Source organism: Coenobita brevimanus, chromosome 61, assembly GCF_032717465.1.
Source record: "Coenobita brevimanus isolate Jiangsu-jjx chromosome 61, ASM3271746v2, whole genome shotgun sequence".
NCBI classification, from domain to species: domain Eukaryota; kingdom Metazoa; phylum Arthropoda; class Malacostraca; order Decapoda; family Coenobitidae; genus Coenobita; species Coenobita brevimanus.
Window position 1 is genome coordinate 11665160 of NC_137014.1, and position 72089 is coordinate 11737248.

General features: G+C 41.3%; 1 pseudogene; it reads left to right on the forward strand.

Moving 5' to 3' along the window:
• Window positions 1–21643: 21643 nt before the first annotated feature.
• Window positions 21644–21762, forward strand: LOC145403850 (5S ribosomal RNA; annotated as a pseudogene).
• Window positions 21763–72089: the final 50327 nt, after the last annotated feature.

Genomic DNA, 72089 nt, shown 5'->3' on the forward strand with positions numbered 1-72089 from the left:
GGGGGGACCATAAATGCCCCCACCATCCGCCCCTCTCCCGGTGACGACTCAAGGTGCCTGGAACCACTCTCTCTTCTTCATTTCTGCAACATTCGCCGCCTTTCCTCTAACTTTTGCTCTGTTGAGCACCACCTCTCCTCCTCTAAACCTCACCTTTTTCTAACTGAGACTCAGCTGTCTGAGGCAACTGACAGCAAACCATTTTCTGTATCCTCCTACTTTCTCTATACTCATTTCAAAGCCAAAGGTGGCTGTTGTGTATATATACGCAACGACTTATCTTGCTCTCGTGTTCCTGACCTCGATTCTTCTGAATTCTCTACACTCTGGCTTCGGCTTTCCTGTCATTCTCTAACTAAATATATCTGTGCTGTTTACTTATCCCCTAATTCTACTGACTATCAAAAATTCTTCGACTATCTTACTTCTACGATGGAACACATTCTATCCATTTCTCCTTTCTCTGAAATCTCCATTCTAGGAGACTTCAATGTTCACCACCACCTTTGGCTCTCCTCTCCTTTCACTGATCCACCTGGTGAACAAGCCTACATCTTTTCTATCCATAATGACCTAGAGCAGCTTGTACAGCACCCTACCCATATCCCTGACAGCCTTGGAGAGAGCTCCAACATACTTGACCTCTTCCTCACAACTAATCCTTCTGCTTACTCTGTTAATCTTTTCTCTCCGTTGGGCTCCTCCGATCACAACCTTATTACCTTAACCTGTCCTATCACTCTGGTACGGCCTCTCCAGGGAAACGTCGTCTGTGGCATTTTGGAGCCGCGGACTGGGAGGCCCTCAGGCAGTACTTCTTTGATTTTCCCTGGAATGATTATTGCTTCCATGGCCGTGAGCCATCTGAGTGTGCCTTGCGCATTACGGAGGTTATTCTCTCTGGCATGGAAGCATACATTCCTTTCTCATATCCTTTGACTAACGCAAGAAAGCCTTGGTTTAATCACACTTGTTCTAATGCTGTCCGCAACAAGGAGAGGGCCTACAAAAGGTACCGGAGCCAACCCACCCCTGAAACACATCATCTTTACGTTTCTGCCCGGAATCGTGCTAAGTCTGTTCTTCGCTCTACTAAAAATAATTTCATCCACAATAAATGCTCTCAACCCTCCAACTCGAATTCTTCCCGCTCCTTCTGGCAATTTGCCAAAAATCTTTCTAACAGCTTTACCTCATCATCCTTCCCTCCTCTTTTCTACTCTGATGGTTCTGTAGCTATTTCTTCTACTGATAAAGCAGATCTCTTCGCACAGAGTTTCTTCTCCAATTCCACCTTAGACGATTCCGGTGCTCTTCCTCCATCACTTCCCCCCTCTGACTTCCTCATGGTTGACATTAAAATTTCTTCAGCTGATGTATTTTCTGCCATCACTGGCCTCAGTACTAACAAGGCATATGGGCCTGATGGGGTCCCTCCTGTTGTTCTCAAGAACTGTGCTTCTGTGCTTACTCCCTGCCTAGGCAAACTCTTTCGCCTGTGTCTGTCAACTTGTACCTTTCCTTCTTGCTGGAAGTTTGCTCTCATTCAGCCAGTCCCAAAAAAGGGTGACCACTCCCAACCCTCCAACTATCGTCCAACTGCTTTAACGTCCTGTATTTCAAAAGTTTTCGAGCCTATTCTCAATAGAAAAATTTTAAATCATCTTTCCTATCACAACTTTCTTTCCGATCGTCAGTACGGGTTCCGTCAGGAACGCTCCACTGGCGATCTTCTCACCTACCTTTCAGACTCCTGGTCATCCTCCTTTCGGGACTTTGGCGAAAGCTTTGCCATTGCACTTGATATCTCAAAGGCTTTCGATCGAGTCTGGCATAAATCTTTAATTTCCAAACTGCCCTCCTACGGTTTCTATCCTTCTATCTGTGCCTTCATCGCTAGCTTCCTTTCTGGTCGTTCAATAGCCGCTGTTGTAGACGGCCATCGTTCTTCTCCTAGATCTATCAACAGTGGTGTTCCTCAGGGCTCCGTCCTATCACCAACTCTCTTCCTTTTATTCATCAATGATCTTCTAAGCTGTACATCTAACCCTATCCACTCATACGCTGATGACTCCACCCTTCGCCTTTCCTTTCGGTTCTCGCAACGCCCATCTCAGCAGTTGCTTCAACGAGCAAGGGATGAGGCTGTGGCACACCTAATGTCTGACTTGGCTCGTATCTCTGACTGGGGTAAAAATAGTGTGGTTGTTTTTAATGCACCTAAGACTCAGTTCTTACACCTATCAACCCAACAAAATCTTCCACAGGTGTACCCACTAATGTTTAATGGTATTCAGCTTAATCCTGCACCATCCTTGAACATGCTTGGGGTTTCATTTACTCGGAACTTATCTTGGAGGGATCATATTACATCTCTTGTAAAATCTGCTTCCAAGAAATTGGGTGTGCTCAGCCGACTCAGCTCTTTCTTTACCCCTGCACAATTGTTGACCCTATACAGGGGTTTTGTCCGCCCCTGTGTGGAGTGCAACTCTCATGTGTGGGGGGGCTCCCCACATACAGCTCTTCTCAATAGGGTGGAGTCAAAGGCTTTTCGTTTCATTAACTCTCCTCCTCTTACTGACTCCCTTCAACTTCTATCTCTTCGCCGCACTGTTGCATCTTTATCTCTTTTCTATCGCTACTTTAATGGTCACTGCTCCTCTGAACTGTCTGCTTGCATTCCTCCTCCTCTACGACGGGCGCATGGCACCCGTCTGGCAGCAAACTATCATCCCTTTTCTGTCCAGCTCTCTAATGCAAGAGTTAACCGTTACTCCCAGTCTTTCATTTATGCAACAGGTCATCTCTGGAACTGTCTCCCTCTGTCTGTATTTCCTGCTGCCTATGATCTCCAGTCTTTCAAACGCAGTGTGTTCAGGCATCTCAAAATGATCGGATCTTGAATTTGGCTCTCTATTGTATTTTGATTTTCTCTTGGAGGGAACTGTTACTGCGGGCTCATGTCCTTTGGTTCCTTCTTCCTCGCATAAAAAAAAATAATAATAATTACACTTACAAGCACTTCTCACCCTACATACAATCTCTACCAGACAGCCTAAGCCACTTGGTAGAGATACATTGGCTGTATCGTCCCCACTTCGGTCGGGATAGGCCGGTCCTGCAGTGGACACTGGAACAGCTGATGATATATATATATATATATATATATATATATATATATATATATATATATATATATATATATATATATATATATATATATATATATGGCACAAAAAAGCTTATATCTCACCAGAAGCCATGTGGCAGGAAGGTGAGAATATTTGCCACAATCCTCCCGCCCAAACAAGAATTCTACTGCAAATGACTTAACAGGCATTCCTACTGGATCATCATCTACGAAAGGTCCAACCGCACTGCCTTCTGTGCTTATGAGCAGCATGCCACTGAAACTGACTAGGCAATGTCTCAGTAAATCTGAGACAGGGACATTAAAGAAGCAGAAATTTATGAAAATCTTTACCTATAATGTATGAAGCATCGCAGAAAAGTACAAGCTTGATAACTTAATAACTGAATTAGAAAACATTAGTTTAGATACTAAAAAGTTTGAGTGGGATCAACAGAATAGAGGGAAACATAATTTAGCTCGAAGACAGCAACCACTTATTTCATTACAGAGGAAGGCAAAATAAAAGAGTTAACGGTGTAAGATTTCTAATTTACAGAAATTTTGCAGATAATATTGTTAAATTCAGCAGTGTATATGACATTGTAGCTTGGACTGAAATTAGACTATAGAAGAAAAAATAAATACACTCTACAAGTAAAACAAGTATATGCACCGACTTCTCAAAGCTTCAATGCAAAATTTGAGAAAACGAAAAATGAAGAAATTTCTTTGGGAAAATTTGGAGTGGGAGAAAGGAATTAAAGAGGAGTAATTCTGCTGAAATGTATGAAATGAGAATAATGAACACAGTTTTTCACAAAAAGAACACGGAGAAAATGGACCCGGAGAAGTCCAAATGGAGAAACAAAGAATGAAATCGACTTCATTTTAGCAGATACGAATAACACGATCATAAATGTCACGGCTATCAACAAAGTAAATATAGGAATTGACCATAGAATGGTGGTTTGCACAGGAATATTCAGTTCCAGAAGGGAAAGGAAGAAGATGAGTAAAAATATAAAGATTTGCCCAATAATAGTAAGTGAAAAAAGAGCAGCCTTTCAGTCAGAATGACAAACACATTTCAGGTTCTAAGTTATGCTGAATGTGACAGCAATGAGTTGAATGACTGACTAATAATAACAAAACTGCTAAAAGAATCGCGAAGGAAGAATGGAAAGCTATACAACCAAAGCCAAGAAGTATTCAGAAAAGACACTCGAGCTCATGAAACGAAGAAAGCAATTGAAAGAAAAAGCAGAGAAAAATGAAATAGAACGAGGGGAATTAAATAAGCCTTTCAACAGGAGACAGGGAGAGGAAAAAAGGAAGAGAAACATGGATCAAATCGAAGGAAATATCGACAAAGGAAAAACCCTGAAACAGGTCCGAAGTAAAATGACACCAGGAAAGCGACAAATTATATCAATGAAAGACAAAAACGGTGAAGTCATTCAGTGGAGAGACAAGATGGTGAAGAGAGTTGAAGGATTTTACAAAGAACTGTAGCGGTGTGCATCAAAGACAATAGTACCAATAGCTAGCTTTTCAGTTGACACAATAGAATACCTAGAGTAACACCAGGCGAAGTAAACATTTCTCTAAAAAAATATGAAACGAGGGAAGGCTCCAGGAGAAAATGGAATAGTAGCAGTTTATTGTCGGATGCAGAAGTACAGTACTGTACAGAACAGGCTCGACCGCTTATTGACCCAGTGTATAAAAAATCAGAAAATTCCCAAAACACAGTGTAATGCAACAGTTATTTTACTTTACAAAAAAGTCAACTCAAAAGATCTTAGTAACTATCGACCCATCAGCTTATCAGTAATTTACATACCCTTCATTAAAGTCCTTATGAATAGAATAAAAACAAATTTGGAAGAAAATCAACCTCATTAACAGGCAGGAGTCCGAAGCGGGTATTCGACTACTATTCATTCACACACAATGAATCAGCTAATTGAGAAAACTAAAGAATATAAAAAAACACTGTGCTTAGGTTTTGCTGATCACGAAAAGGTCATCGACTCAGTGGAGCACATAGCAATTATAAATTCATTGCGAGAACAAGGAGTAAATGAGAACATTGTAAAACTGCTCGAAAACATATATCAATAGGGAACTGCTACGGTTAAACTACATAAAGATTCGGAAAAATTTAAGATTGAGAAGGGCGTGCATCAGGAAGACACAATTTCACCAAAAATATTTGCAGCATGTCTAGATTTTTTTTTTTTTTTTCCAGAAAGGTTGACCGGGAAAACAATGAAGTAAACATAGATGGAGAAAAGCTAAATCATTTGAGATTTTCCGGTGACACCGTCCTAATCTCAGAACCTGCAGAGACTTTGCAAGAAATATTAAATGACCTGAACAGAGAGTCTCATTGTAGGGCTAAAGATGGACCGGAGTATAACTTATGTTTAATCTAAATACACCAAAGAGCGTCATCAGAATAAGCGAAAAAAAAAAAAAAATCCTTGTAAATGTCGAGGAGTACAATTAACTGGGGCAGTTACTAAAACTAACGCAATACCAAGATAATAAAAAAAAAAAATGCATTACAATTGAGGAAATAGTTTTCAGCAGAGTCATCATGAAATGCAGCTTGCCAATATGAATGAAATAAAAAGTATATGAGTATATAATTCCATCTATGACATACGGCCGTGAGACCTGGAAACTGACAAAATCGATGGAAAATCAACTAATCTTATCTCAAAGAGCAATGAAAAGGTCAGTGTTAGGAATATCTTTAAGTGAGAGAAATAGATCAACTAGGGTGAGAGAGCAGACTGAAGTCAAAGACATTACAAATGTTATAACAGAACAGAAATGGGTTACTGATGGAGCAAGAGGCTGACTGGACACAAGAGATTTTAAGCGTAGCAGAAAAAGGCCAGACAGGAGGTGGAGAAATGAGATGGAGAAATTGGCAGGGAAAACGTGGCAGAGATTGGCTTAGTCAAGGAATTCGTGGAGAAGGTTAGGGGAGGCCTTTGTCCAACAGTGGACTTGTAATGGCTGATGATATATATATATATATATATATATATATATATATATATATATATATATATATATATATATATATATATATATATATATAAAGCAGGTAGACTTGACGTACTACAGGTTATTATAGGGCTATTTTGAGTAAAGAAAAGGCACCATCAGGATACGTTCACTTCTCAAGTTATGTAGCTACAAATACTGATGACTTGATGGTGAATTGAGAAGATCGCTTTTTCTCATGGTAAATCGGTAAACAGTAACTCAGTACGGGATGTGTACTGGATGAAAATTGAGTTCCCGTAGAAAAAGCTTTTTTTTACTATATATCAGGGAACGAATCACCTCCCAAAGTTAATGCGTTATGTTCCTGAACAGCCAGTTCCCTGAGCCCCAGCTTTCCCCCTATGTATTTTACTATACCATACATCTCCACATATCACCACGCCGGAGCTAACACCCACCGTCTGTACTGAAAATATGCTAGGGCTTTCTGGAAAAGGTCAGGTGTATTGGTATTAGCGGGGGTGTTTTTACGACATGTGGGCGGGTCTTTGGCACAGTAGTTCTGTATAGCCTACTTTAACGAAATTCACATGCTTTCAACTTTTCCCGTCCTGTATATAAATATATAGACCCTCTCCACTACAACCGCCATCACAGAAATACAGCTTCCACGTCCACTTCTCATTCAACAATCTGTAATTCTTTCTCACCTATATGCAGGCATGACACACTCAATGTGGCATTTACTCCTCCAGTGGCAGAAAGTGGTGTCCCTCGGCCCTGCGGACACATAAAACATCCACAGCTTCAACGTGTACAGTACAGTTGCCGACTGTGTCAGCCGTGTGCAAACCAAACGCAGATTTAAATTCATAAGTAAATACACATACACTTCTGGATGTATTATCACACACACACACACACACACACACACACACACACACACACACACACACACACACACACACACACACACACACACACACGCATGAGAGAGAGAGAGAGAGAGAGAGAGAGAGAGAGAGAGAGAGAGAGAGAGAGAGAGTAAAAATTTAAACGACCGAGAAAATACGGAGCCAAGTTAATGAGCTGAGGAAACTTATCTTCGGAAATAAAGAAAATGACATGTGAGAGAGGGTGAAAGGAGAATAGCAGTAAAAGAAGTGTGGGATGGGGGTAGTGGGGAGTGAGACACAGGAGGGAGAGAGTGAGATGGCAAGGGGTGGGAAGGAATGTGGCATTGAAGGAAAGGAGTGACAAAGGAGAGGAAATGCGTGAAGCATGAAAAGGAAGGGAATGATGCAGAGGAGCGAAGGAGTGAGTTAGGGGAAGACAGGAGCGAGGGAGGGGAGAAGATTGAGGCGGAGAAGGGAGGAGGCAAGCAATGGGGAATGGGAGTGAGCGTTTGTAGGTGAAAGAAGAAGAGATGCAAAGGAGGGAGGATGAATGGACTGAGGCAGAAGATGGAGTAAGTAAAGGGTGAGGCAGGGTGTGGAGAAAGCAAAGCTTGGAGAAGGGAATGGCTAAGGCATAGGAGTGAGGTAAGGGGAGAGACATGGGAGACAGGGGCAGAGTAAGCAAGAGAGAGAGGTAGGGAAGAAGTGAGGAAAGGGAAAGTGGGAACAACTGGAGCATGAGAGAGAGAGAGAGAGAGAGAGAGAGAGAGAGAGAGAGAGAGAGAGAGAGAGAGAGAGATGGAAGGCCTGAATTCTGGGAGAGAGGGATGATGTTACCTCCGACAACAAAGCTGGAGGAGCTTATGTATTCACCCCTGTTTGTCTTCTTGTTTGTCCGTTTGTACACCATAACAACTATGACCATCATTATCATCACAATTACCATCACCACCACCATCATCATCACAGCTACTACCACCACCACCACACAGACAGCATCATTTTCTGCTGAGTAAAATCGTCTGCTCGTAACGTTAATAAAGAATTACACATCGGACTGTAGATGTGCAACTCTCTCTCTCTCTCTCTCTCTCTCTCTCTCTCTCTCTCTCTTAAGAGACAGAAATGAGCTCCTCAGAAATGTCCCGCCGTCTCCTCCATGTGTGCGTATTGGAATAGCAATAGGGACATTTATTAGGGTCCACAGCACATCTTCAGAAAATATCAATCGACATCAAAATGAAACTAACCCATCTGGGACCCAGTTCCAACTATCTTTTTCTCCAGTGTTGGCTGTGCCACACACACACACACACACACACACACACACACACACACACACACACACACACACACACACACACACACACACACACACACACACACACACACACACACACACACACACACACACACACACACACACACACGCACGCACGCGCAGGGGGGGGGAGGGAAGCAGAGCTACAGTATATTGCATGGGTTGTCCAGTGATCCATGCTGTGAGTTGTGTGTATTGTTGATAATACCGAAGCCTCAAGTAGTGACGCTACGTACAGTAGTGAAGCTGCTTTTAAGTAAAGAGTAGCTCCATTAATTTCTTATTATTAAAACGGTGAAACAGTAATATCGCAAAAATCCTAAGCTATTTTAAATAATATCCGATTCACGCTATCCGTCAAGTGTCGGTTCCATCACGGATCAAATGTTGTCCATCAAAACAGACATGAAATCGCAGAATCCGTCATGGTTCTGGACAATGCTTGTTCAACACTCATGGAAGTATGGCGTGTTATCAATTTAGCTTCAGTGAACTTGCATTAATTGCTTTTTTTTGGATGAGGAAAATGAGTTATCCCTAAAAGGTGGCCGAGATATATACATAAAATTAAGAGAAAACGAACATTTGAAGTACATGTAGAACACTATACTATTACAAGAATTTGCAGTGAAAAAAAATGAATGAACGAAAAAAAAGATTGAATGAATTAATAAAAGAAAGAACGAATGAATGGTTATATGAAGGAAACAAAGAATATATTTACGAAGGACTGATTAATAATATCATTCATGAAGGAGCCAACTAACGAACGAATGAGGATGGAATAATGAATGAATCAAGGAAATACATACTACAGTTACACACACACACACACACACACACACACACACACACACACACACCGATCAGTAAGTCTTAACTAATACAGCCTTAACGAAAACGAAGAATTGTTCCCTCTTGGGAGAAGTATACCTACTTCACAACACTTTTTTTATTATCTTGCTACCGACAGGTGGATATAAGGCTGATAACAGGGAAAGCAGGAGCTCCTGTTTCATCAGCCCTCAGGAGTAGTTTCTGACCATCCCCCTTTGCTGAACTTTTTCAGTGTTTCAGTAACACAGAGAGTAGGCCAGCATGCTCTTCAATTCAAGTTCCTTTAACTGTCAACACTAAACTACATGCACGTTACATGCTACACTTCCTATTCAAAATTGAAAAAAGAAAAATGTCATCTCTTTCCAAAGCATCGGAGTCCTCGGGAGGTGGGTGGAGGACATCAAAGCCCCCACCATCTGCCCCTCTCCAGGTGACGACCAAGCGAGATGCCTGGAACCAAACTGACTCGCTTCTTCTTTATTTCTGCAACATTTGCGGCCTTTCATCTAACTTTCTGTTCAGCACCAACTCTCCTTCTCTAAACCTCACTTTCTTATCCTAATTGAGGCTCACCTGTCTAAGGCGACTGATGGCAAACCCTTTTCTGTGTCATCCTCCGATACTTTCTCTCATTTCAAAGCCAAAGATAGCTCTTGTGTATATGTGCACAACAACATATCTTGCTCTCGTGTTCCTGAACATGAATCTTCTGAATTCTATACGCTCTAGTTTCGGCTACCCTGTCATTTCTAACTAAATTTATCTGTACTGTTTATTTATCCCCTAATTCTACTGACTATGAAAAATACTTAGACTCTCTTATTTCTAAGCTGGAACTCATCCTATCAATTTCTCCTCTCTCTGAAATCTCCATTCTAAGAGATTTCGATGTTCACCACCGTTTTTGGCTCTCCTCTCCTTTTACTGATCCACATGGTGAACAAGCCTACACATTTTCTATCCCCTTAATGACGTAGAGCAGCTACTACAGCACCTTACCGCCTAGGAGAGAGTACTTAACCTCGTCCTTATAGCTAATTCTTTACTTAAGCTGTTAATCTTTTCTCTCTGTTGGTCTCCTCCGACTATAACCTTCTCACTTTAACCTGTCCTATTGTCCCAGTAAGGCCAGTGAATTCTCCCAAAAAGCAATGGTTGTGGCACTTTGGAGCTGTTGATTGGGTGGCCCTCTGGCAGTACGTCAATGATTTTCCCTGGAATGATTATTGCTTCCATGGCCGAGAGCCACCTGAACGAGCATTGCACATTACGAAGCTTATTCTCTCGGGTATGGAAGCATACATTCTTTTCTCATATATAGTGACAAATGCAAAAACAACTTGGTTTAATCTCACTTGTTCTAATGCTGTCCACAACAAGGAGAAGGCCTACAGAAGGTACCAGAGCCAACTCACCCCAGAATCTCACCTCTTTTTATGTTTCCGCCCGGAATCACGCTAAGTCTGTTCTTTGTTCTGCTAAAAAGAATTTCATCCGTACTATACTCCTTCCAAAATATCGAGATCGTTTAGGCGTTGTCCCTCACGGGAATTCCCCTTCGTGCGACGCTGCCGAATCTGTACAAAAACATACCTCTTGGTCTCATGTCAGCTATTTACTACTTCTAAATTAGAATCATTTACAGTATAAATATATATATATATATATATATATATATATATATATATATATATATATATATATATATATATATATATATATATATATATATATAAACTTTCTAATAAGGCTATATGGTGTAAGAAAACAGCTATTGTTTTTAATAACAAAAATGACTTTTTATAAATACCTCAACACTTGGCAAAGTTGCTATCCAACGCTGTCACGCTTGTAGGTGAGTCAGTGAGGGTAGGTCAGGTGCCAATCCGCAGGTCATTTCCTCTCTGACCGCCATCAAAGATGGAAGCTCCCACCCCTACTACTCGCCCTCAAATAATAATAATTCAGAAAACCGTATAGACGTTTTACAGAAATAAATCTCCATAAAATGTAGATTTCAGATGCATAGAGAGAGAGAGAGAGAGAGAGAGACAGACAGACAGACAGACAGACAGAGACAGACAGACAGACAGACAAACAGACAGACAAACAGACAGACAGACAGACAGTCAGACAGACAGACATGGTCAGGAGGTTTTTCCTCAAATTCTAATAATTCATAAAACCGTATAGACTTTTTATAGAAATAAATCTCCATAAAATGTTCATTTTATATGCAGAGAGAGAGAGAGAGAGAGAGAGAGAGAAAGAGAGAGCATTAATGATGTTATCATTCAAATTGGAATCAATAAGCAGATTCTTTTAATACAATCAATTTGTGGATGTCTTTTAAGCTTCATTCTGACTAGCAAGGAACGATTTTATTCGCTTCGGAAAAGACGTCTCCGGGAAGGATTAACTGAGACAGACAGACAGACAGACAGACAGAGGTAGTGAGCTGGGAGTGAGGGTTGTCCCTAGCACTTCGTCTCTAATCCGATAATTGGGCCGGTAGAAACTGTGGAAACGTCTCACGTAGGGGACTTCCCGTGAGGGACAACGCCTAACCGATCTCAATATTTTGGAAGGACTATAAATGCTCTGAACTCTCCAACTAGAATTCTCCCTGCTCCCTCTGGCACCTTGCCAAAAACCTTTCTAATAACTTTATCTCATCATCCTTCCCTCCTCTTTTGCACTCTGATGGCTCTGTTGCTAGTTTTTCTACTGGTAAAGCAGAACATTTCCCTCAGACTTTCTCCTCCAATACCACCTTAGATGATTCCGGTGCTGTTCCTCCATCATTTCCTCCCTCTGGCTTCCTCATGGCTGACATTAAAATTTCTTCTATTGATATATTTTCTTCCATCACTGGCCACAATACTAACAAGGCATATGGACCTGATAGGGTCCCTCCTGTCGTCCTCGAAAACTGTGCTTCTGTGCTTACACCCTGCCTATGTAAACCTTTTCACATTTTTCCATCGACTTGTATCTTTCCTTCTTGCTGAAAGCTTGCTCTCATTCAGCCTGTCCCAACGAAGGGTGACCATTCCCATCCATCTATCAACCAATTGCTTTAGCATCCTGTTTTTCAAACATTTTCAGGTCTATTCTCAACAAAAAAGTTTTAAAGCTTCGTTCCTATCACAATCTTCTTTCTGATCGTTAGTAATGGTTTCGCTAGGGACGCTCCACTGGCGATATTCTCATCAACCTTTCAGACTCCTGATCATCCTGGTTTCGGGACTTTGGTGAAAGCTTTGTCGTTGCTCTTGACATCTCAAAGGTTTTCGATCGAATTTCTCATAAGTCTTTAATTTCCAAACTGCCTTCTTACGGTTTCTATCCTTCTATCTGTGCCTTCTTCTCAAGCTTCCTTTCTGGCCGTTTTATAGCTGCTGTTGTAGACGTCCATCGTTCTTCTCCTAGTGCTATCACTAGTGGTGTTTCTCAGGGTTCGTCCTATCACCAACTCTTTTCCTTTTATTCATCAATGACCATCTCTGCGGTACATCTAACCCTGTCCACTCAACTGCTGATGACTCCATCCTTCACCTTTCCATTCGCTTCCCGCAGAGTCCATCTCAGCAGTTACTGGAACACTCAAGGGAAAAGGCTAAGGCAAACCTAATCTTTGGCTTGGTTCATATCTCTGATTGGGGTAAAAGTATTCTTGTTGTTTTTAATGCATCAAAAACTCAACTCTAACATCTGTCAACCCGACAAAAATCTTCCACAGGAGTACTCTATAATTTTTAGCGATATTCAGCTCAATCGTGCAACATCTTTAAACATACTTGGGGTTTCATTCTCTCGGGATTTATCTTGGAAAGATCATATTACCTCTCTTGTAAAATCTGCTTCCAAGAGATTAGGTATGCTAAGCCTGTTTCGTGCCTTCTTTACCCCTGCACAGTTGTAGTCTTTATACACGGATTTTATTCGCCCGTGAAGAGTACAATTCTCACGTGTGGAAAGACTCCATACATATCGCTCTTCTCAAAAAGGTGGATTCAAAAGCTTTCCATCTCATTCTTACTGGCTCCCCTTCGACCTCTGTCTCTCTGCAGCACTGTTGCATAATTTTCTCTTTTTAATCATTACTTCAATGGTAACTGATCCTCTGAACTGTCTGCTTGCATCCCTCCATCACTGTGGTGGGTGCGTAGCACCTGTCTAGCAACAAACTCTCATATCCCTTCTGGCCAACTCCCTAATGCAAGAGTTAATCGTTACTCACAGTACATGTATGCAACAAGTCATCTCTGGAACTATCTCTGTCTGTATTTCCTGCTACCTATGATCTCCAGTCTTTTAAACGCAGTATTTCTAGGCATCTCGAAATGAACGGATCTTGAATTTTGCTCTCTGTTATCTTGTTTTTGTTTTTTCTTGAATGAAACAATTTGCGAGCTCCTGGCCCTTGGCTCCTTCTTCCTTGCATAAAAAAAAAAAAAAAAAGGCTATGTCATTCAACTCACGACAGATTTTCTGTACTGAGAAAGTTAATGAAGGCTGGATTTAACTCGTCCCATTCGAAAATCTCTCCTAAGCTATGTAAAATGGTCAGAGAGAGAGAGAGAGAGAGAGAGAGAGAGCATTAATGATGTTATCATTCAAACTGGAATCAATAAGCAGATTCTTTTAATATAATCAATTTGTGGATGTCTTTTAAGCTTCATTCTGACTAGCAAGGAACGATTTTATTCGCTTCGGAAAAGACGTCTCCGGGAAGGATTAACTGAGAATATTTCTTAACCATTCTTACAACAACAGGCGTGTGTGTAAGGTGGACATGATCTTCAGGAGATACTAAGAAGTCACCGCATTGAGTGGGGTTAACAAAACCTAGATTTAATATCTATCTATCTATTGCCAGATGCCTTAATCCCATAAGGGATGGCCACAAACAAATCGCCTCCATGTCGCCCTGTCCCTCGCCATTTCACTGCCCTGCTCCCAGCTCACACACCCCTCTCTCATATATCTCTCCACTCCCTCTCCCCCCCTCCACCTCGCTCACATACACTCTCCTCGTCAGTCTCTCACTCTCCCTCCTCTCCACATGGCCAAACCACTTTAATGTGTTTCTCCTAACGCTCCCTATCACATCCACTTCCACACAACAACACTCCTTCACTTCCTCATTTGCCAGTCAATCTCTCCATGTGACTGCACATGCTCCTCTCATCTCATTTCCACTGCTCTTACTTTTGACTACTGTCCCTCCAGCAAGGCCCAAGCATCACTTCCATACGTTAGAGTTGGTATCACAATACTGTCATGTAGTAGCTTCTTCACTTCCATGCTCACTTCCCTGTTTCTTATCATTGCTTTCAAGGAACCAGCAACCTTTCTTCCCTGCTGCACCCTTTCAAGCACTTCACCCTCTAAACTTCCATCCTCACTCATCACACAGCCCAAGTACTTAAACGCACTGACATTCTCCATTTCCTCCCCATCCAATCTCACTGTACATTCAGTGACTTCATTTCTCTCGAAGACCAGCACTTTACTCTTCCCTACATTCACCTTTAGATTCCGTTTCTTACACACTCTCCCAAATTCATCCACCAAGCCTTGCAGCTCCCCTTCGTCTTCACTTATCAACACAGTATCATCTGCAAACAACAGTACAGGGAGTTTCCAAACACTGCCCTCTCTCACTAGGGCCGCTCCAACATCCTCTGCCCTACCTTGTTTCTCTTTTATAACCCCATCCATGTACAGATTGAACAACCGCGGGGACATGACACATCCTTGTTTCAATCCAACCTTCAAATAGAAAAATTCACACATTTCACTATCCACACGCTCTGCAGCCTTAGCACCCTCATACATACTCTTCACGGGCTTCAACAACTTCCCATCTACTCCATATACTCTTAATACTTTCCACAATCCTTGTCTATCCACCCTGTCATATGCTTTCTCCAAATCCATGAAGGCTGCTTACAACTTCTTTCCCTCCTCAAGAAACTTTTCCACTAAAGATCTAAGAATGAATATCTAACCTACGAAACCTCTTCCCTTCCTATACCTCCCTGTTCTTCTCCAACTAATTTCTCTGTTATTTCCCTAACTCTGTTAACAGGTATATACTTTTCCTATTACATTGAGAAGGCAAATGCCCATATGATTATCACACACTTCTTTTTTCCCTTTTCCTTTGTACAAGGGAATAATTATACCTGACTTCCAATCCTCCGGGACTCTACCCTCCTCCCAGGCCAATCTGCACATCTTCCACATTCATTCTATTGCTATCTCTCCCCCATGCTTCAGCATTTCACCATACACTCCATCAATTTCCGGGTCCTTCCCCATTTTAACATTCTTCATTGCTTACACAACTTCCATCCTACTTATTTCTTCCTCTCTTCTCACACTCCTCCTTCTCCCACACATTCCCCAGCCACTTATACAGCGAAGTTAAGCAACGTTGGGTCTGGTTAGTACTTGGATGGGTGACCGCCTGGGAACACCAGATGCTGTTGGCATCCCTACGTGTCAAGTGGGGTTGGTGGAGGATTAGTGCCCCTCCCTGTAAAACAATTAACTCTAAGCCCTTGGCCACCCCGTCTGGGATACATGGCGTCTGGCAATGAATGAATGAAATGAACTATCATTCTCTATGATCAACAATTCATTAAAGATTTAATATGAAATGAATAAGTGAAGGAATGATGAGAATGATTAAGGAAAGCCATATAAGACTCTTATGGGCCCAGTTCAGTCAATTTTTCTTCCATAAATTCGAAAGTAACACATGTTGGACCTCCTGCTTTCGACAGCAAGGCAACAGACTGATGAACAGCTTCGCACTTGTGCCTGGATATTGTTCCCACTACGAGAAACGTATCGGCAACGATTCAGTTCGGCACCGACCTGTCCTGTCAAAGTATTCTTCACGAGAAACAGTTATGGAACGGGGACCGATACGAGCCCGATGTTTGACAGTGGTGGACTTTTTTTTGTGGACAGTTCCGTTCTATTACGTCGATGAAGTTTTGATGGACCACTGCCCATCTGTGGCGGAATCTAGACTATACAGAGTGTGAATAGGCCTTCAGTCGTGTACATGTTAGACAAGCCTGGACGCCAGTGGATCGTCGTTAGGGTTGTCATCTTGTATTATTCTTAACCAATCTCTGGCACAATTGGTTCTGAAAATAAAAAGTGGGAGGGGGGGTTATTAAGCAACATGATTTTGTATTAACATTAAATTTGCTAATGAATGTTTCAGTGTCTGTGTTGTCCATAATCTTTTTTCACTCCGGGAGCTGCAACATAGTTTCTGTGGACACAATTAACAATCACAGTTTTTTAATGACAGCTTTTTTTCCTGATATATGTTGTCTATTTAACCGGCTAAACCTAGATTTTTTAATGATGAAAGTAATATGGTATAAAATTTCAACATCTATGTATTTTGTATTAGTGAACTTAACACATAATGACTCTCATATTTTGTGTTCCAGTAAATGGAAGACATATACCTGCATTTGAGATGTACTTTACTGTTAAAAACATCAGTACGAAGTGCTGGTATATAATTACTGCAGAAATGTCATCTAATAATTCGTTGTGAATTTAATGTAGCGGTAACGGCTAGAGTAGTGATACTGCACTACATTTCAAAGAAGTTGTTGTAGTGCTTGTGACACTTCATTTTGTTCCTGGTAGTGGTAGCGGTAGTGCCACTACTTTTAGCAGGAGCGTGCACAACACCAGTTTTGTTGTGCCGGCCACGTCTATAACTGGGGCAAGTGTCATCCGTGATTACACCCAACTCTGACAAATGTTGTTAGGTCTGGAGGGCTAGGTGATGTCCTGATTTAAGTCTCGCTAGGTGAAATCGATCAGCTGTATTTAACGACACCTCTGATGAGTGTACGTTCGGAAGCGGGATTGTAGTTTAGCATTCTGATTCACGATGTTATAGTGCCCTGCACGTGAAAGAGATATTTTTATTTATTCATTACTAGTATTGGAGTCTCTGGAAGTGGGATGATGCCGAAGAGGGTGCACGTGAAAAATATATATTTATTTATTCATTACTAGTATTGGAGTCTCTGGCGGTGGGATGATGCCGAAGAAGGTCTAATAATGTTTGCATGATTTTATGTGTTTAATTGTGTTGTGTTGCTCTTTCATAAAATGACAGGGGTGCTCTGTCTTTGCAATGACTGCTGCACAGAATTGTGCACCTCTCATGCCATGATGCGCTCTAACAGAGAGGACTTTAGTTTCAAAGCGTTGGTGAGTTGTGGGAGTGGTGCAGCCACCGATGATAGATAAAGCATCGTTCTTTGCAAGTAGTTGTAGTTGGTGTTGGACAGGATGGGGGTCAATGTCAGGGAATCATAGGACATCACTGATCTACTGCAATGTTTGAAGAGTAAGGAGTGTTTGCGTGTGTGTGTGTGTGTGTGTGTGTGTGTGTGTGTGTGTGTGTGTGTGTGTGTGTGTGTCCAAAGTCTTTCCCTACAATTACCCTGAGTGTTTTGAATCTGGGGATACACTGCCTATTGCATGTGATCCTTGAAAGTGACTCCAGTATCATGTGTCACTCAAGGGATCTTAGCAGTAGGGGTGTGTGGTACAGGTACAATGTTTAGTGTGGTGTTAGGGGTGAATCTGTGTCCATAACTGATGCAGGTGATGACAGCAGTGGTTATTTTGGCTGAAGTGATCGTATGCCTTTTGTTCTCGATTCATGCCTGGAAAGGGTTGAGGTACTCTTCTTACATTGTACAGACTGTGTCAGTGATATGGTGTGTTGTTGCTGTGGTAATGTCCTCTGCATATGGGACAATGATTTATGGTGGTTGGCGTGGAGGAATAATGCACGATCTAGCTGAAAAGTGTGGGAGAACGAATGGAACCCTGTTCAACTCAGAGATGTTTTGTGCTCATGATTACATGCCCTGGAGTGTAGCATGCGGTTGTCTACCAAATAAGTAGTTGGCAAGCCAGCATTTGGCGTTGTTCTTCATGTTTTTTATGTAGATATTGATTCGTTTGCCTCGGGGGATGGCTTCAAAGGCTTTAACTGTATCTTGTGCTGTAAGGAGTATGAATTGTTATGGTCACTGGGAGTTGATGCCTGCAGTGGTGCGTTGTGTGAGGTTGGTTAGTAAGGTGCTTGTAGAACGTAGAGCTCTATAGTCGTGCTGTGAGGGAAAACGTTGGGCACAATCTGTAACTTCGTTAGGAATTATACCTTCCCTTAACTTGGATGCGGTACTATGTATACTTGTAGGTCTGTACTAAGAAGGGTGTGTTGGAACCCTATTTGGTTTAAGAATAGTGATGACTGTTCCGTGTTTGCGAAATTTCTTGGAAATGCTACATTGTGTGTATGATTAATGTGATGATGTGTTGTTCTGTTTGTTGGGTGGGAAACAGAGTCACGGATTAGAACTTGAATTCGTTAATTTCTCGGTCGACACAAAGCCAGTTTGCAGAGTTTGAACAAGAAGTTACAGAACCGAGACACATACTCCTGGAAACACCCCTCCTCTCGAGTTGCAGCCTGACTAGCTACCTCATGGAAAATTCCTTTGTCTCTACCCACAACTGATTGCTGCGTTAGTATTATTCTTGCTGTATACCTACATAGGCTAACAAAAAAACAAAAAAAATCCTTCTATATGGTTAGTTATCATTTTTTCACAAATGTGAGCAGCTTCCAACACTGTTCTCATTTGTTTGTTCAGATATTTCTCAATGACTATACCTCCTGCCCGCTTAGAAAAATGAATGTGCTGATATTTGCAACACTAGGGAATTTGAATTGAGGATAGCTGCTGAGGCATGCTGGCACACACCAGGTAACACACGTCACCACAGACCTCCGGCTTGTGTGTGGTTGTGTCGCGCTACAGAGCTTCTGTGCATTCAGAGTTTGTAAGTGCGAGTTTATATATATATATATATATATATATATATATATATATATATATATATATATATATATATATATATACACACACAGGGCCATACTATAAAAACCCAGAGTTTAGGCGGTCCAACGGCGACGTTCAGTCGTCAGACGTTCCTGAGCGTCAGTCATCCTTACTATAAAAAATCTGGACCGTCAGCCTTGGCGTAACCCAGTTCTGGCGTTTGAATGCCACAACAGTCGCTAGAGTGGGCGAGAATGCGCTGCATGAGCACTAAAAGAGCGCAAATTTTTAATGTTCCTTCTGTTTAATAAACCAGACTCTTCGCTAACCCATTCTAAACTGTTATTTCTATGTACGAAATAAGTATATTTGCGCTAGATTTGGTATCACATGATGGTAGAATGCATAAAGAGGATGCATTTACAAGCAAGATACAGTGTAATGTATAGCCTAGACTGAATTATGATTTATCCTCCTTTTGCAGTTATTTGCATGGAAATAATTTTTGAGATTATCCAGACTTGATTTCATACGAGCAAAGTGAATGTATTATTGCATTCCTCATAGATTTCCATGTTGTTCCTGGCCAGCTCACCTGTCATGAATTATACAACAGTCTCACTCGTGCAGCAGTACATCATGTGTTCCTAAATTTATATTGCAAAATTTAAATACAGAGTTACTGGAGAATTATTTTTAGCATGGAGACTAATTTACTTCTTTACAAAGCTGGTTGAATGGTGACATTCATTGCAACACCAACACATGAGGGAAGGGATGCAGTAACACTCCTTTCTTTTTCAGCTGCTTCTTTCCACACCTGCCATCTAGCCATGACCAGCAGACTATATTGGAAAATATAGGTTATAAGATGTGTGTACTGTAACAGTTGTTCTTTCACTTTCTGTAAATCTAGCTATAGTTTTTTCCCCACATTATTGTCACTTTCCCTGTTTGAGGTATTACTAGTAAATTTCCAGTTTAGCTTAGTAATTATACTACTCTGAGATTCACATTCTTTATCATTACCTTTCCCTTCAAGCAGTATGCAATGATTTCCTAAGTTACATGGTATATGGTTTCCTGTAAGCCAAGAGAGCAATTTACAACTAGGTGGTAACCCATATAACCAAAACCATACGTGCTTACTACGTGTCAACAGTGGGTTGGTGGGGAGGTTAGTCACTCCACTCTATAAAACAAGTAAGAGTCAAATGGCCACCCCGTGCAATGGATTAGTATAGCTGTATGGCAATAGATAGACAGATAGACATAGGTATATCTATCTGTCTATCTATTGCCAGACGCCAGTATATCCCGTAAGGAGTGGCCACTGGCCTTTGAGTTACCTATTTACAGTGGAGGGCACTAATCCCTCCACCAACCCACTTGTTGGACACGTAGGGAGGCACATTATGGAATTAATTATATGGTAAGCCAACCCATAGCGCTGTATAAGAGGTTTCCTTAGCTTACAGGAAACCATTTGGCTTGTCACTCAATGTAAAGCCACCTGTGAAGGAAAGAAAAGCAATAAGAAGTGACAGGAAAGATGGGAGAAATAGGAGGAGAGGAGGACAGACACAGAAAAAGAATGATAAAGGCTAAGGAAGAGGTAGGTAGCACTACATCAAGTAAGTGGATTATGGTCGCCACCACCTACCAGATACATGGTATATACAGTAGCTAATTATTTCTGTTCCAGTCTGCTAGACATGCTTTCCTTTTTGTTTCCCAGAAATCATTCCATTTCTATAGCACTTTCATCCAGTTCTGTTTTATATATTATCTGACTGTTTACTGTTGTGTTTTCCTAGCATTCTCCTACTCTGGTCATATGCTTGATGTTTGTCTCCTTCACTAAATATTAATCTCATTACTTCCTGTTTGTGTCATTGCTTAACTTACACCTCTTCTATGCTTTTTGTATAACTCTTCCACCTTAACCAACATTCCATGACTTTTCTACACCTATCTACTCCTTCATTACAATAACTGTCATTTCTATCCAATTACTGTAACAAGTTTTTATATTATATATGCATGGAACAGTCTATTTCCTTAGGCCTATAGCTATTTGTAAGAACAACTCTTGGGATAGGAAGATGCCTTTTTTTTTTTTTTTTTTAATTCGCATGAAAAAACTGCATTACTAACAAGTTTTGCTTTAAAGCCTACACACCTGTGCTCAAATCTGAGTGCTTGATTGAAACAGGTAATATTTCAGCCAGCATCCTAACCAACAAATTCACTCATACCAGTATCTGGTAACCTTACCCAACTATCTTAACTACATCAGCTTATCAATTTATTTTGGTGCAAAAACGAATCACATTTTTAAAGAAAGAACTTAAGTGATTGCACAAACTTGTCGGTACTGATGAAAAATTTGTGTCTGTTTTATTATCAATTTCTGAAATTTAACTGTAAGAGAACACTAAAACAGGTGAATACAAACCAAACGAACCATTTACCAATGCTGACCAAACTCTGCCATGTAATATAACATTGTATATGCGCTTCTTACACGTTGAGTGCACCGCTTCCCATCTGATCAGCGAAGTTAAGCAACGTTGGGTCTGGTTAGTACTTGGATGGGTGACCGCCTGGGAACACCAGATGCTGTTGGCATCCCTACGTGTCAAGTGGGGTTGGTGGAGGATTAGTGCCCCTCCCTGTAAAACAATTAACACTAAGCCCTTGGCCACCCCGTTTGGGATACATGGCGTCTGGCAATGAATGAATGAATGAACTTCTTACACGTCATTTATTCATGACTTTTCATATGCAAGAAGTGTCACAGTGATGTTGGACTAGAGACAGAAGCTTACTGGCTTGCCCTCAGATGTGCTAACTGAAGCACTGAGCTGGCTAACACACAAACTTTCAAAAAGTTGCCGTTTCAAAAATCTATTCAGAAAGTACACAGGTAGTCTGAAATAAACTAGAAGGTGTAATTTAATATCCTAACTCAATATTATGCGCCACGTCCCCACCATAGTTTTCGTGTACTCGTATTCGTTACGGAAGCGTTTAGTCTTGTAAAATCTTATGAACAGCCATGTGTTTCTCATATATTTTAGCCTGCTAGGGAAAATTTGATTCCTGAATTATTCAGTTTTTATAAATGGAATAACCGGTTATCATATTTATGAATATTTAAATTTGTTATACGAAAGGGTGGTCTCTTGTAGCGTTTATCCTCCTCTGATATTCCAATACTATTTTACGCCATAACCAGGTGACGAACGCCTGGCGTGAACAGCAAATTTATTTATGGTACGAAAAACAGGAACGTCAGACGCTCACTTGCGTCACTCTTTCTTTCTTTCAAAGATTTCCTGCACATACAGTAGAATGCAGGCCGGGCCATACATTAGCCCGGTCAGTGGGGTATGGGCTGGGTAAAATATAGTAAGGGTGGGAGGACAGGACCTGGGGTATGCCCAGCACACGCGTCCTGTCTCCTGGCTGGCTTTGTGGTGTGTGCGTTGCGTCATTTTTTTTTTTTTTTTTTTTTTTGCCTATCGACCATTGGGGCCGGAGCCCATGGTCATTAAGGCAATAATATATATATGTATATACATTGATACATATATATATATATATATATACATATATATACGAACATAAATATATATATATATATATATATATATATATATATATATATATATATATATATATATATATATATACATACACACATCCATGCATATGAACATACACACTTTCATGCACACGCACACACACACACACACACACACACACACACACATATATATATATATATATATATATATATATATATATATATATGTATATATATATATATAATTTTTATTTTATTATTTTTTGTAGTTTTTATTTTTTTATTATATTTTTAACCTTATATTACTTATAAACAAAAATGCCTAATCTAAAGACCCTAAAACTAATCACCTGACAGACAAATCGCTAACCTATACTAAATCTTAAGAGACAAATAACTAGACCTACACTAATGGTAAAAAAGCCTCGACCAAGAGAACACCATCGACTGCAGATATGAAATGCCTTTCTACATTACATACCTGCACTCATCGCCTGGTGACTTGTCAGTCGAGGCACAACCTAATATAGGGGACATCAATATATGAAAGGAAACCAGACGAGTCAGGATACTGGAGTTTAGTTTTTATATTACGGCCCACAGTCATGCGCGCGCAGCAGGGGCAAGCAGTAACCTGTATAAGTCAGTGTGCTGCGCGCAGTGCGCGCTGTCGCACTGCCAACATCGGGGCATGTGGTACACGCGTTTTTGTGACCACGAGCACTTGCTCATTTCTGACCTCACAATGGACCTCAAACTTTCAAGTTTGAGGTCCATTGTGAGGTCAGAAATGAGCAAGAGCAGAGAGCAAACATCAAATTCTGTGTCAGACCCGGGAAATCGGCAACAGACTAAGCGAAGAAATTCTTGAAGAAGTCGATGAGCTGAATTATTTGGGTCAATTACAGAAACTAACAGATGAACACGATAGTGAAATAAAAAGACGCATTACAATTGGGTGGAAATCTTTCGGTAAACATAGATACAAAATTAAAAGCAACTTGCCAATACGTATGGAATGAAAAGTATACAACAAACTCAGCTATGACGTAGGGTTGAGAAACCTGGAAAATGAAAAAAAAAAAAAATGACGGAAAATCAACTAATTCGTTCTCAGAGAGCAACGAAAAGGTCAGTGTTGGGGATATCTTCAAGAGACAGGAAAATATTAACATATCTGAGAAAGCAGACTAAGTCAAAAACATAGCTGAAATTATAAATGAACAGAAATGGAGGTGGGTAGGTCATGTAGCAAGAATAAGGGATAACCTTTGGAGTAAGAGGCTGACTGACTGGACTCCAAGCGATTGTAAGCGTAGCAGAAAAAAGCCAGACAGGAGGTGGAGAGATGAGATAGAGAAGTTTGCGGGTAAAACGTAGCAAACATTACCAGCAGCTGCAGCAGCTATTTCAAGTCCACTGTTGAACAAAGGCCTCCTCAGATGCTGCTGCTGCTGTTGATGATGATGTTGGTTATGTCTGTCTATCTATGTCTATCTATCTATATTTATCTATCAGTCTATATAATATACACATACCGGTATACATATATATATATATATATATATATATATATATATATATATATATATATATATATATATATATGTGTGTGTGTGTGTGTGTGTGTACTGAGGGTATGTATGTTTTGAGAAAGTAAATGCGTGCACGTATTATGACGAGGAGGATATCTGTACAGTATCCAACCCTTCTTAAGTAACCAGTCATCAACTTTATGTTCAATACCGAAATTCATTTAACATAAAGAGACACGCCGTTTTGTAATTAGTGGTAAGCGCTGGATATATTAATGAGTTAATAATTGATGAGGTGGACATTATGTTGCTGGATCTGCCAGTGCCAATAAGTACTAAAATGACTGCATTAATATTGTATTTGTCGCAGCCTGTATGTGTTTTTGTACTGCAGTCTACTGTTTACATATGTGTTACACTCAATGTGTATGTTTCTTTTTTTTTTCTTTTTTTTTCAATCTATATGTGCATGGTTTGCATTCTTTACGTATGTTTATGTGCAGTGTATTTATTTGGTTAGTAATCTACACGTGTATTTGTGTTACAGTTTGCACATGAGTTTTTGTCGCACTTAATGGGTGTGTTGTTGTTGTTTAACCCTATGTTTGTGATGCTGTCTGCACTAGGGTTTCCCTCTCGGGATCGAGGAAGAGAATAATGATATTTATGTATCTCGGGATACTAACCCAATTCCAGGGGGTAAAAGTCTTTTACGAGGTATCAAAACTTTTATAAATTGTTCTAATTCAAATGTCATGTTTTTTCTAATTCACATCTTGTTCATAATCCTTTACTCTTATTGCACCACCCCATAAACAACTATGAAATTGTACATCGAGGCCAAGAATCCATTATCGACCGCTGAGTTATGACAAAACTTAGAAATAGCCGAATGACTACTTTTGCTCCTTACATTAATTCATTATTAAGAGTAGTGTGTGTGTGTGTGTGTGTGTGTGTGTGTGTGTGTGTGTGTGTGTGTGTGTGTGTGTGTGTGTGTGTGTGCGCGCGCGCGCACTTCCATCGTGATTGTAAGAGCCTCCGAACCCGGGGCTACGCTAGCCAGTCCTTGCATTTAAGGCGAGGGTGACCATTTACACTTCCTGAGTGGCATTATTATACTAGGAAATCCCAACGCCCCTCCAGGTGTAACGCATTATATATATATATATATATATATATATATATATATATATATATATATATATATATATATATATATATATTCGAATCCCGGCTGGGGCAGGGAACAGTTTAAGGATTTGAATTTCATTAAATCAGGCTTTACTGATCTACCAGAAGACCCGCCGACATGTCGTAAAAATACCCCCGCTAATACCAATACACCAGTCCTGTATGAGACAGCCCTAGCATGTATTCAATATGGACGGTGGGTGTTAGCGCCGAAGTGGTGACATGTAGAGGTGTATGGTATGTAGGAGGACTGCTGGGCCTTGATAGCAGGCTGTGAAGCCTATGCCCAGAGTCGGACACATAAATATATATATATATATATATATATATATATATATATATATATATATATATATATATATATATATATATATACTGTATATATATATATATATATATATATATATATACTGTATATATATATATATATATATATATATATATATATATATATATATATATATATATACTGTATATATATATATATATATATATATATATATATATATATATATATATATATATATATATATATATATATATATATCGTCTTGCAGCTTACATGATCATGAAGGATTCTTTCTCATTTTTCAACATGTGGTGCCAGGCACAACTGCAGTTATTTTATTTCTGTTAAATACTGACTCATTTTTGCCAGTGTCAATGCATAATAAAAGTCTAAGGTATTGGAACAAATATTTTCAAGTTAGGCCCTCTGAAAAACCATGATCTTGCACTTGACATTTCAAGGCCAATCAAGGTCAAAGGTCATGCTGCCAAATGAAGGTCCATTTGAGACTTCCTATATCTTGGCATTAGTAAATATCTCTCTATCTTCAACCAGTTTCGAGTTATAGCCCCTGAGTAGCTGTGACCTTGAGTTTTACTTTTCAAGGTTATTTACACTCAAAGGTCACGGTAATAACTAAAAATCAGTATAAGATTTTTTATCCATCCATCCATCATCCAGTCCTACGTTACCCCATGAGGAGCATAAGAGCCCGGGGCTAGGCAAGTTGGTCCTGAAATATAAGATGAGGGTGACTAGCCTCACTCATCCCCGAGTGGCATTACGTAAGCAATAAACCCCAACCACCCCTTGGATATAAATCTTTACCGGCTCAATCCGATTGGAGTGCCATAATTACCCAAAAAGCCATCAGGCGCCAAAATTTGTTTATATGGTTACCATCCAGCGTAATAAATGATTTCCTGGTGTACAGGAAACCATTTGGCTTGTCACTCTGTGTTGAGTCACCCACAGGCAGAAGGAAGAGGAAAGAATGAAGGAAAGAAGGACAGAAGAGGAAGTGTAAAGTCACCCGTAGGCAGAAGGACAAGGAAAGAATGAAGGAAAGACAGACAGAAAAGGATGGAAGGAAAGAAGGATGGAGGAGAGGAAAGGGTAGACACTCGAGAGCAGCACTACATCGAGTGAGTGGATGGTGAACGTCCCCACTTACCACTATATGTTGATAATAGTAAATAGCTCTCTATTTTCAACCAGTTTCGAGTTACAGCTCCCTGAATATCCGTGACCTTGAGTTTGACCTTTCAAGGTCATTCAAGGTCAAATGTCATGGTGCCAAATGAATGCTCATATTTAGAGATCCTGTATGTTTTCTGTAGTAAATATCTCTATCTTCAACCATTATCAAGTCATAGCCCTCTGAAAACCCGTGACCTTGATTTTGACCTTTCAGGTTTACTCGATTACCTCCAAAACTTAATCACTTTCTTTGGGGACTAGTGCCCACCTACCGTGAAAGTTTCATGTAATTTCATTAAGCCGTTTTTCAGTAATGTTGATAACAAACAAACAAACTCGACCAAAAACATTACCTTATCGGACTCCGTCCGGGAGAGATAAATGTAATTACCGTTACTTCTTAAATGTTACATGAAAATGTATGCATAACATGGGAAAAGAGCTGGTTTTCCTTTCTTTGTTGGAATGTACGTTTTCATGTGAAGAAATGATACGATGTCACAACATAGAATGTGGGAAGTTACCTACTTAATTGCATTTTCTCTATGTACTCTTCTTATACAGTAAACTCTGAATGTAAAAAGAAAGCGCAATAGGGCCTACGCCTCTTACTGTAGTATGCAAATACATGTATGTATATACTTTCAGGTATGCAAACAAGGTTGAATGCAACTGCTATTTCTGCGTTATTTAATTTCTGCTCATTGTTTTCGATGCATCGGGCTAAGCTACGTTCATTTTCATTTAGACTTCTGAGTAGCTGTCCAAATGTTAGTGTACTTGGTAACGTTTCGTTCCTTCCTGGGACCGTAATCAGACCAATCTTATGGCCTGTGGAGCGAAATCTCATTATACAGGGGATAACGACACCTGCTACCATTTGATTGGTCGTCCAAGAGCGCGTTATGGAAGTTGTTTGGCTAATATCATCAGTGGAATGAGTTAGCACACCGATGTATGTGATTTTTTGCAACTTGGAAGGATTTGGAAATCTTCCACTTGTGAGTTGATTCCAGGTCTCAGTTCGGAAATGTAAAGTGCGTCCAGAAAGATGAGTCTATGTTTTTCTTTTTCACGGTCAATTATTTGAGTACCTTTTTCGAGGTGTTGACGGGTGAGGGAGATGTTATGACCAGTTCTGTAGTGATTTTTCATCGATCCGTTGTGTCGGTGACATGTGAGACTCCTTGACAATTTAATCCTTTTCATTCTTAAGTAGGTACGAGGCCCACAGTCCTCATTTGTGCAAGTATATTGGTAGATGACGTGCTCTTGCATGGGCGTATTTTTCACGGCAGGGCTGCTCATGAGTCGGAGCTAGGAGGTTTTACACTTCTTATAGTAAGTAATTAGCGCGATGCTTTTGTTAGGATCTGTGCATTTGATATTTTTATTAATGATACTTTCCATTATTATCGCGTCTGTTTTTTAATCTGTAGGCATGCAATTTCGATAGTACCCGGTACAAAGTGATTTTTTCGTTATTGAGATAATGGTCGCTGTAGCTTGAGTGCCATTTCCTAACTTCCTTCATCATTACGTCTTCCACATCGCTGTTTCGATATGACGAAAACTTGCGTAAGTCTTTCCAGCACTGAATGAACATTGCTCTATGAGGAACAGAGGGTGAGGGTGCGGTGGACGCAGGTACACACACACACACACACACACACACACACACACACACAAAGGAGTATAGATAATCAGAAATTATGTGTCTGCAGATTATAAAACTTACGAGAGAACGGTGGACAATATTATTCATAAAAATGTCAAATGCACAGATCCTAAAAAAGCATCGCGCTAGTCACTTAATACAAGACCTGTAAAACTCCCCATCCACTACTTAAGAACATCCCTGCCGTGAAAAGTACTCCCATGCAAGAAAATCACGTCATCTACCGACATATGTGCCCAAGTGAGGACTGTGGGCTATACACCTGCTTAAGAATGACGAAGATAAAATTATCAAAGTGTCTCACTGACAGAAAGGATAGGTGAAAATTCAGTACAGAACTACTGTAGACAACATCTCCCTAACCGGTCACCACCTCGAAAAAGGTAGTGAATAAAAACACTCACGTGGAGACTAATTTTTCTGGAAAAATTTGTATTTCCGAAATGAAACCTCCAATCAGCTCCCAAGGGGAAGTTTTGCAAGTCCTTCGAAGATGCAAAGAATCGCAAAAATCGGTGGGCTAGCTTATTCCACCAATGAGATTGCCACACACTTTATCACGTGCTTTTGGTCGACCAATCAAGAGTTAGCAGGTGTCGTTCTCCCCTGTATAATGAGGTCTCGCTCCATCAGCCATCAGATTGGTCTAAAAATGTTCCCACGAAGGAACAAATTGTTACCAAGGACACTAACATTTGGACAGCTACTCGGAAGTCTAATTGAAAATCAACGTAGCATAGCCTGACGCGTGGAAAGCATTGAGCAAAAATTAAATAATGCTGAAACAGCAGTTGCATTCAACCTCGTTTCCATACAAGAAAATATATTACTTGTGTGTATATATATATATATATATATATATATATATATATATATACATACAATATATTACTTGGGTGTATATATATATATATATATATATATATATATATATATATATATATATATATATAGAGAGAGAGAGAGAGAGAGAGAGAGAGGGGGAGGTATCAAATAATTCTTTTCTTACCAGTACCGATAAACCCCAGGATGCAGGGAAGACTTCTTTTTTTTTTTTTCCCGGAATTCCAGAGAGTTCAAATAAAAACAAAAGGAGAAACCCTACTTTGCACATACTTTTTCTTACATGCACGTCTGCTGCATTCAATACATTTGTGCTGTAGCCTATACGTGTGACTGTACTGCAGTCTGTGGTGTGTTTTGTGTTGAATTCTATACGCGTGTTTGTGCTATTCTGTTAAATGTATGTTTTTACTTCAGTCTATACAAGTATTTGGGCTGTTATCTGTAAGTTTGAGTAGCAGTCTAAATGTGCGTTAACGTTGCAGTATGACAGTATTAATCTACTGTATATTTGGTTCACTGAAGCAGCGAACCTTTTCCTCGATAGGAGTGAAAGCCATAAGTAATCCACCTCCATGCTGGCGAAACACGGATGGGGAAGCGGTCTCTTTACGATGCGTGATGCATATGTCAAGGTGGAAATATTGTAATGGTTAGGTATGGGTGTTTCATAATCCGTTCATGTTATCAGTAGAACCGATAGGGGGCCAACGTATGCAAGCATATAAAAGGAAATAACATCTGCACCAACTTTAACTTCCAGCCAGGGATGTTAGTTCTAACCCTACACTCAGGGCTCACGCATCACGGGATGAGTACGCTACCACCCAGCCACCGCAATTCCTTTGCTCTTTACATGTACTGTATATGTCTGCACAGGTTATAGTCTAAAGGCAGCAATCCATACGTGTGTTCGTGCTGCATTCAGTACGTTTTTATGTCGTAGTCTGTATGCTCTTGTTATTTATACATTTGCTTGTGATCTAAAGCTTAACCCATTTGTTACGAAAGTTCTCAAAAAGCGGATGGAACTAGGCATTTTCAAAAGTTAATGAAGGGGGGAACACCAGGTTACGGACCTTATGAGTTTCGTGACTGTGAACAGATATTTAAAGGGCAATACGCTAAGTACCCTTCCAGCAAAATTCACCACACAAGAACCTTGGGCATTATAGCCTTTTCGATTTCATCTGAGAAGAGAAGAGCTTTAAGATGCTGAAAGCTGGCGGCTGATTGGTTCCCCGAGTGTATTCACTAGTTACGATATATTTTAAATTATATATATATATATATATATATATATATATATATATATATATATATATATATATATATATATATATATATATATATATATATATATATATATATATATATATATATATATATATATATATATATATGTATGTATGTATATCCCATGGGCTCCCAGATTTCCGTGCGAGGGATTTTGCTGGAAGGGTGCTAGGCGTACCGCCCTCCGCCAGTCGGCTCATAGTCGCTAAGCTCATAGGTCACTACCCCGGGGTTCCCTTCTTTATTAAATTTTGAGGATGCCCAGTTCCGTCCTATACTGAGGACACTGGGCGCTAATGGGATAATGGGATATATATATATATATATATATATATATATATATATATATATATATATATATATATATATATGTGTGTGTGTGTGTGTGTGAGTGTGTGTGTGTGTGTGTGTGTGTGTGTGTGTGTGTGTGTATGTATGTATGTTAATCGGTTACAGTAACCGTTTCTGACGATAAAATTGCTCAAATAAAATATACGCGTCTTTATTTGCATCGATTACTTTGATGTCGAGACCTTATGAAATCTATGAGTTGGCCTAGATAAATGTGAATGTTCAGTTCTGCTGCCAAATCAACATATTTGGACAAAGCTTAACGAGTTCTTTGGCCTTTTCCCATGAAAAGGCAAATTAAGGTGAACCATACGTCACTTCTGAAATATTAGGTTGATTTGGTTGGAGAACTGAAATATTTAACACGTATCTAAGCCATATGATATAATTTGTAAAGCCTCGTTAGTAGATTCTTGTACGTAAGCAACGATATATATATATATATATATATATATATATATATATATATATATATATATATATATATATATATATATATATATAAGAAGCGAGATTTGCCAGTTAGGTGCTCGAGAAGCATCTCGATATTTCCCAATGTTTACGGTAGGCTGGTTCCGGTACGAGAGAGTTGCCAGTTTGCCTGCTGTTTGTGAACGTAGTTATTTCGTAAGTTATGCATTAATTTTTGTGCTCTTTTTCTCTATAATGTTTTATTTAAGTGATTGCTTGTTAAATTATGTAATTTAAGTTCGTATGGTAAATAATTTAGTATGGATTTCAGGGGCATTGGAACACTGGTTTTCGGCAATAACTTGTTATCAAAACGTTGGATTACGATGATATTTTACTAGGATATGTTTCAGACTCCGACCTCCCTGGCGTCAGAATGGATTATCACCAACTGTGGAGACTTAAGGCACGTATAAGAGTAAACTAAGCATGCCAGGTCACAGAATGAGCTATCGCTCGTGCGAGGTTAGCGTGACATAGTTATAACGTTATGTAGGCACCGCCCACCCGGATACTCAACGTAAGGCAGGACTCTGTCTGAAAATGTCAATTCATTGCTTTGGTTATAAGTCACACTGACTCGAACAGAAAATGAATTAAGGTGTCTCCTTACTCTCCGCTGAACTATACAGTATACTCCACTGTGGCGATAACAGGCAACATGCCATGTGTGCAGTGTAAGGCTATCATGTTACTTATATATGACACGTTTCGTCACTACACATTTGTAATGTTGGAAGTGTACTGAAGTGTACTTCAATCAGGGGATATAGGGAGTTGTACACCTCAAGTGGATGGCATTTCCATATATGATGATAACATTACAATAATTCACATCCCTGCGTAAAAAATGGATAACTTCCTTATAGGCCTATACGAAAATACCAGTTTTTTTTTTTTTTTCAAATATAGGCAACATTCTCCGTCTACCAAAGCAGACACGCACCCTTTCCAATATTTCACCCATACCGTCCATACGATGATTAGGGGGCGGTGTCTAGGACAACGTCAAAGTGACGTCACGATATGAGTGAGAGGACGGGGCATTTCCCCGCTAGCCTTGCTCTAGCAATGGGTAAAACAGTCGCCTCGCATGCTTATTTTCCTCTTATACGTGCCTTAAGTCTCCACATTTGGTAATAAACCATATTGACGCCAGTTAGGTCGGGATCTGAAACATACCCTGATAAAATATCATCGTAATCGAACGCTTTGATAAAAAGTTATTGCCGAAAAGCACTGCCTCTGAAATCCATAATAGAGTGTTATGTAATATAAGAAGGCTTTGGCATGTTTTGGTCGTCTCAGAATTGGCAACTGTTGTTCTCGTAGAATGGAGACGTTTCTAGTAAAATGCAAGCTTATATAAGATGGGGTAGAGATTATTACAAGTTTAGTTGGGTTTCAGGTCAGTGTGAGTGAAGCTCAGTCGGTTTTAGTTTGAGTGTAGTGCTGTTAGTGAAGTTTGTGAAGAGTTGCTCGCAAGCATTAATTGTAGTTACTGTCAATGAAGATTATTTTCTGTACTTGTGCAATAACTGAAGTGTTGGCAAGCATTAAGTGTAATAACAGTGTTGTTAAGCATTAAGTGTAATAGCAGTTAGTAATGTGTGTATAGCTCCAGTGCTTGTGAGAACTGGAAAGCATTAAGTGGAATTACTTGGAAAATAAAGATAGTCAACTTTAAGGAGCCAGTGTTTATTTTTGCCTCAGCTGATCTTGTGTACTGCACACCTAAAGGCTGACCACAGGGATTACGCCCGAAGGCGACAAACCTGTTACAGTGCCATGTGGCCATATGTGAGTACAGGGGAACTCGTGCCACGCAGGACACGCTGTGCTGTCTAGCTAAAACAAATTAACACCCACCAAAGTGTGGATGACGCATGAGAATAACATCTAGGTTATCGTCTTCCAACAAATGTTTACAAGTGTCTACTAATGTGAGTCCGTGTGGTATTAAATCAGAGACAAGTGGACATTGCAGGCAATAATGGTCAAGGGTGTTGGCACTGGGTGCATCACACAGCTTACAGAAGGAGAAATGAGGTGCGTAACCATAGGGAGAACAACTCACTGGACTACGTCCTTCCTGTACTGTACTACAGCTGCTGGAGCCTGTGGCAGTGTGGGGACTGGACATAACAATATTTTGTTTGAGCAATCTCATCATCAGAAACGGGTAATGTAACATTTATAATAATCATCAAAATATAGTGCAAATAATAAAATGCACTCGGACAACCAATCAACTGCCATCTTTCGAAAATTTAAGGCTTTTTTCTTCTCAGATGAGATCGAATAGGCTTTAATGGGTTATTGTGTATTTATGTTGCAGTCACTAATGTTGCCTGTGCGGCGCAGTTTACTGTAATTTTTCTTTTGTAGTCTGTATGTAGAGTTGTCTTGCAGTCTTTGTATATTGGCTTTGCATTCAGAATGACTGTTTATGTTGCAGGCTATATGTGTTGGCGCTATATTCTAAATGTATGTTTGTTGTGTGCATCCATGTCGTGATAGTGTGTAAGGACGCGTTTCTGCTCTGCTCTAAGTTTCTTTTGATTCGTAACAGAACATTTATTTTCCTTTCCAGTCTGTACGATTATTTGTGTTACGGTCTAAGTGAGAGGTTTGTGTCGATGTGTAAATGTATATTCATGTTGTAGATTCATGTTGCAACCTAGACGAATGTGTGTGTGTGTGTGTGTGTGTGTGTGTGTGTGTGTGTGTGTGTGTGAGCGCTCGCGCGCTCTAATCAACACGTGTATTTCCGTTTCAGTCCAAATGTGTTTATGTCTAAATGTGTGAGCAAGTGATCCAGGGAGTGAAATTCCATTTCCTCCATCCACTGCATTTTGGTATGACCTTTCAGCACTCTACCATCCATATTCCCACACAGATTCCAACACTCCCCTACAGTTTACACACACACACACACACACACACACACACACACACACACACACACACACACACACACAATCAATCAAATTTTAATTGAGCCATGTTCAGTGATAATCCCCTTCAGGTTTAATCATCTGAGTACTTGTGCACATATAATATTCTTGGATAGGCCTATCTCCCGAGGTTGCAGTTTTTCTTCGCAAAGAGTCGCAGGTGTAAATGTGTTAATATCTTGACCATTAATCGCAAAGAAAAGAAAAAATAACATCATGAGGTATAGTGATACAAAATCATCGTGGCCCTATCGGGCTGCAAAGCACTTGCCCAACTGAAACTCATTCTTGAACTACAGTACTACAACCACCACCATCACAAATACCATCAACACCATCACACCACCATCACAGATACCATCAACACCATCACCACCACCATCACAGATACCATCAACACCATCACCACCACCAACACATAAACTGTACCATCAACACCATCACCACCACCATCACAGATACCATCAACACCATCACCACCACCATCACAGATACCATCAACACCATCACCACCACCATCACAGATACCATCAACACCATCACCACCACCATCACAGATACCATCAACACCATCACCACCACCATCACAGATACCATCAACACCATCACCACCACCATCACAGATACCATCAACACCATCACCACCACCATCACAGATACCATCAACACCATCACCACCACCATCACAGATACCGTCAACACCATCACCACCACCATCACAGATACCATCAACACCATCACCACCACCATCACAGATACCATCAACACCATCACCACCACCATCACAGATACCATCAACACCATCACCACCACCATCACAGATACCATCAACACCATCGCACCACCATCACCACCACCATCACAGATACCATCAACACCATCACCACCACCATAACAGATATCATCAACACCATCACCACCACCATCACAGATACCATCAACACCATCACCATTACCATCACCACCACCATCAACACCATCACCACCACCATCACAGATACCATCAACACCATCACCACCACCATTACAGATACCATCAACACCATCACCACCACCATTACAGATACCATAAACACCATCACCACCACCATCACAGATACCATCAACACCATCACCACCATCATCACAGATACCATCAACACCATCACCACCACCATTACAGATACCATCAACACCATCACCACCACCATCACAGATACCATCAACACCATCACCACCACCATCACAGATACCATCAACACCATCACCACCACCATCACAGATACCATCAACACCATCACCACCACCATCACAGATACCATTAACACCATCACCATCACCATCACAGATACCATCAACGCCATCACCACCACCATCACAGATACCGTCAGCACCATCACCACCACCACCATCACCACCATCACAGATACCATCAACACCATCACCATTACCATCACCACCACCATCAACACCATCACCACCACCATCACATATAATATCAACACCTTCACCACCACCATCACAGCTACCATCAATATCATCACCACCACCATCACAGCTACCATCAATACCATCACATCCACCACCATAGCTACTACCACCATCATCGTACCACAGCTACTACCACCACCATCATCATCACAGCTACCACCACCAACAGCACTATAGCTACTGCCACCAACATCAACATCATAACCACCACCATCACAGCTGCCACCACCACCATCGCCATCACAGCTGCCACCACCACCATCGCCATCACAGCTACCACCACCACCACCACCATCAGCATCATCATTACAGATACCATCAACACCATAACAGCTATCACCATCTTCATCACCACAGCTACAACCACCATCGCCACCACTGCCATCAACACTACATAACTTACACTATTTTCTGTTGAAAGTAATCGTCTTTTCGTGGCATCAATGAAGTAATAGACATTGGAATGTAAATGGACAACCCCTCTGTCTGTCTGTCTGTCTCTCTCTCTCTCTCTCTCTCTCTTTCTCTCTCTCCAAAACATGAAATTCCACGGAAATGCCCTGCCTCCTCTTCCAAGTGCGTGTATTGTAACACCAATGGGGAGAATTATTAGGGGCCAAAGCACCCCTTCAGATAATACCAATCGACATGAAACTGAAACTGGTCCATCTGGGATCCAGTTTCAACCAAACTGCAAAAGTTTCGTCAAAATCGTTTTTCCACTTTTGACGTCTCCACACACACACACACACACACACACACACACACACACACACACACACACACACACACACACACATGATTATAGAATATTAAATAATCTAGAATTCTACATAATTCTCTCATGTCAGTTCTTGTCCTTTCTTTTTCCCTTTCCATTTTCCTTGTTCCAATCATTTTTGTGAACACGTTCCGATCCACCTGTCTTATTTCAGAGTTTCGATTTCTCTTCCTGAGCCAGTCTCTCATTCATTCCAGTGCAATATTCACCTATATTCTCCTCTGTCTGTCTGTGTGTCTGCCTCTTACTTTTAATACCCCCAAGATCCTTCATCTTTTAACTCAGCACAGTATTCCACCTGGATATCTCTACCGCCAAAACATACTACTGAAATCTTTATTTTCTATCAACATTTTGGTGTCTTCTGTTCTTCTGATCTGTTATGGAAGAGACATTACTTCCCCAGCAAAAACAGAGGACTGGAGACTTTAACTGACTTTTTTCATCCTCTACCGTCACTTAAATGCTGTCAGTATGTATGGGCCTTATTTGCCACATAAGGAGTTCACCTCTACCCTTTGAGGCGATCACCGTGTACAGTTTTCTAAACAGGGTGAAAAGAAAGCTTTTGTTTCATCAGCTCCCTTATTCTCAGTGATTTCTTTGTCTCTCTCTCTCTCGTCACCGCAATGTTGTATCTTCTACTGAAATTTTTCTGGCCACTGTTCTTCGGTATTCTGTGGCGTCATTCATTCCCCACTCCGGTGGTCACTTGGCATTCGTCTAGCTACGCACCCTCACTCCTTATCTCTTCAACTGTCTAATGCAAGAGTCATCCTCTTCCCCAAGTGCTTCATGTGCGCAACTCGTCAAATCTCGAACTATCTTCCTGGGTCTGTATATCCTCCCTCTCTGCAGTTTTATATTAATACGTAGTGTGTATAGGCACCTCATAATAAACGAATCTTAAATTTAAACTTCTTATTTGTTCATCTTCATTTGCAAAGAAGGAGTTTTTTGCAGGTTGTAGGCTTTCGGTCCTTCTCTTTCTGAGGATGTAATATACGAAAGTGCTCACTGTCGCTCCTTTCATTTCTCCTGTGGTTATTTTGCATATATATATAGATATATTTATATATTTATATATATATATATATATATATATATATATCCATCTATCTATCTATCTATCTAGCCATCTATATAGGCCGTGTGTGTGTGTGTGTGTGTGTGTGTGTGTGTAAAGGTTACCTGTTCTACCTTTCCATATATTTTTCACATTTTTGTAACACTATTTCCTGTACCCCTCCACCAGTCACTCAGCCTCTTTCTTCTTTATTACTTGCCTTTTTTCAACACACCAGTTCCACTACGCTTCTTCTCTCCCCATAAACCTCTCTCTGTCTCTGTCTCTGTCTGTCTGTCTGTCTCTCTCTCTCTCTCTCTCTCTCTCTCTCTCTCTCTCTCTCTCTCTCTCTCTCTCTCTCTCTCTCTCCATGTTAATTCACGCCCAAATTACTATCCATCAAATGGTAGAATGAATCCCGCAAAGACGTCGCTATTCTGCTTCTCTCTCAAGTTTCTTACTCCCTGCTTCTCTAATTGCACCAATTTTCCCACTCATACCATGCCCTACATCTTTTTCAGTTTTATCTGCACCTGTTATAATCTCACCTTTAACTGCTAGTAACCCTCAAGCTTTTGTTGATTTCGCACTTATTGTTTATTACTGCTGATACGTAGGCCTCACATACCTGAAAAAGAAAAACTATTAATATTCTCCAACAGCCCAAATTATTAAATACATCATAAGGTATGTTATTACGCCTGGCCAATGCATTTATCCAAGCACCAGATAATGCACTTCCAAGGGCTAAGACTTAAATCATTTGCTCAGGAAATCACAGATGCTATTGGCCGCCCCAGCGAAATTATGTTCCTCACGGTATTGTCGTGTGATACATGTGTTTGTATGAGAGGATAGTGAGTGAGAAAAGAGTAATGGAAGGAACTGGTGTGTCGAACCCCAGACACATAGTATGGATGGGAGGACATGAGGCAAAGCTTACCATATGAGAGCCTCAGCAACCTGCATTGGACACAATGGCAAAATCCTTAGTTCTTATAAGGGTAATGAACGCACGAATTATACTCTGATGGTGACACGCTGTCAAGTTAATACATAACAAGTACAAGGTAAAGTTCTCGATCCAAATACGGCATTGAACGTTGGCTTATCAACCCCATTAAACTGCGTATGGTATTTTTGCTCTACGTTAATGAAACTGAACCACACATCCAGTTATAAGCTTACATGTACTGAGAATAAACGGCTAGCCGCAGTTACTGGTAACCTTTATGGTAACAATACACAGTTTTCATTACAAACAGATTTCATAAAATGTCTTAAAGGTAGCTTGTAGAAGTTGGGGAAAAAAACGTGGAAAAAATACAATAAACTATTAAGAACCTAAAAAACTCAAGAATTTTTACCAGGTCAAATCTCCTAGAACTGGCCAAAAGAGAGTTTTCCTTGGATGAATATATGATTGTGAAGACATTATTCTTTATAAATGAAGACATGTAACGAAAATATGGGGAAAAACTCTGTCCTACGACCATAGTGAAAACATATAATAACACCAATTTTCATCCAACCTTCACCATTCCTGAGGAATGGGACAAACAAAGTGAAGTACTTCAGAACTGTGACGAAAGAGTAAAGAAAGTACAAGTGTGGGTTTTATTTACCGTCTTTGATTATCACGCAAGAGTGATTCATCCAGCCAAAGAAAGCATATGATTTGAAGATATTTTTGTCAGGAATGAGTAGGTCTGGGAGGGAGAATGAAAAGTAGATAGAAGCAAATATCTGGATAAATACTTCACCTTCATGACAGGATGTAATACCCACACAGCAATCTGAGCACAGAAGTAGAAAGAACAGTAAAATAATTTTGGAGATTAATGGCAATTTGGTAAAAGAAAAGGAATGACTTTATATTGGAAAGCTGAGTGCAGCTGCGAAGAATGAAGTCCTTAACAACGATACAAGAACAGATATAAATAACGTGCTTCCGGATAAAAGCATAATTTTAGTGCATGTGATCTCTGACACAAAGAGCAGTTCTTCAGTAAACTTGGCTCAGTTGTTGAACAGTGCCCCATACAGTTCTTCCTTGTGTCGTTTCGTCCTTCCTCTCTCTCCATCCTTTCATTCCTCCTCCGTTCCTCTCTCAATGTCTTTGCCTCTTCCTTCACTGCTTCTCTCCACATCTTGTGTTTTTCATATTTTTCCTTCTGTGATTCCGTCCTCCCTCTCTCCTTATCCTTCCCACTTTCCATCCCTTCCTTGTCTCACTCCCTTCATGCTTACCTCTCCCCTCAGGAATTATCATCATCATCATCATCATATCACCACCAATACCATTACCACCATCGCCAATACCCTATTTTCCACTAGTACGTAGTGTAAGAAGGATCCAGAAATAGAAAACACACACACACACACACACACACACACACACACACACACACACACACACACACACACACACACACACACACACACACACAACCTGAACTATCAACGGAGTATTAAGAAAAATCAGTTACATATCCACTCACTCAAGCCTTCGCCCCGACTACAACTAACCACCAAAGGCCGTATTTTTTTTTTTCTTGGAATCCAGAGGAGAGCATTGAAGCGAACATGGTCGAAACAAGGAACGTCTATGAGGCCTTACGTTGCCGTAATGTAGCCCTTGTCCCAATTCCGACTCTGTCAACGCAAGCTGAACCAACCCTGCCACACCATATGATAGCAAAAACACCAGCAGCTATGCAATGAACACAAATGCGGTCATAACACAAGGGAACACAGAACAGGCGAATTCTACCTGCCGGTATGCCGCCGTCCTACCTGGAGGTAGCACCCCTTGGCCATAGCCCAGCCTTGGCTATCTAGCCAGAATCATATACACCTGAGACAGTCTGTGTGGCTAACTATTCCCTCTCCTGTTTCAGTGGGATCCACCCCCAACGTTTTATCACCGACTACCATTTACTGCAATAGATGTGTTCCTAACAAGCAACTGGCTCCCACATTGTGCGATGTCATGAAGCACTGGAGTTTTAAAACATTCTTCACCAGCCAGGCAAGTTTCACACAAATGATGTTGACATGTCCAGATTACCGATATACTACATCAATGACAGCAACAAACACGGCAAAAATAAAACTGCACTCGACATAAATCCTTGCCAGATTAGCTCCCTGAACAGTTCAAACAACAGCAGTGAAGACACGACATAATCAACAACGATGGTTACAGTGTACTTGGAAATCTGACAGGTTGTTTGGTTGCGATGTTACACTTCATCTTCATCAGTGCAGTTATCTGTTCTTCACCCACTGCAGACATCTTGCCATCTTCAAGAAAACACTGAATGACCAAAATGTTTACCACCATCCCGCAAATTGTACCCTCCAGAACAGTATCTGCGTTATAGAAAGACAGAAACAAATACAACAGGCCTGGCAGGACATATAGGTTGTGGTGATCATTATCCACTCACTTGGTGTAGTACTGCCTACTTCTTCCTTCACCTTTATCATTCCATTTTTGTTTCTGCTGTCCGTCTTCCAACTTCCCCCTTTCCGTCCTCTTACCTTTTATTACGCTTGTTCCCACGTCAGGTGACTTTACACTGAGTGGCAAACCAAAAAGTTTCCTGTAACGCAGGAAACCATTTACAACACTGGGTGGTAATGGTCATAAAGGCGGAGAGACGCAAATGCGGCATCCGGCATCCACCTACGAACCAAACCTCCACACATTGCCACACGCCTCGCTGTGGCAAGACTATGTCAACCACAAGGGAACATCGGTTCACTGCATGTGGCGGCCCTGCAGGTGCGGTTGCTTTCCTGTGGTTGATGGGTCTGCTTGGCCTGACAGAGTGAGGTTTATTAACAAAAACAACAACACCAATGGCATTTCACCCACATAACAACCTTCAGGTTTAGTACCTCGATAAATATAGTTACCAGGTTCCTTATCACTGTGCCTGCTGACAGCCACACAGCAGACACGAAAGCAAAAATTTTGTCATTCGCAGTTACAGGATGCCAGAGTCGCTCCACATAGTCAATTCCAGGGAGTTTATTGAGACATCTTGGACTGTAAGATCATTCTTCCTCATATTAGCTAAAGAACAACTTAATTTATGAGCACAGCTCCTGCATATTAATCAACCTGATAAAATAGAAGAGCACTTACTGGAGCGAGTCTCTCCGACAAGGGCAATGTATTTCCAAACTACTCTTCCTAATGGGTTAGGATTTCTCATCACTGGTTAGGGTTTAACAAAAGATGTTTTCCGGATCCAGAATCTGTAATAAGATCCGGATCGGTCCCAAAAGATAATCGATTGTTCCCTGGGACATGGGCTATCTACCCACCAAACTTGGTCCAAATCTCTCTTTTTAGTTTTTGAGTAATCCTGCTAACAAACAAACAAACAAACAAACGAGTGAAAACATACTCTCTTTGTCGGAGAGAATTACCACTTCCTGCAACAACAAGTTAACTTCTGACCATATCACGTCCAACACGTGAAATGGCAGTTAAACTCAACATAATGTATATTTTTTCACTTTTGGTGTCCTATTCTGAAAATCTCCAACATTCATTCCCCATTGCGTTGTGCCTCTGTCTACTACCCCATGCCCCACATTCCTCACAGAGCTAATATTTTTCAGTACTTCCGTCAAAACTCCGGATTGTGTGGGATTAGCAAAATTCACAACTCGACAAACAACTATTCACCTTCTATGCTAAGCAGGTGTCAGTTGGAGACTAAACATGAACTTCTAAGCTGCATGCACACTAACATCGATCCTTCTGTATCACATTCGTCTTTAATTGATTCCAAGTTGTCAGTGTCAGACATGGAACATGAACAGGAGCCGGCATTCAACATCTGTCATTTAGATTCCAACCTTCCTACATATGTTATTAACATCCACAAATTATCTCCTCAACCTGATCCCTACGGAAACACCCATTGTGCAATTGTCATTGTTTACTTTCCCATAACCAGCCCCTATAAACCGACATTCTCAGCCCATCTCCATTACATTTAACACACACACACACACACACACACACACACACACCAATGTCTTGTAACCTAAACTCCTACCGAACACCCGGACTACACCTCATACTATCACCAATTCACACCGGTCATATATCCCACAGGCTACTGCACACAGTGATAGTGACAAATTAAAGCAATGCACTGCACTCACATGACCTGGCTGGCAAGTCAGACCATGCTTCTACGTCATTCACATCCCCTTCTGTTTATCAGGTATATGACATCAACCGTGCACAGAACTCCACATTCTTCAGTTCGCCCGGCTTCCACAAAAGCTTGAACAAACTGCGCCCACATTGCTAAAACCACACTCTACCACCTTACTCACCCCCACCCCAAGCTGTGAATCCCATTCATGTGTCGTATTAGCCACCTGCTTGATTTATTCGTTTTAATTATCTGCCAAAAAAGATCTGTCCACCTATTCATATACAGGAAAAATATCTCACTCTCCTCACTTAACCTCCAAGCACCAACAGTATGAAAACCAAGCAGACAGATGGTGGAGTCGACTGACCTTGAAAAACTTTTCATCACTTTCTGGCATTTCCCATGAGTTGCTTATGGGTGACTTAGTCCCTTCTCTACATCCATCTGAATGGTCCTTTGGTACCAATTACTGGAACAAAAGCCCTCTACAGTTTTATGTCATGAGGTCAATGCTTCTCACAAACAGATGGGAGTACGAGATTGAAAAATAAATTCTAACAGTTTCTTTCGACTATGGCCATGTATTTTTCTCTGGAAACCAGAAAACTGTGCAGACGATAACTGATGAAAGATCACAATATCCCACGTCTATAGGATCCATTTTGTTTTTGTCTTTTTTGGCTTCCTCAAAGTCAATGATGGCAGCTTAACCGAATCTACCTTCCTTTATTAAGAGCAAGCAAGCACAGTGAGCGAAGCAAACAGGTGTAGCAAAGCAATGTTTGCGTTCAGCCGAGAAATGAGCAGCCCAACACGACCCAGCCCGGCCTGACACGACACAGACCGACCACGATGGTTTTCAGGGGCTAATAACTTTTCTACTATGTGAGATAGAGAAGAGATTCTTTCAACATGTAGTAGATACATTCAGTAAATATTGTTCTCAGCGTAATATTTACTCAAGATACCAAAGAAACCCCTTGGAATCCCAGCTTTCCAAGGAAATATACCGAGGGCTTCAGCTGACATGCTGCACTATGAAATCGATTTGAAAAAGATTTCCTGTTGTACCACTGTTTTCTCTCATATGTTTATTGCGCACACACACGTGTGTGTGTGTGTGTGTGTGTGTGTGTGTGTGTGTGTGTGTGTGTGTGTGTGTGTGTGGCAGAGAGAAAACGTGAGAAAATAAATATTTTAGCTCAATTATTCTTCTGTTATCAGTCAACTACCTTACTGGAAATGTTGAAAGTTTAAACCAAGATGAAATTATCGTAATGGATGTATGTACAGGCTTTAGCTTGCTTGTCTCGCGCTCACAAAGCTCACTTTACTGGTCCTATAACACTAATGGCTACAATAATGGTGCACAAAACCTAGAGACAACTGTAACCTGCGGTGTTCAGAACGGATGCAAACTACTCACAAATATTCTGTTTTGCCTGGCAACAACACCCTCTAGTCCAAGCACAGCCTCAGGTATCACAGCCTTGGGTATGCAGTTAAAACCAGCTATACTAGGTGCGACCAGATAACTCCCTGGGTTGGCATCTTAGTTATATACCTGACGTCATCTCAGAGGTCAAACTCATCTCAGTGTTACCTTTGGAAGAAGACCATCAACCTCACATAGATTCGTCATAGAGGAATTGCAGACTAAAAGTCACCCGATCGGTCTCAAAATATCCCTAGACGTTGCTAACCTTTTAACCCGCCGCGTGCCAATGTCGTTTTAAAACGGTCTGACATAATTCCACAGCCAGTGCCTTTGCCGTTTTAAGACAGTTTAAAATAAAAAACTTCACTGTGACCGCATTTTTCAAGATTCGTGGGTAAAAATTGGCAGTCATGTAAGGTAACTGTTCCTCTACCATCCCCTAGGCTGTTAAGACCATACACTCACTTGCTCCCCCCCTCACGCTCGCTCTGCCTCACTCTGCCTGTGTGCCTCACCCAGTGCTGTACACAGTGAAGGCATTTTGTATACATTTTCATGTAAGTGTAAGTTGTAAATATTTTCTTGTATGTGTAAGGACTATATAATGAAGTCAAGTTGTAAATACCTTCTTGTAAGTGCCAGGACTGTACTTAATGAAGTCAGGTTGTACCTATCTTGAAGTAAGTGTAAGATAATGCATTCACAGTGAGAAAGACACGCAAATTGTGATAGATGCTGAAGTAATAAGTAATCAGAAAAGTGTACTGAACATTGCTATACATTCCCAACATAAATACCTGAGTATACTTTACACAGAAAACGGCTTTCTCTCACGTAAGTGGTGAGCGTGAGAGAGCGGCTATACCAGTACACGAGTATACAGAACTCAATAAATCTCATTTCTGAGCCTCGGTGAGCATTTTAATGGCGAAATTCGTTGTTTCTACATCAAGATCTATCATTTTGGCCACAAAAATAAAAGATTGAAAAAAGGCCGGCACTGGGGTGACCCATAGGGCTAAAAATAGCCGGCACATGGCGGGTTAAATAGAAAACTACAATAAAGTTAACAATGAAACTGCACAGTGGCCCACATAGGATAAATGCACAATTATGAGAATGGAGATATGAGGAAAATGTGGTGTAATGTAAATTCTACGAGTAATACGTGTACTTCACTGAGCATTAGCACTAACTCTGAAGGGGATTAAAATAAATCAGTCAACTCCCAATCTGGTTAATCTTCCTCGATAACAAGGCTAGAGGTTGTGGGATCTTTTGGCTACCTTTTCTTGTAAGCCTCCACTGTGCCAATAGTGTTACTGACCTCCTCATGCAACTCTTAGTTATGGTCGCACTTTCCCATCCCAGGCCATACTTTATGGCTATGAGTGCTTTCATACTCTTCACACTCATTCTGTTCTGAGTTTTGACTTTACAGTATTCATTTGGCTAAATACAAGCTCAGCATCACCATTAGTACTGACAGAGCTAGGTCAGAAAGACCAGTGTACAGATCTTCCCAAGTGACGTCTTTGTCATCTGCTGTTTCTGCCCAAAGCTGAAATATGTGTGAAGCATTTTTTTTTTTTTTCACTCTGTGCAGTGTAATTTTCTCCACTGAAAGTCTGTGTGGGTGAGAGTACTTTCGTCATCAACAAACATCTTAGCCAAGTCCAGCATCCCTACATTCACTTGCACTTAGTGATAACATTGACCGCAGACACCAACGTTATCACGCAAAATCAATAACAAACTGATTACACTTTTTACGAATTTTATGCTCCATCAGAAAATATGCAATCCCCCATTTATCTCAAACTCATTACCTAAATATGGGTGTGGATCCAGGAAACTTTCTGCTGAGTTAGTTTCTGTTACTTTTTTTTTTCCCCCCGAGTCAATCAGCAGCAGTAAATCATTCGGCAATATTTTTGGATCATTCATCTCTGTTTCAGAGATTTTTGTTGATATAATGTACTTCTAAAATATCTATCTATCTATTTATCTACCTGTTTATTGCCAGACGCCTTAATCCCGTAAGGGGTGGCCACAAACAAATTGCCTCCATGTCGCCCTGTCCCCCGCCATTTCACTGCTCCGCTCCCAGCTCACACACTCCCCTCTCATGTATGTACCTCTCCACTCCATCCCTCCATCTCATCCTTGGCTTCCCCCTCCCTCTCCCTCCCCTCCACCTCAATCACATGCACTTTCCTCGTCAGTCTCTCGCTCTCCATCCTCTCCATTCTCCAAGAATCTACTTTGAAAACACCATAAACACATCGTTTTTCTCATCACAAGGCATTGAAAAAAGGAGTTCAGCAGTATAACAGCTCTCTTCTTTCCTTGCAAATTCAAGATGAGTTTTGAGCCTAATTCACAAGTTCATTATTCATACTATGACAATTTCAATCACTAACCATCGTGTCTGAATTAAATACATGAGATTTCAAAGGTGTCCTGCATTACTCAAACCATAAATCTCTTTGTATATTGTTTGTCTCACAAACGAGTGTGAGAACCAGTTGAAGTCTCTCTGATTTAAAAATCGAGATGCGTGGAGATGATCCTTTGCAGCATAAGACACCGCAAAATGCAGTGAATGACACGCACATCTGATCATGCATCTGTATTCCACCCGCTGGGTTCATGGATTTCCAAAAATGTCACTACAGTTTTCATCGTTTTATCAGAATAATATCTAATGACACTTTGTCACAGAAATGTCATTACTATCATCCTTCAGTGGGCGAAACATTCTTTCACCTTTATTAACTTTCAGGTCGTTAATGAAGTGAGAGACAGTCAAATTACAGACCACTGCACCACAATTACATCTTTTAAGTTTCAGATCTTTACATCCGTTGCTGCTACTGAAACACGATTTGCACACGTCTGACAAATGGTCAGCTACTCGTAATGCACATTGTTCTGCAATGAACAGAACTACTAAGCCCTCCTATGTCATTACTTTATTATTATTATTTGTTTTTTTTTTATGGAATAAATCTTTGCCTCTTGAAATTAAATGATTTTGCTTTCCTGTGTTTGGTAGTGTTTTGATCCTTTCCAATGTCATCTACAGTAGTTTTGCATTCAAGGGACAATTGTAATATATACCATAGCTCTTAGTGTCGTCTTTTTCCAGTCTAGTAAGCCACCTCTTATATGTAGTCATTGACCTACTCAATTTGAAAACGCTGGCTGTACTTCATGCTCATATTTCTTAATATGACACATGAAAGGCACTCGACAGTTAGAATAACGTCTCTCACGAAAGGTTAACTGCAGTCTGTGAGTGAACAGAGGACGAAGGCGGTGTAACTCAACTGAGAAGTCTAACAGGAACGTGGTAGGAGGGTCACGGTGATTGAAGGCGTCCACGAGATGGATCGTTGAACAGCGCTCGAAGGCCACAGAGAAAACCGCAGATCTTTAATCATATTATAGTGCCTTCCCTTTGGCCTTCAGGCGCGATTCAGCGTTCCATCCGTTGGACATCTTCACTTGATAGATTTTTCAAAAAGAAAATAGAAAATGATGATAGCCAGTAACTAAGTGGTCAATATAAAAAAATTCCACGAAAAAGGATGGTAGCAAGTAACAATCTGACAATCTTAAAAATTCCAACATAATAATGGTACCAAGTAATATTCAAATCATTTACAGATTTTTTTTTTATTTCCACAAAAATGATGGTAGTATAGCAGCCAAATCATTTTCAGAATTTTCCACCAAAAATATATATATGGTACTGTGATATAATATTTGTTTTCAAGATACTTCAAATGAATCTTGTTACTGAAGGCCGCGACTCAATACAAGTGCTTCCAAGACATCAACTGTGATTATAGATGACATGTTCTTATTATATCTGGATTAACATTTTTCTTTAGGTGATATTTTTATATTATATTTTGTTCTTATATTGGTTTGGTAAAAAAAATCGCCAAAAATGTAGCCGCAAAATGCAGAAAGCAGCTAAATTCCCGACAAGTCTCTATACGACAGAAAAAGCAACACAACTGCTTTTAAGGTCACCAATTCTAGCGGCAAAGTGACCAAGTTGGCAACCCTGTCTTAATTAACCGCTAGATCATTGGTACTTAACGCCCTTGAGAGTTCGGCCAGTATTTTAACTAATTCAGGATACTGCCCTTTCAAATCCTGCTTAGTTACGTTCCTGAGGCTACAGAAATCATGCCTTGTAGTTTTGTTCCCTACTGTAGTTGTGTCGTTATTTAATCTATGTTATTAGAAGAAGAAAAGGCTAAATTTTGTCATAAATACGTCCAGATCTGAATAGGACGAAAAGTAAAAACCACTCTGACGAGTTGAAGTGAAAAGCTGACAGTAGTGGTCAATTCCCAATCTTCCTCTACCGCTGCTAATTGATGTTTTAAAAATAAAAATGGTATAGATGGAAGGAAAGTCAATAGCCTTCCGAAACAAAAAAAAAATAATAATTTTATAAACCCAATAGTTTCCGAGCTGCATAAGTTGCATGGGAATTTTCCAAGTTGTTGGCTGACTGTTTACACATACTGTATTCATACTGGGTTTAACTTCTCGAATGTTGAGAAGTGATAAATTACTGAAGAGAGAAACGTGTACTGTACACAGGAAAAATCATCCAAATATATTACCATTATGCCGGGAATCGAACCCGGAATTCTCAGGTGAGAGCCAGGCAGCACACCACTACACCACGACTAGGTAAAAAGTTTTTTTCACATTGTCAATCTTGTAACCAATGTTCCTCCGCCACCACTGTGGGCCTGAAGAGGATGAGATAACCCCCTGGCACTCGGGCAAGTAGATGCTTTTAATCTATCCCAAGCACTTACGGCAAGTCAGAATGTGACAATGTAAGATAACCTTCACCTGCCTGTGGTGTAGTGGTATGCTGCCTGGCTCTCGCCAGAAAGTCCCGGGTTCGATTCCCGGCGTAATGGTAATAGACTGTAGCACCGGTCGTGCAAGGCAGTACTCCCAAGGTGGATGGAAAGCTGATGACAGGGAAAGCTGGAGCTCCCGTTTCATCAGCCCTCGGGACTAGGTACCGACCATCCCCCTGTCCTGAACATTTTCAGTGTCTCAGCAACACAGAGAGTAGGCCAACATGCTCTCCAATACAAGTTTCTCTAACTATCAACACCAAACTACATGCACAGTACACACTTCACTTCCTTTCCCAAAATTAAAAAATCATGGCAGCACTACACGTGGCCTCGGAGTCCCCGGGGAGGGGGGGGACCATAAATGCCCCCACCTTCCGCCCCTCTCCCGGTGACGACTCGAGCTGCCTGGAACCACTGTCTGACTCTCTTCTTCATTTCTGCAACATTCGCGGCCTTTCCTCTAACTTTTGCTCTGTTGAGCACCACCTCTCCTTCTCTAAACCTCACCTTCTTTTTCTAACTGAGACACAGCTGTCTGAGGCAACTGACAGCAAATCCTTTTCTGTATCCTCCTACTTTCTCTATACTCACTTCAAAGCCAAAGGTGGATGTTGTGTATATGTACGCAACGACCTATCTTGTTCTCGTGTTCCTGAACTCGATTCTTCTGAATTCTCTACACTCTGGCTTCGGCTTACCTGTCATTCTCTGACTAAATATATCTGCGCTGTTTACTTATCTCCTAATTCTACTGACTATCAAAAATTCTTTGACTATCTTTCTTCTACGATGGACCACATTCTATCCATTTCTCCTTTCTCTGAAATCTCCATTCCAGGAGATTTCAATGTTCACCACCAACTTTGGCTCTCCTCTCCTTTCGCTGATCCACCTGGTGAACTAGCCTACACCTTTTCTATCCTTAATGACCTAGAACAGCTTGTACAGCACCCTACCTGTATCCCTGACTGCCTTGGAGAGAGCTCCAACATACTTGACCTCTTCCTTACTACTAATCCTTCTGCTTACACAGTTAATCTTTTCTCTCCGTTGGGCTCCTTCGATCACAACCTTATCACCTTAACCTGTCCTATCGCCCCGGTACGGCCTGTGGACCCCCCAAAGAAGTGTTGTCTGTGGCACTTTGGAGCTGCGGATTGGGAGGCCCTCAGGCAGTACTTCTTTGATTTTCTCTTGAATGATTATTGCTTCCGTGGCCGGGAGCCATCTGAATGTGCCTTGAGCATTACAGAGGTTATTCTCTCGGGCATGGAAGTATACATTCCTTTCTCATATCCTCTGACTAATTCAAGAAAGCCTTGGTTTAATCATGCTTGTTCTAATTGTCCGCAATAAGGAGAGGGCCTATTAAAGGTACTGGAGCCAACCTACCCCTGAATCACATCTTTTGTACGTTTCTGCCCGGAATCGTGCTAAGTCTGTTCTTCGCTCTGCTAAAAATAATTTCATCCGTACTAAATGCTCTCAACTCTCCAACTCAAATTCTTCCCGCTCCTTCTGACACCTTGCCAAAAATCTGTCTAACAACTTTACCTCATCATCCTTCCCTCCTCTTTTCTACTCTGATGGCTCTGTAGCTATTTCTTCTACTGATAAAGCAGATCTCTTTGCACAGACTTTCTCCTCCAATTCCACCTTAGACGATTCCGGTGCTTTTCCTCCAGCACTTTCCCCCTCTGACTTCCTCATGGCTGACATTAAAATTTCTTCAGCTGATGTATTTTCTGCCATTGCTGGCCTCAGTACTAATAAGGAATATGGGCCTGATGGAGTTCCTACTGTTGTTCTCAAGAACTATGCTTCTGTGCTTACACCCAGCCTAGGCAAGCCCTTTCGCCTCTGTCTATCAACTTGTACCTTTCCTTCTTGCTGGAAGTTTGCTCTCATTCAGCCAGTCCCAAAGAAGGGTGACCATTCCCAACCTTCTAACGATCGCCCAATTGCTTTAACATCCTGTATCTCAAAGTTTTCGAGTCAATTCTTAATAGAAAAATTTTAAAGCATCTTTCCTGTCACAACCTTCTTTCTGATCGTCAGTATGGGTTCCGTCAGGGACGCTCCACTGGCGATCTTCTCACCTACCTTTCAAACTCCTGGTCATCCTCCTTTCGGGACTTTGGTGACAGCTTTGCCATTGCACTTGACATCTCTAAGGTTTTCGATCGTGTCTGGCATAAATCTTTAATTTCCAAACTACCCTCTTATGGTTTCTATCCTTCTATCTGTGTCTGCATCTCTAGCTTCCTTTCTGGTCGTTCTATAGCCGCTGTTGTAGACGGCCATCGTTCTTCCCCTAGATCTATCAACAGTGGTGTTCCTCAGGGCTCTGTCCTATCACCAACTCTCTTCCTTTTTTTCATCAATGACTTCTAAGGTGTACATCTAACCCTATCGACTCTTATGCTGATGACTCCACCCTTCACCTTTCCATTCGGTTCTCGCAACATCCATCTCAGCAGTTACTTCAACAAACAAGGGATGAGGCTATGGCACACCTAATGTCTGACTTGGCTCGTATTTCTAACTGGGATAAAAATAATCTGGTTGTTTTAAATGCATCAAAGACTCAGTTTTTACACCTATCAACCCGACAAAATCTTGCGCTGGTATACTCACTAATGTTTAATAATATTCAGCTTCATCCTGCATCATCCTTGAACATGCTTGGAGTTTCATTTACTTGGGACTTATCTTGGAAAGATCATATTTGTAAAATCTGCTTCCAAGAGATTACGTGTGCAAAGCCGACTCCGTTCCTTCTTTACCCCAGCACAATTGTTGACTCAATACGGGGGTTTTATCCGCCCCTGTGTGGAATACAACTCTCATGTGTGGGGAGGCTCCCCACATACAGCTCTTCTCAATGGAATGGAGTCAAAGGCTTTTCGTCTCATAAACTCTCCTCCTCTTACTGACTCCCTTCAACCGCTGTCTCTTCATCGCACTGTTGCATCTTTATCTCTTTTCTATCGCTACGTTAATGGTCACTGCTCCTCTGAACTGTCTGCATGCATTCCTCCACCTCTTCGATGGGCTAGTAGCACCCGTCTAGCAGCAAACTCTCATCCCTCTTCTGTCCAACTCTCAAATGCAAGAGTTAACCGTTACTCCCGGTCCTTCATTTATGCAACAGGTCAACTCTGGAACTGTCTCCCTCTGTCTGTATTTCCTGCTTCCTATGATCTCCAGTCCATCTCGAAATGAACGGATCTTGAATTTGGCTCTCTTTTGTATTTTGTTTTTCTCTTGGAAGGAACAACAATTGCGGGCTCAGCCTTTGGTTCCTTCTTCCTCGCAGAAAAAATATATATATACATATATATTGCATGATAAATGATTATTGTAGAATCGTTTTGTATCAGTCTTAGCGAAGAGCATAAGCCGACCTGGATATGGATGTCCTTCTTGGAGCCAAAGATATATATATATATTTTTTTTTTTACAAATACTGAGAACGCCAGATGGAACGTTTCTCCCTTGGAACGCCCGGACAGTAGTGGTTCACTTTCCACTTTCGCTGTAGCAACGCTTATTGATTTTATTTTTCCTGTGTGTATCGATGGAAAGTAGTCACTAGGAGCCTAATTCAACAATCCGAAATGAAATAAACCCGATTCTCTCCGAGCAGAATGAGAGTTACGAGAATTATCCAAGTTGTGTGTGCGATCGTTTACATTTATCGCTACTTTATTCATTGTAGGTTTAAACCTAGTGTTTAAAAGTGTCTATTTTCACTGGAAAAGTGTACAGTCATTACGAAGAGAATAAAGTGACCTGGAAGTAAATTTTTATGTAGAACCAGCGATAGAGATTTTTTTACAAAGTCATTGAGAACGGCGGAGGGGCGTTTCTCTATCAGCTCAGCAGTATTTTCTGGTATTTTCCGAGTGATCTCACATATCCTTGGTATATTTCATTGTTATTATCCCAAGATGCACAGTTCTGTACACGGATTATGGAGTATACTTAATACACAAATATCTAATGAAGTACTGCAATTGGGACAAAAATAAAAATTAGAGATGTGTGAATACAGAGTTTCAAGTCAGACGAAAGTTGTGGTTTATTTTTTTTATTTATCATTATTATAATTATTATTATTATTATTATTATTAATATTATTATTACAGACAATGGTGAAAATCAAGTACACTTTCTAGACACTATCTCTCATATGGAAGTGGGGTCTCGTTGCACTTGTTAGATAATTTGTACTTAAAATCAGCTGCTAAATAAACACCTAGGGCAGCACTAAATGGCTCTTACACCTACTCAATCTATACTCCTTGTGGGCTCCAGGCTATCAGTGCATGCTCAACCTGCCGACAGCACATAACTCCCTTATCCTCTTTCTACATGTACTTCTTTCCCAAGCTAGAGAAAGTCGTGTGGCGTTAAATATAATAACGATAAAGACATCATCAGGTTGAAATGATTAAAAATAACGACAAGAACATCTTCCTACTCAAGTGTAGACACAAACTAAGCAGGGGCAAATATCTAATTCTGGGAAAATGGGAAAGAAGACTCATCATGGGCCAGTACTAGTATATCCGAGCCCCCAACATCACTGGAGCAACACTGGCTCAGTGACTATTATGTTCATCTTCTCAGCTGTGGTGCTGTGTTTCCCTGATTTGAGGTTCAAATCCAGGCACTGCAGACTATCAGACATTGTTCTGGTAGTCTGTCCTATCATTCAATACCATTTGTTTGGACCCTGCTAGTTCATAATAATGACAACAGAAACTTTTTGTAGACTCTGGACCTGACCTGACAGTCCATTCATGAAATCCAACAGCTCTCCTCTGAGCCATACACTTTCGCATGAGGCGCCACCTCAGTGTTAATACTTGTACTTGCCATTCATACTAAAAACACATGACAGCTGTCTCAATCGAGAGTAGTGTAATGAAGTTACCGTGATCAGAGAAGGGATTAAAATGGGTAGGTGGGTCATGTAGATGAGCCTTAAATTTTAATCTAGCAGAGTTCCTGGAGCTGACTGAGTAAAACCTATGACCCAATATACAAGCATTGCCAGTGACCCTGAAAGGCAACTCCCTTGTGGATGACATCCCCCAGGGTTTTACTCTACCCACTGGACTTTTGTTCTTGGTACCATTTCTCCATGGATATACTCCACATGGGCAGTTCCTACCATGAACCCATTCACGCCATGAACCTAGTTCCCATAGACTCATTTTCTCACTGCCCAAATACCCACTAACCCACACTACCCATGCACCCATCCAACCACCCTCATTCAACCATTTACCAATCCATCTTGTCCACCAACTCATCCAGTCATGCTATCCTACTATTCCTCACCATACCCACCCACTCACCTCATGCAGCCCACGCTACCCACTTTCCTCGTTATCCTCGCCACCCACCTCGTTTATCTTTCCACCCCTCTCATCTGCTTACTCACCAGACTCATCTGCCTACCCACCCGACGTATCCACCCACCACTCTGCCCACCCGCCCACCAAGCTCCACCATGTTGAAGCGAGTCGTACTACATTTGGCTATCAGAGGCGCCACCATAGCACTTAAAAGTCCCCCATTCACCTGCCCACCCACCTCATTCTACTGCCCATTACACCTATCCACGTACCTACCACACTCATCCATCTACCTATCTAACAGCCTCCCAACACCTTACCCACTGCTCTACCACAGTTACAAGATCAGTTCTGTTTTGGGCTCTCAGTGGCACCATTTTGGCAACTTATAACCATACCATTGACTTCCTTGTAAAAAATTATCCCTGTTAGACCTCCCTGGGGCCCGTAAGGTAGATGTCCATTATTCTCTGCATGGGACAAACACACAGACAGAAAGAAGATGCACTTAAAAAAAAAAAAAAAAAAAAAAAAAAAAAGGATTATAATATCGATATTCAAATAATGAAATTGTTCCATGCTGTTATAGTCCTTGTCATCATCATTGTTGTTGCTGTTGTTGCTACTGTTGTTGTTGCTGTTGCAGATGTGAACCCTGTAGACTTCAGGAAAATTGTTCTGCTGGTGGCTCCCAGATATCTGTTGTTAAGGTTGTGTTGAAGGATTATCTATCCTGAGATAATATAGTGCATGAGGTGGGTACGTTTGCTATGATGTTGACAGTGGGGAGGGGGACTGCATTACAGCCTTATTTTGCGTTGGTACTGAAGCACAGCAGGCCGTTAGTCATACCATAGTATGGTTAGGTTTCTCTTGAGAATGGTAATTTCTGAGGGATTGAATGTCTGAAGGAAAGTTCTTGAAGTATGCTGATTGACTGGAGGTTTTTGGTAGTTCTGGTGGTTATGCGTTTGTATCTGTATTTTGAAAGTGTTGTGTCGGATGGAGGCAGAGGGCTGTTACTGAGCCACACTGAGAAGAGTTGTCAAGCTGCACTTTTCTTACAGGGTATGTGATGGGGGTGGTAGAAAATACAATTACATGGGTGGTATGGATACTGTGCTGAAGTACAGAACTGTTTACCTCTCATGCTCATTTGGTCCTTGCTTGGAAAGGCTGTTGTTGGCTAGTGTATGTGATCAATACTTGTAGCCTTTGTGGAGGCTATTATTGTTCTTGAGACGTTTATGTGTGTATGTTTTGAAGCTTCTTACGCTTGTGGTTGTACACGAGCGGCCCAACTTGAGCTCATGGAACTCACCATCGTTCGAATGAACTGTTTGTAGAGTGCTTTCAGTGATTCATTCTGTTGTTACTGTTTGTGAATGTCTTCAAGGCATAGTTAACAAGATGCTTTTGTACTGATGTTGCGCCCTACCCGACAGATAAAACATCCCTAAGTGACCACCGTCTATCCCACAGGAACATGTGGAATGCAACACTTCGACCTTGTCACTGCAATCACAAATCTCATCCCGATCCATATTTAGCCAGCATAAGGAATGGTAAATTCGATTAAACTCTCTTTCCGATAAAAAAAAAAAAAAAAAAAAACGATCCCCCAATGGGCCTCATACAGATTGTTCAAATATCGGCGTAAACCCCCTCTCACCACAAAGAAAAGATAGTAGGTTAGGTATTATAACTAGCATTGAGCTTTGTGATAAAACACATGTAAATCCAACAACTGGAGTCAAAAGATGGCTACTTAGCATTAATACGCTACATATAATCAGGTCTTTGAAAGTAGAACCTTAGATTGCTAAAATCTTATGCTCTGCCATTTTACATAATTTCTAGAGCAACCGCGTGTAACATTTCCATTTAAAAGAGCGTGAACCTTATACCAAAACGCCTTACCAGAATTTAAGAGTGTTATATTTAGTAACTGGCTCATTACTTTTGTTGACAGCAAATGCAAAAGACCAGACATGGACAACCTGGCACAGGAAGGAACAGCTATGTACACGGCCGGACAACCACGTACATGATCTGCACAACACGATATCCATGTACGGAAGCTGGACAATACCTACACGACCAAATAAACCGACATTACATGAGCTAAACGACTAATACACGGCCCGTCAACCACGAACATGGTCCGAACACTATGCACCGGCGAGCGCGGGATGGGAAGTCAGACAACGTATTTCATGTGAGAGGAATTAATAAAGTGGCGTTACAACACGCTACCCGCACCATCATTCACTCCCAGTAGCAGAAAAGACTCTCTCTCTCTCTCTCTCTCTCTCTCTCTCTCTCTCTCGTCATTATTATCCTTTCCTCCATGGACTATAAATAATTATTACTCACAGCTTCTCCCTTCTTTCGCTGTAGGCATCACTGAGACAGGGAAATTGTACCAGTACCAGGAATCAACCTATTCATCTACCGCTCCATCCCCTCCTTCTCATTCTCCTCCTTTTGCTTTCCTCCCTCTTCCCGACATATTTCCAATTCTTGTTTCCAATAATTCTTGCGGATGTTCCGTTCCTCCTTCAGCACCCATCGAGATCAGATTCCGTTGCCTAAGTAGGTACTACTATCATGTTAGGGCCTTCGCGAGCTAGCGCGCGCGCGCGCGCGCGTGCGTGCGTGCGTGCGTGCGTGCGTGTGTGTGTGTGTGTGTGTGTGTGTGTGTGTGTGTGTGTGTGTGTGTGTGTGTGTGTGTGTGTAAGGGGCGTATAAGGCAAGGAGGTGAATACCGAGGATCTCTAACGTCCAAGGGATGTGAGACATATCCAATACCGATTTACTACAAGTCAGCATTTCGAGAGAAATACGGTGATGTTTACACTTCACTCATTGACCCCTTATCTCGACTGGGTGGTGTTTAGCTTGGTATGAACTTGCCTAGACCAAGTTATCATGCCAATACAAAGGCGAATATACGATACTCCATCTCAGTATCATTGCAAACAAGAGGATCGCTCTGAAATTGCAACATCTGTTCCACACAACTGATCCAAGGTTCAGTCATTTGATTTTGTCTTGCGACCTTGACGTTCTGCAGATTGTCCTCAATTCTGATGTGCTACTTTCTTGCGTATTCCTCAACCCTTCTACCAAGTTTAGTTCAAACTGGATCAGAACTCTCTGAGCTGATTTTCTCCAGTGACCTGGGCCTTTGACGTATAATAGTAGTATGAAAAATAATACGTTAAAGCATTACCTGACGCCAGGTTCTTTGACCAAGTCTGAACCAAGTTAGATAAAAACCGCTTGTTATTTTATTCAAACAAACGCACAGTCTAACTATCCATCTATTGCCAGACGCCTTAATCCCGTAAGGGACGGCAACAAACAAATCGCCTCCATGTTACCCTGTCCCCCGCCATTTCACTGCCCTGCATCCAACTCACACACCCCTATTTCATATACCTCTCCATTCTATCCCTCCATCTCATCCTTGACCTCCCCCTCCCTCTCCCCCCCTCCACCTTACTCACATACACTCTCCTCGCCAGTCTCTCACTCTCCATCCTTTCCACATGGCCAAACCACCTCAGTGTGTTTCTCTTAGCGCCTCGTATCACATCCACATCCACACCACAACGCTCTTTCACTTCCTTATATTGTCAGTCTGTCTCTCCATGTGACTCCACATGCTCCTCTCAAATAACTCATTTCCACTGCTCTCACTCTTGACTTGTGTCCCTCCAACAACGTCAAAGCTTCACTTCCATACGTTAGAGTTGGTATCACAATACTGTCATGCAGTAACTTTTTCACTTCCATGCTCACTTCCCTGTTTCTTATCATTGCTTTCAAGGAAGCAGCAACCTTTCTTCCTTGTTGAACCCTTTCAAGCACTTCACCTTCTAAACTTCCATCTTTATTCATCACACTACCCAAGTACTTAAACACACTCACATTTTCCATTTCCTCCTCATCCAAACTCGCTGTGCATTCAGTGACTTCATTTCTCTCGAAGACCATAACTTTATTCTTCCCTACATTCACCTTTAGATTCCGTTTCTTACACACTCTCCCAAACTCGTTCACCAAACCTTGCAGCTCCCCTTAGTCTTCATAAACAACACAGTATCATCTGCAAACAACAATACATGGAGTTTCCACACACTGCCCTCTCTCATTAGGGTCACTTCAACAACCACTGCCCTATCTTGTATCTCTTTTATAACTCCATCCATATACAGATTGAACAACCATGGAGACATGACACATTCCTGTTTCAGTTCTCCCTACAGAGAAAATTCACTCAGTTCATTGTCCACACACACTGCAGCCTTAGCACCCTCATACGAACTCTTCAGGGCATTCAACAACTTCCCATTTACTCCATATACTTTTGGTACTTCCCACAATCCTTGTCTATCCACCCTGCCATATGCCTTCTCCAAATCCATGAAGGCCGCATTCAACTTCTTTCCCTTCTCTAGAGACTCTTCCACTAAAAACCTAAGAATGAATATTTGATCTACACAATCTCTTCCCTTCCTAAAATCTCCCTGTTTTTATCCAACTCATTATTCTGTTATTTCCCTAACTCTGTCAAAAAGTATCCTACCATATACTTTTCCCATCTCACTAAGAAGACTACTGCCCCTATGATTCCCACACATTTCTTTTTCCCCTTTTCCTTTGTATAGAGAAATAATTATACCTGATTTCCAATCCTCCGGGACTTTACCATCCTCCCAGGCCAATCTGCACATCTTTCACATCCAGGCTACTACTGTCTCTCGCCCACGCTTCAGCATTTCACCTCACACTACATCAATTCCTGGGGCTTTCCCCATTTTGACTTTTTTCATTTCTTCCATAACTTACATCCTACTGATTTCTTCCTCTCTTCTCACATCCCTCCTTCTCACAGCCATTCTCCAGCCACTTATACTCGCATTACTTTCATTCTCTATGTTCAGCAATTCGTTAAAATGTTCTCTCCATCTGCTCACTCCTTCTCCACTAGTAATCTACCATTTTTTTTATCTTTCACTCCCAGACTAACTTCTTTAACACCCTGTCTAACTTTCTTTACCTCTTTCCACAACATTGTCTTATATTCCCTCCACTTTACACTCAAATTCCTCCCAAATTCCTCATCTACTCTCTTCTTACTCTGTTTCAGTAATCTTTTCACCTCTCTCTTCCTTTCTACATAAAACTCCCCGTTCCGTCTCTCAGCTTCCTCCACATCCTTGTTTCTCATCCTCTTACTCTATGCTTTCTTCTGTTGTGCCACAGCCTGTCTCACCTCTTCATTCCAATGTAATTACATTTAACATCTGAATAACAGCAACAACCATAAACATAAAAAGAAGTCAATCCCATATTATTCCCAGTGAGGTTTAGGTACCTGAGGCTAAGCTACCATTGTTTAATGCACTAAGGGTTGATAACCAACCTACTCCCCTTAGTGTCAATATGTAATGAAAACTACTCCAATCACCTCCTGGGGACCAAATATTTGCTAGATTCTCACTCCAGCTGGGGCATTCAACCAAATTTGACCTTGTGTTTGATACTGACATTTGCCTGAATCCCTTTGTTTTGGTCATAGCCTCAACCATGCCATCAAGTTTTGTCTAATCGAATAAGAAATGTTTATATTGACATGCCACCTGACCTTGGCTTTTGACCTTGTCTTATGACCTAGACCTTTCATTATTCTTAAAATCGTATCTCATCGTTCTTGCTCTATCCATAACCCTTCAACCACATCTGACTTAATTTCGACAAAAACTGTTTTAGTTGGTCTTGCCATGCCACCTTGACCTTTGACGTATTGTTCTAAAAAACTGGACAAAATATTTCTAGTTGTTCGCGCGAGCACACACACACACACACACACACACACACACACACACACACACACACACACACACACACACACACACACGTGAATGCGAATGTGATTAGGGTACTCTTTTTTTTTTTTTTTTTTTTTTTAGTACATACTTGTGAGTCTGCTTGTATTACTTTAATTTTTCAGAAAAAAAAAATTTCAATTATCACTCAGTGAGTTACATAGACATGACGCTTATGATGCCTTAAAGGACCTTAATGGTACGGTCGATAGAAATTAAAACTGATGAACGTAAAATCATCAGCACAACCACCGATCGTAACACTACAAGATTTTTTCTGACTGAAAGAGAAAAAAAATGATAATCCAGCACTGCGTACTATGCATACACCTTCAGCTCTTCTACAGATTCTCAAAGTTCCTTCACCTGCCTGGCCTGGTATGACAGCACTGCCTTCATTTCCCGGTTGCATCTCTGACAAGTCTTGTACAGTATTACTTCTTCAGCGATTTGCAGCAAAATTAATCTTGTAACTTGTTCCACTCAGTTTTAGTTTTAATTCCTTCCGAAGACCATGTTTGCAGTTGCTCTTGTCTCCAGCTGTTTAAATGGAAATAAGTTGTGTGGGGTTATATTCTGTAAAAGCAACATAAAACGAAATCACAAAATATTCGTGATTGCTTTCATCACTCATGCTTTCTCAAACATTATTAGCTATGGTAGTATCTTCCATTTGCTTTCCCATGTCGGTCACATGCCTTATTCAGTGTATCTGACCGGATATATATAGATAGATAGATAGATAGATAGATATATATATATATATATATATATATATATATATATATATATATATATATACACACACACACACACATATATATATATATATATATATATATATATATATATATATATATATATATATATATATATATATATATATATATCTATATTAGCTATGGTAGTATCTTCCATTTGCTTTCCCATGTCGGTCACATGCCTTATTCAGTGTATCTGACCGGATATAGATAGATAGATAGATATATATATATATATATATATATATATATATATATATATATATATATATATATATATATATATATATATATATATATACACACACACACACACACACACATATATATATATATATATATATATATATATATATATATATATATATATATATATATATATATATATATATATATATATATATATATATATATATATATATATATATATATATATATATAATATAACGTAATCGAGACGGTCAGATCTGAGGCATATATACCGTAAGGTAAACTAAGGTAGACAGGGGGTATTTGTCTTCGCTCTTTAGCCTACTTGGCTCTCTACCAGCATCTCACACCACGGCTGTTATTCTCAATATTCCCTCTGTCCTCCCGCCTTGCGCACCTCCCCACGCCTCTGTACGCCCACTGGAAAAACAACAGATATTTCTGAAAATACTGAAGGGAATCCCGATGCATTAGTAGGCGGACTGTGGGCAGGTTTGGGCATTCACCGAGGACCAGGCGGCGACGGTTATACTGTCTATTAAATTTTATTTTCCAGATGTGGGAGTGCAGCTTTAAAGACTTTATATATTCATATTGGCGGTGTTAAAGAATTTGTTTACAGTGAAATACAGTAGGATGCTTAATATCTTGTCTCACGTATAGATCCTGGTTTGGCTCAGGAGTTTTGTTGTGTTTTGGGGATCCTGGTGTCTATGGAGTCTTGCTGTGTCTCATGGGTCCTGCTGTGCTTCAGCAGTCCTGATGTCTCTTGGGTCCTACTGTGCTTTTGGGGTCTTGCTGTACTTGTGAAGACTTGCTGTGCCTCTGTGTCGCGTGCGTCTCTCTGTCTCCTGCGTCCTGTTGTCTCTGGAGTTATACGGTATCTTTATGTTCTTACTGTGTCCCTGACGTAATTTTGTCTCTGGAGACTGGTCTGTTTCTGGGGTCTTACTGTGTCTCTGGGGTCCAGGTAGAATACAGCTGTGTAAAGATATAGCGATACTATGATAAAAAGTGATTGTCCTTCTCAGATTGTTACACGTATAGAGTTAATGTTTTTACCTAACAGCATCAAATATTGATGATTTGCTGCAGTCAGAAGAGTCATGTTCAACAGTCGAAGGAATCGTGAAGCCGACACCAGAACGTTCAGTACGCCGGTGCTGGCGACTTTCACAACATATCAGCATTTAGTAAAATATGACGTCACACATTTACTCACCGAGTCACCCAAAAGTTAGCTCAAATCAATCAGTCCCAGTAAATGCAATTACCTGGTTAACACTACTTTATATTTCACGCAATATCAGGGTGGCGTGTGACTGCATATTCATGAGCAATAAAAAACGCAAATTTCAAACACAGTAGCAGTGAGATGACAGGAGTTTGGTTCTGTTCTCAGTTTGTACAAAAAAGAAATAATAATAATATCGGAGGGACATCTTGCACCATATTAATGAGTTCTTGTATTAGCATCATATTGGACACCTATGAACAAAGCAGTTTGACAGAATGTATCACTGATTTAATCTTTGGATGCAGTGAGTTTTGATGAGCTGTTAATGACCAGTGGTTGGATGGTGGAAAAAAAAAATGCGGATCTCTAAAAATCACAACCTAAGTGTTGATCCTGAAACTTGAATATTTAGTCGGCTGAGCTGTCTCTTGATATTGCTACAATCATTTAATGCAGCCCCAAATAAAATGAAAATTAGTTGTTTGCACCTAAATGATTATTACTGAAAAAATACACATATATACATAAGGCAGCCCACATTTAATCCATTTCGTAACTCAGGCCTTCTAATCCCAACATACAATAAAAAAAACAAACAAACAAACAAAGACAACCAATACTGTCCGGCACTGCATCCTTTGGGGACGCAGACAAAAGACTGCGTAAACGCTTGAAACGAAACTGAAAATGACAGAATTTCTACCTTAACGTATCTAATCACTGTAATTAAAATGATCATAAGCATCAAGCGTGAGAGAGATCCGACTAAACTTGGCATCCAGGATCCTCAATATAAACAGGGCATACTTTGCCTAAAAAATATGTATTTTGTTATCAAAAAAAGCCAATAATGGCTTTATGTCAAAAGTAAGCAGATAAATCAAATTATAAAAATTGGAACACTCAGTGAAACTGATTAATGAAGTGTATTAGGAGGTTAATGTGTGGACTCTGCCGTGGTGTGAGATTAGTGGATCGTATGGAGGTGGAATCGGTGTTGGAGTGTAGTAGGAAATCAGTGGATGGAGTCTGGGATGAAATTAGTGGCTCAAGTGTACTGTAGGGTAAAGGGGACGAGTGGAAAGTGAAGCAAGCTGATGGGAGTAGTGCTGGATGATGTGTGCTTGAAGTGTGGGCTGAGACTGGGGAGTGGAGTGTGTGGTTAGGTTGGTGAATAGAGTGGGGGATGAGGGTAGTGGGCAGAGTTGCGATGATATTGGTTGATTTAGAGTGAGCTGAGATTTGTGGGCAAATGGAATGCGTGAAGGCGTCAGTCGTGACTCATCATCATTGTCTCCACTCCAAATACGCCACTGTTTTCCTTTGCTCATTATTTACACTTATTTCGTCCTCTCTCTCTCTCTCTCTCTCTCTCTCTCTCTCTCTCTCTCTCTCTCTCTCTCTCTCTCTCTCTCTCTCTCTCTCTCTCTCTTCCCTGTCCTTCCTCTCTTCTGTACTTCTCATCATTATCATGGCCCGGTCTATCTAAACTCTCGTCCATTTTGCCATCCAAGCACACATCAGTAACCAGTTTTAGTACCTTGCCGAGACTTTCCCCTAACACACTAGTTCTTTGCTAAAAGGTCATTATTGAACAATGCTGTGGCCTTTCATAAACGTACAATCAGCTTTCCTGGCCAATACGCTGTGAATCTAGGCGTCCAAGAAAAGCTCGAAAAGTCAGACAGAGGAAGGCAAATGTTCATTCACCCAAGGTTTATGCCCCTTCATCGTCTGGACAAGGTGTATAAGCAGGTCATACATTGCCTCCAACATACAACAGTTGGTTAGAAGCCAATTATTAATCAATGCGTATTTTCATCAAAGTTTCATGTAAAGACATGTCGTGTAGATGCCCTGCCCGGATATTTAACCCTCAGCTCATTCATCTACTTATACTAACCACTAGGAGGCCTTTATCCTCCTGGAGTTTTATTTATTTTTATTTTTTTCCTTTTTTTAGATGGTATAACAGGCTAAAATAAGAGGTGTACACTCGCCCCAAGAAGTGATGGTAGAGTATCCAGACGTTTTTGATCAGTGATAATGTACACGCTTTTCATAATATCTTTACAAGATGGAAATCATATTGTGAAACTGTAATAGGATGCAATCATTAAAAGACAAAATACTTTTTGAATTTTAATTTTGTAGGATGTAAGTAGCTAGTTATGATAATAGGAAATGCTAAACAGAACTACTTGAAATTTCGGACCTATCGTTCCTGGACAGCCATAAATAAGATACACAGATTACATGTAACATGGTAACAAACAATAATACTTTGTAAATATAAAAATAGCATAACTTAAATAAACAATTTAAATCTAACTTTATAATTTAAAAAACCCAATCTGCTTAAACGTTAATATATATTTTAAAGACATATATTCCCTTTTCTTTAGTCTCCATGCACGACGGCGGAAAACGAGAGAGCAATCTGTTGTTACGTCCGCGCTCCCCACACTGCCACAGATTCCAACGGCAGTAGTACAGTAAAGGAAGGACGCCGCCCAGTGAGTTGTTCTTCCTATGGTCAGACTTGAGGTGTACAGCACACAAGATCAGCTGAGGCGAAAATAAACACTGGCTTCTTAAAGTTCACTGTTTTTATTTTCCAAGTAATTCCACTTAATACTTTCCAACTTCACATCACTGTTCTCACAAACACTGAAGCTATACACACTTTACTAACTGCTATTACACTTAATGTCTAACAACACTTCACAACTATTACACTTAATGCTTGACACTTCACTGTTTTCTCAAGTACCAGTGATATACAAACTTCAATAACCCGTCACTGTTTGCCACTGTTTTCACAAGTACCAAAAATATACAGTCTTCACTGACACTGCACTGACATTGCACTACACTCAGACTGAACCAAAACCGACTGAACTTCACTCAAACTGACCTGAAACCCGACTGAACCTGTTCTAGCCTCTTATCCATCCATATATAAACTTGCATGGTTCGAGAATCAGCTACTTCTCCACAGTTCTGGTGTATTCTAGAGAAAGAGCACAGTTACCAACTCGGAGACAACCAAAACATTACATAACACTCTAAATCATTTACCATACGAACTTAAATTACATAATTTAACAAGCGATCACCTAAATAAAACAATATAAAGAAAAAGAGCACAAAAATTAATGTACAACTCACAAAATATCTATGCTCACGAACAGCAGGCAAACTGGTAACTCTGACACGTACTGGAACTAGCTACCATAAATATCAGGAAACATCGAGATGCTTCTTGAGCACCTAACTGACAAATCTCGTCCCGACAAAACTACACAATATACTGTACACAAACACAAACCTTAATCTTAATGAATCATCTAACTGTACACAAAATTAATAATCCTTCAAATTATCAGGTCTTCTTCTATGCCACATCTGACAATGTCCTTGGTCCTCCACACAGTCCACTCCTCCAGGAAGGTCTTGGTCCTCTTCTTGATTCGCTTCTTCTCTTGGGGAACTGTCACCATCCCCTTGCACTTCAGCTCCTTGGTCCTCCTCAACATCCTCGGCTGCAGGAGAGCACGATTCCTTGGACACGTTCCAGCTGTACTGTCCTGGCTCATGGTACTGCCACAGACGGTTCACGTGTACCACCTTTGGGCGAGACTTTCTGCCTCCCCGAATCCGATACGTTACGTCTGTTAGTGGGTCCAACACAGTGTAAGGCCGGTTCCATGGGCTTTGCAGCTTCAGTGACTGTCCCTTCTTTGGCTGAGGATTGTATAACCAAACTTGGTCACCATCCTTGAAACTCACCTCACTTGCCTTGGCATCATACTTGCACTTCATTACTTCTCCTGAAAACTTGAGGGCTCCTTCCACTTGATGATGTACCTCAGTCAGCCTTTCCTGAAGGTGCATTGCATAGTTGGTGGTGTCTGTAGACAGCTCTTCACCAGGTGGTCTTCCCTTTAACAAGTCAACATGTAAGCGTAACTCGTGGCCCAACATCATTTTGCAGGGGTGTAGCCGGTAGACTCATGGGATGCAGACCGATATGCCATCAGCACTGCAGGTAATTTCTGGTCCAGGTCTTTTTGTCCATCAACACAGTATAGTACTTGGCCAGTTCTTGTCCCAAGGTCCAGTTGAATTTCTCCACCATCCCATCTGACTGTGGCCTTGGGGAGGTCGTTCTGGTCTTCTTGATCCCCAACAACTTGCAGCACTCACGGAACACAGCAGACTTGAAGTTTCTACCCTGGTCTGAATGTAGCTCCAGTGTCATCCCAAAATGACAGAAAAACTGGTCAACCAACACCTGAGCAACAGTTGCAGCCTCTTGATCAGGGATAGCATAGGCTTCTGGCCACTTTGTGAAGTAGTCCATGGCGACACATATATACTGGTTTCCTCATTCAGTGAGTGGCAAAGGTCCAGTAATGTCCACCATGACTCTTTCCATTGGTGCACCCACTTGGTACAGCTGGAGAGGGGCGCAGTCACGTTTCTTGGGTCCCTTTCTTGGCACAACATACCACAGGCCTGACACCACTCTTCAACATCATGATGCATGCCAGTCCAGTAGAACCTCTGTCGCAGCCGGCTTAGTGTTTTCTTCTCTCCCAGGTGCCCACTAGTGATATGGTTATGGGACTCATCCAAGATCTCAGACCTCATCTTCTTCAGAACCACCAGTTGCAAATACTTGCTGAGGCCATCAGCTGTCTTCCACTGACGCTCCAGTAGGCCGTTGTTCAGACAAAGAAGGTCCCACTGACTCCAGTAACTCTTGGTCACAGGGCTTGTCCTGGAAAATTCTTCCCAAGATGGTCGCACTTTACTCTGCTGCAGCCACTTTAGCACTGGTTGTAAATCTGCATCCTTCATCTGCATCCTCTTCATGTCTTCATCTGATGCTGGCTCTGTCACTGCAGTACAGCTGCATTTCTTACTATGATCTTCCTTTTTACTACACTGCCGGCACTCTGGATCACAAGGCTGACGACTCAGGCTGTCAGCATTACCATGTACCCATCCAGGACGGTGTTGCACCTCAGAGTTGTGTTGGTCTAGCTTCCCGAGCCAGTGTGCCAGTTGTCCTTCTGGATTCTTAGCATTTTCAACCACATGAGTGCTGCATGGTCCGTCCTGATGATGAAGTTTGACCCATGCAGTTAGGGGTGGAAGAAATCAAGGCTCTTCATTACTGCCAAGAGCTCCTTATGGGTCACACAGTAGTTCTGCTCCAGTGGGCTGAGCTTCTTACTGTAATATGCAACCATGTATTCCTTGTCATCCTTCTTCTGTGACAGGACTCCACCAATACCATGGTCACTAGCGTCACAGTCCAAGATAAATGGCTGATTCTGGTCTGGGTATGGCAATACTGGAGAGCTTGCCAACGCATACTTCAGTTCGTTGAAGACTTTCTGAGTCTCTGCTGTCCATGCAAACTGCTTCCTTTTCCCCAACAGCTTATGAAGAGGTGCAGCTATCGTTGCAAAGTCTTTGACAAAACGACGATAGGAGGTGCACAAGCCCAGGACACTCCATAGCTCTCTCACACAAGTTGGAACTGGTCAGTTTTCCACAGCTGCCACCTTCTCTGGGTCAGTACGGATGCCGCTCTCGCCTAAAATGTGTCCCAGGTACTTTACTCCCTTCTGAAACATGTAGCATTTCTTGGGGTTCAGCTTAAGCTGCACGTGTGGATCCTGTTCAACACCTCTGACTGCCTCTCCAGTTCCTGGTTGAAAGTCCGTTCAAACACAATTACATCGTCCAGGTAGATGAGAACCATATGCCAGTGCAGGCCTGCAAGTATGCAGTCCATGAGGCATTCAAAAGTAGCTGGGGCATTGCATAGGCCAAATGGCATCGCTTTAAACTGCCATAAACCCTGACCGTATGAAAAGGCTGTCTTCTCTTTGTCCTTCTCTGCAAGCTTGACCTGGTGGTATCCTGCCTTCATCTCTAGGGTGGAGAACCACTTAGCACCTGACAAAGCATCCAGGGTGTCATCAATTCTTGGCTAGGGGTATGCATCCTTCACCGTCACTTCATTCAGTGCTCAATAATCTATACAGCACCTTACTGAGCCTTCCTTTTTCCTTACCAGAACCACTGTTGACGCCCAAGGACTACTGGACTTTTCTTTTACTCCTTGAGTGTGGAGATTCTCCATCACCTTCGCCATTTCTTGCATTTGGGCTGGCGCCATCCTCCGCACTGGCTGTTTGATTGAGCGGTGATCCCCGGTGTCAATACTATGCTCCACCAGATCAGTGCACCCCAGATCTAGGTCTCCTGTGGAAAAGACATCAGCATATTCTGACAGCAGCTGCCTCAGCTTCAGCACTTGTGAACCATCCAGGCATTGGCAACTTCTTGAGAAGAGATCTTGTAAGTGGTCTGGCATATACCCACCTTCCTTGACTATGCTCCTTTTACAGGCCTTCCTCTGATGCCATTGACGGTGAATCGCCTGGCACAGTCCTAGAATTTCTTCCTCGTTGATCTTCTGTGGCTCACAGGAAAATTTGGTCAACACAACCAGCACTTCAACTGCGTCATTTTCCACCAGTGTTCTCCCCACCATCACTCCTACCTTCATCTTGCACTGTACATCAGGCTCTACAACCCTTATACAGCTGTCAAAAGAGCCACTCACCTTACACTGGAGCAACAGTTCTGATTTTGGGGGTATCACTGTAGTGCAGAGTGCCCTCACCTAGCCACCAGAACTGGTACGTTTCACTGCTGTGACAGGAACTGACCTTCTCCGAACTTTCAGCTTCATGGAGCAAAGTCCAGCTCACATCCCATGGACATAAGGTAGTCCAGACCCGGAAGGCAAGTCTCCTCCATGTCGGCCATGTAAACTGGTAGAGCAGCTTCTTGCCCTGCCACTTCAATCTGGACATCCAGAGGTCCCCTCATTTCTGCACAGTGTCCAGATACACCACACAGTCGTTCTGATGACTCAGGCAGATTCCGATGATGTAACACATCAGGTCTCACAAAAGTCTGCTCTGAGGCCAAATCAGTCACCAGGGAACACTTCTTTCCATCCATCTTTACGTCTATTCGCACACTGTTGATTGCCATCCTCTTGCGTTTTCTCAATGATGGAGTTACTTGGGAAAAAGTGGCTGGTGGTTGCCCCTTCACACCAGCCTCCACCAGTTTTCCGCCTCTTTCTGGTCTTCTGCAACCTTCTTCTTATCATTTTTTTTCTTTGGACACTCAGAACTGAAGTGTCCCACCTCACAACATGTCCAACATGCTTTTGTTACAGCTTTAGATTTCCTTGCACTGCTCTGTTCTTGCTACTTCCATTTGTGACAATCTTCCTTCTTGTGCCCCGACTTCCCGCAGAAGCAGCAGCCTCCTTCGGTCTTCTCCTGTTCCTTCTTCCACTTGTAGCAGTCCTCTTTTCTGTGTTCTGGTTTTTCACAGTACCAGCAACTTCCCTCAAATTTTACCTTTTCACATACCTGCCCCTTTCTTGCCTTGAATCCTGCACTACGACCCGTCTGAAAGGTGGACACTCTGGAACTGATGTAGGACTCAGGTTCTAGAGCCCTGGCTAGTGCTTCTCGCATGCTTCTTGGTTGTGCCTGCTTCACTTGCACTTTCAACTCTGCACTATCAAGAGCATCGATGAACTGGTCCCTCAGAAGAATAGCTAACAGGTTAGGTGCTGCTCCAGGGTACGCCTTATATGCCATACTCTCCAGGTCATGAGCAGGTTGCTGTAGGGATGCTCCTCGAGCCCGTACACGACTCCAAAATCTTGCTCTGTAAACCTCAGTCTGGTACATGGTTCCATATCTGAACTCCAGCACTTTTATTAGGCATTGATAACTGTTCCTCTCCGTCACTGACATCTGGCCCAGAATTTCCACTGTAGCACTCTTCAGGCTAGTAGCAAGCTGCACTGCCCTCTGCCTATCATCCCAATCATTCTGATCCGCAAGTAACTCAAACTGTGCACGGTAAGCTTCCCAAGATACTCTACCATCAAATTCCTGAGGTTTCTTTTTAACTGGACACCCATTATAGCCATACACTTCACTGGTTTGAGTCCTAAAAACTGGGGCGTCATAATTAAGGCCAGGACTTAAATCTCCTACATTCTGATTATTCAACCCTGTAATGCTACCTTCAGATGCCTGCGATCCATCAAGATTCACCATACACTGTCCATTTCTTTCATATGCTCTCTGCACACTAACCTGGGGCTCAGCAGTGCAATATTTTCAACAGCCTCCATTTTCTCATGTACTATCTTCACATGGTCGACTATATGCTTCAGCTGGTTATGTACATGCTATCTGCACTTCGTCACTATTTCCTCACTAATTGTCTTCAACTGGTCGTTCACATGGTGTCCGCACTCTGTCACTATTCCCTCGCTAATCTTCAGCTGGTTGTCTACATGCTCCACCTGGTCATCTAGATGCAGCCTGAACTCCATCACGTTATTGCTGCTGTAGCTCAGAGTAGACTTCCTCCTTCAACTGCTGCTGCTCTTCCTTCATTCCCCCATGAAAGCATCCAGCTGTCCTTGCATCCTCAATTGTAATTCCCTCTGTTGCTCCTGTAATGCCTCCTGAAGCTGTTCATATCGTTCTTTCTGTTCTTCATTCTGTTCCTGCAGTTGTACACTTTGTGCTTGTAACTGTTCTTTAAGTTCTTTCTTTTGTGCCTGTAATTGTCCTCTGAGTTCATTTCTGAGCTCTTTCTGTTCTTCACTTTGGGCCTGTAACTGTGCTTGGAGTTCTTTCTGTCCTGCATTCTGTGCTGCCTGTAGTTGGGCACTTTGTGCTTGTAATTGTCCTTTGAATTCTTTTCTGAGCTCTTTCTATTCTTCACGTTGTGCCTGTTGTCGAGCACTTTGTCCTTGTATTAGCTTCACAATTGTCGCAAGGGAAATTTCCTCCTGCCCAGCTCGAGATCTCGTCTGCATACCTCCTGCTTCCATGTCGAAGGTCTGACTCACTGCAGCACTTAATCCACACTCCTGACACCAGTGTTACGTCCACGCTCCCCACACTGCCACAGGCTCCAACAGCAGTAGTACGGTAGAAGAAGGGCGTCACCCAGTGAGTTGTTCTTCCTATGGTCAGCCGTGAGGTGCACAACACACAAGATCAGCTGAGGTGAGAAAAAAAAACACTGGCTTCTTAAACTTGACTGTCTTTAATTTCCAAGTAATTCCACTTAATGCTTTCCAACTTCACTTCACT